The sequence below is a fragment of the Scomber scombrus genome, chromosome 10 (assembly GCF_963691925.1).
Source record: "Scomber scombrus chromosome 10, fScoSco1.1, whole genome shotgun sequence".
Lineage (NCBI taxonomy): Eukaryota > Metazoa > Chordata > Actinopteri > Scombriformes > Scombridae > Scomber > Scomber scombrus.
This window is the reverse complement of record NC_084979.1, coordinates 17,543,618-17,614,798: the sequence shown is the minus strand read 5'-3', so window position 1 is coordinate 17,614,798 and position 71,181 is coordinate 17,543,618. Positions and strand designations below refer to the sequence as shown.

Below are 71,181 nucleotides of genomic sequence, written 5' to 3'. Positions count from 1 at the left end.
TGCAGACTGCTGACGTGCTGGCAATGGTAGGATGAAGTGGCAGGAGCGTAGACCTCACTGGCGTTGAATGTAGCCTCCTGGGTCCAGTTGTAGTGAATGTGAACGCTGTCTAGTGTAAACCAGTTTTGACCAGCTGCCTCGTAAAAAGTATTTGACATTTGAAGCCTGGTGGAAGAGACAATGCAGTTAGTTATACACACAGCTCACATGTGTACTTACAAGTTTAATGAATTAAAACTTTTAGATTCATATGCATTTTGAAGAAATTTGAAATGCATTTTTGTGCATTTTACCTGATTACTAGACCTCTCAAGTCCTCCACATCACCAAACTTTAATGAAAGCCTGTGGAGGAACAAATCCACATAGATTTAAACATCTTATATAGCACAGTAGCTCAATGTAATTCTCAAATGACCACGTTAAATATTAAATTACTGCCCTTTTCTAGATATGTAAAATGTAATTTTGAAATCCTTGTCTTTATCAAACCTATGCTGACCCCTTGGCTGTATATGTAGATATGTGAGTTTTCATTATATTTGTCTAACACACTGTATGTGATCTGTATTCCCTAAAATCCAAAACAAATTCCTTTAGTACAAGTTGTCCTGTGTGAAAAACAGTGACCCTGATTACCACAGTTTGGTTTGACTTACGTTGCTTTCTCCTTGGTGCAGATGGAGCCCTTAGTGTCCACGGGTGAGTTGGGGTTGAAGACTCTCTCAGTCAGATCAATAAAGGTGTGGTTCCTGTAGCGGATTGCCAGGCGCTTTGCCTTGAACAGAATGCAGGTCTTCCCATTGTAAGACACACTCAGAGGGCCATAAGGCCCCATCAGAGACTGGAGCAGCTTCCTCTTACTGTGAGACATCCCTGGCTGATGCCAGTTAAAAGGCTGAAAACATAAAAACATATGAAGAATGGAGTTAAGCAAAAGGAGAAATAAAGAAACTGCAGTAAACTATTGGCAGCAGCAGTGTTGCATTCTTTGACTGTCCTCTAGAGGGTGATCAGATTGTTTTTCAGAGCTGTGCCTCATTTCAGGGGCAGCACACTCAAAAGGATGTGGCCCCACAAAATGTGTGTAGCCTGAAGGCTTTACTGACCCTGCACATCCTCTGCAAATGGCCAAAATTAGTAAATACCAGACATAAACTGATACTTTGTGGGACAGTGGTAAACTACTGCATATTTTGTGTAGAAAGGTCCAGCCCCTGAACTAAAACACAGCAATACATTTAGGCTATGTTCTTTCTCATTATATGCCACCATTTCAGCCAGATGCTCTTCCATAGCATGTGACGCTGTGATTTGCTTATGCTACCACTTAACAGCCCTTCATTTCTTCTACACAGTTGATCCAAAGCAGGTTTGCTGTGCTTCCCTCTTGTGTATGCTGTGATATTCAATTAAAATGTACCTTTCTTTTAAGCCTGTCATTCTGACCTCAAAGTGTCACTAATGTGTACAGTTCAATGTCCCACCCACTGCTGAATTTCAACAGAGAAGCAGTGGAACAATGTTCTTCTCTGGGTAGAAAATATTTCTGAATTTGCATAATGGTGTGGTAGCTGTTAGACCACATTGGTTGCACTGTGCAGATAGAAACTGCCTCCTCAAGCTTTTTAATCTCTTCGCTCAGAGGCTACATCTCATTGGAGGGCATTTGGACTAATCCAGCACTATTCTACAAGACATGTAAAGTGACATTCACTGTGACTGTGAAGTCACTATTTTTCATTGTTTAGTAAGTGATTAATTATTATTAATTATAGACTCAGATAGGGTAACTGATACTGATACTGATATATAAAAAAAAAAAACAGTACCAAATGCAAAATATTAAGAGAGGTTACTGCAAGGAATCCTTTAATCTTTATGAAACAGATGTAACTGTCCCTAGATGCGTCAGCTGACACAACATATGGTTTCACAGAATTTTAATCTCCATTTAAACTATTACTCATTTAAAGTGATCCTATGTGTGTGGGTGGCAGGGATGCTTTACCTCTGGTGAATGTACAGACCAACAATATTCCCACATCCCTGGTCAAGCAGTGTGGCTGAGTGAGCATACTATGTTTTGTTTGCGTGCATGCTGGTACATGTGTATATGTGTTAGGATGTACTGCAAGATAGAGGCCTGATGGTGGAGATACAGTAGTAAGGGGGAAATAGAGTGTGTACCTGCAGTATTCTCCTGAGTGGGTTTTCTTCTTCAGGCGTCAAAATAACCGCTTCACCTTCTAAGCCATAACCACCTGAAAATACATACATACATTAATGCACCATCAAAGATTATATCAGTATACATATTAAGATGATTGCAATGCTGCAATGCAGATTGCAACATAATCATAAAAATTCAGCTGATATCACACACACAACACAGACATACACTACAAACACAAGCACAAAGAGATCCTGCGTACACCTCGGTGCTCAGGCTCCTCTCTATTTCTAGTTGTTTTGCGTCATCACAGTGACTCATCAGCAGTTTATTTCAGTTACGGTAGTATTGTTCACTGTTTACAAATGCTGTTCATCTTATTGCAGCAACATATAATTTACCATCATATAATTTAAAGAGATGTCTTTTTTCTGCCTTTTTGTCAAAGGGGCTAAATAAAAGCCACACATCTGAATTCCACTGAAATGTATGGATCATGCACACGCCACACTTCAAATTCTGTTTATTATGATGAAGTAAAGACGTCTCCAGCATTACGGATGAAATGCATTTGTCAGGACTATCTATCCAACACATCAGCATCAAAATTAGCAGGGCAGGTTTGATTGAATCAGGGCTACTGTCACAGCAGATATGTTACTTACTTGATCTGACTCTTGTTGCTTGTTTAGGGTCCTCTTTGCTGTGGAAATGAGAGAGGACACAATAAGATCTTGTGATCACAAGATGCAAAGAAATGTTGATGGTCTTTTTTTTATATAAATAATACTCCATAATATGTACAATGCTTATTTAGCATTTTCTCTTGAAGCTGAAAGACCAAACAGCTCTGCAGCCTACTCCATATAAAAAACGCTCTTATAATATTATATTGTATGTTATTATATCAAGTTAATATATATAATATTATATTATTATATATTGTAAAATGAATAAACTGATAAAATGAGTGTTTGTGTAGTCAGTGTCAAGCACAAATGATTATGCACACTTTCATACACCTTTTCCTCAATATTTTGCTGCACTTATGTGCTACTAAACTAGTGTGCACCAAATGTTTTCATAAAAACAAGTACAAATCTTTGTGCTTTTGACTCCTTCAGTACCACATACCTAAATGATATGTTTTAAGCTACCATATACACATGGTATAGCTATATTGTTGTATCAGTGAAAGTCATAAAAATAAATACACAAACATTTTCATTTGATATGTTGACTTCTTGAATTGCACATTTTACAACATATATGACCCATAAAGACTTATCTTCACTGCACATTGCACAACATGCAATATAAACTCAGAATACTTAGCCCACAGACTTTATAAGTAGTTGACAAAGTCAAGAAGGTTTGTGTGCTGTAGAATTTTTACTTAATGAACGATGTTTGATGTGGGACTGACCTACATTGTAGAGAAAGGACAGAGAGGACAAACCATTTTCTATTCTTTCATGTGTTTGCCCTAGCAGCTGCCCTGCTCTCCATCTAACTAAACCCTGCACATCGTTGGACCTCTTGACTTCTTGAAACTAATGCTGATCCATTTAACTATCTAATCAAAGACGTAATACATCAGCAATGGGCTTACTGAGCGGCGCTGACATGGCCAGCTCTGCCTGCAGTGATGGTCCACCCATTGGCTGTGTGGTCTGTCCTAGCCTGTCCTTATGGCTCATCTGGGTTGGCATGCTAATCTCTACACAGAAGCCACTTATAATAGGTTTAAAAAAGGTAAACCTAAGACCTGTGGGAGTGGGAATGACAACGAGCGTCTGACTTTTGTGTCACATCACCTTAGTATTACTGCAGTCTGTTTACTTTCCAGCTTTGGTCACAAGTTTTCCAAAAACTTGTGAATTACCAGACACCAATAGCAGTGTCTGTCAAGAAATTATTTATTTTAGCCTTGTAATCTTCCATTGAGCAGTAATGCTGTGATCTCAAAAAGGCCTCTCTAAAAGGAAATTGATACAAGATATTAATACCAAGTTAAATACGCAAAAGCCAGTCAATAGTGGTGACTGCTGTTGTGAAGAAGTGTTCACAGTTCACACACTTTTTTTCTTTTCAGCTGGTGACACAGACGATGGTGGAGCTATTCCATATACTTATTTACTCTTTCTCCTTTCTATTTTTCTTTAGTTTGTTTTATTTTTGTAATAATTGGGATCTTTTTTAATTGTATGTTTTAGTGTTTTCAATTTTGCTGATATTTTGTTTTTATGTAAAGCACATTGAGTTGCCCCTGTTTATGAAATGTGCTATATAAATTAAGCTGCCTTGCTTTAAGTCATCTGTGAAGAACAAACCCAACCTACATTTTATAATAACGAGTGGGAAATGGCTACTGAACTGTTAAAATTTTTTATTTGAGCTACACTATTTTCTACTTTCATAAACCATCGAGCACATCACTGTGATATTTTCATCGATTGGCCCATGTGCCATGCATAACATCTCAGACACAGCTGACTACTTTTTTCAGATTAAATAAATGATAGTCCATTCTGACATTTTTAAAATGTTACTATTGCTCCATGGTTGGTGGAATTTGATTGTGGGTCAAAACAACGTGAGCAGACAGGGGCAGCAGTTAACAAATGACAAGGAATTAGGTTGTGTGTCTGATAGCACTGTAAGTTACAGTTTCAGGATAGGTTGCCAGATGTAGCACTGCCAGCAGTCTGGAGCAGTTATCTGCCCGTCTGGTGCAGTTTCCACCTGGGCAATATTGTTTAGTTTAGTGGCAGATGGATAAGAATTAGTGGTAAGCGCAGGTCAGGTCCACTGGAGCCCAAACATGGAGAGACGTAGGCCGTGAACAAGATGAAGAGATTAAGGCATGATGTCAGTGCCTGCAGTATTCTGGACAGTTCAAGTGCTAATCAATAGAAGTGAGCTGACTTCTACAACCATGACATTGAACTTATGGTAGTTCAGAGTTATTTCATTAAATTTAAAAACTGTTATCTCCCTTTGAAATATAGTCAAATATAAAAGTGTATTTATTTCTCGTATTACCTAAATCTGTATTGCACTCATGATCATCCTGTTGATTACTGTTACAACTTGTATACTTGACTGACTGTGTTTTTACATAAAAGTACTAAATGTAACCAATTGAAAGAATAAAATGAAGGTTGTAGAAAAAATAGATAGCTCATGTTTTATGGTATGCCACAACAACAACAACAACAACAACATTGATTTTGACCTTGTTTAGGGTCACCTACTGTATCACGCAGCTGTAGAGTAACCAGGTGGGTCCTCTCAATAAATCAAATTAAGTTGAAATACACATCAGTCTAGATAACAGTGGCAGCATGATGGTAGCATGTGAGTGTCCAGCTGGAGGTATCCAGCCATTTTCTTTAAGCAGGCTCCCCAACCTACATTTCGGTGTATGTTAGTGTGTGTGCATGAATGTGGGTGTGCATGGACCATCTTCTACTAAAGCATCATGATTGGCTAAATTACTCCCTGGAACGTGTGTGTGTGTGTGTGTGTGTGTGTGTGTGTGTGTGTGTGTGTGTGTGTGTGTGTGTGTGTGTGTGTGTGTGTGTGTGTGTGTTAGCACGTGGGTATGTACAGTGCCAGTCAAATGTTTAGGGGACACTTTCTCATTCAAGTGAATGGTAAGGTGTGTCCAAACTGAGCTTGGTTGTACCTTATGCCTGCATGCATGTCTTCCATGAGTAACAATGTGACAGTTTATGTATATGGTAAATCCAAATAGTTTTATCTGCCCAGATGTATGCTGGGTAAGCATGCTTGTGTATGAATGGCTGCCAACTGCACTACACCTTTGGCAGCTGGCAGTTGTGATGAAACTTCAGTGGCATGGTAGATACTTAGATGATGCGCTCATCATCTGTACCTCAAACATTAACAGGTCCTATAACAACACAAAGATTTTAAAAATCTTTCTATTTGACTCACATATTTATAAGTCTATGTAAGCATCGCACATCCACGGTAGGTGATAAAAAACTGTTTGTGTCATTGTCAACAAACTGCATATGCACCCTCCTCCCCTCCCCCTCTCTTCACCCCTGCCCATCCCAAACACAAGTGAATAAGCACTCCTTCCTCTGCACCTACCCAGGCCTCAGCTGGCTGAAAAGGGCCAGAGGAGTCTGTACATGTGTGCAAGCGTGAGTGTTAACTAAAGCCCGACCGTTTGTTCCTGTGCCAGTTTCGCGAGGTCAGCAACCCAGGACTGCTGCGGCCCCGTCATTGGCTCAGCCTGTCACACGGTGCCTGGGTGCTGAACAGGCCCTTTACATAATCAAAGCCATGCCAGAGCCACTCCTTGGCTCACCTCACTGCCTCTGCATATATCCTTAAATGTTCACACATGCAAGTGTGCAAACGTGCATCCACACAACCGCAGTACAATATCAACCTGACAACATTATGTTGAATGTTAGTCTGTTTTGATTGCAGTTATTTTTAGTTAAGTACGTCTTTGGATGTTAAATATTAACAATGAAAGCCCTGGTGTCTTGATCGATACATTTTCACAGAGTATTTCCACTAGACATCCTTATTCAAGCCTGTAGCTGAATAGCTGATGATTATCCCTCATCTCTGCCTCTGTTGTGTGTTGCTGAGCAGAGAGAAGGTGTGGTGTCTGCTCCCCAAACTTGTAAACAAGTCCTCTCTGCCACCACAGAGCGCTGAGCCTCTGCACTCACACACACTGTAAACCCTGGATCAGTCCATACAAGCCTCAACATCCCACAACAGGAGTAACAGCTAATTGTTGGTTTTGTTTAGTGTTTTCTATGTGGTTCATTACTGTGAGCTACATGTTTTGAAAACATTACACAAATGGTGATATTTATCAATTATATTAGACAGTTAGCCCTTAAGGTTTAGATTCTCAGCCTAGCACCATTGTGTGTGTATATCAACAGTGATCTGACTATAGTGATGTATTCCTGCACTCATATTTCCTTGTATTATGCCTACATGAAATTTCAAACCCAGCTATGATAGTATTTCGCAATGTACTGGTTGAACTGTTTAGACAAAATAATGCTAATCTTAGTGGCAGTATTGCTTTTGGGGTATGTAAAATAGAATCTAACTTCATTCATTAAAAAGTGCTCAGTAGTTTGTAAATTATTGCATCCTTGTCACAGCAGGAAAACATGTCTTAGTCCCACACTGGGCAGGTGTTGGCCTATTAATAGATTTATTAGTGCAGATTAAGCTTTAGGAGTTTGCTAAGATGCCGCTCAGAGCTCTGCAGCCATTTCACTGTAGCTTTGATTGCAGCTTCAAATTTGACCTCAGGTCAAGCGCTGGAGTTGTCTAAATCTTCCTTTGCCTCTGAGATCAAATGTGTCAGTGCTGGTGTGCACAGAGCATGACTAACTTCCGGAACGGTGATTACATACAGGAAACTGCACATATATGTATACACTTACATTTATTTATCTGGTCTTGACTTCTATCACCCTGTTTGGTTCATGAATCTATAAATTAACTGTGTGTATTTTTATGAAGTGAAAATTAATGTGATTATTTCTAAAATTAACTTTAAGTCTTTTGACCCTTTAATCTTTCTTTGAAAAGGGATGACTGATATTCCATCCACGGTTTCACCTCTAACCTCTATCTATATGCGGGTCGTTTTGTCTTCGTTTAACAGTTTTATGATAAGTCTAAGCACATGTTGACTATACACTGTGGTAGATAAACCTTTAAAACTGTAAACATAATACTCCATAGCATGTATCTTGACCGTGTGTCACTATGTCAACAAAAACAAATATTAACTTAAAAGCAGATCTCATGCAAAAGTCTTACAATTTGAAAATCTGAGTTTTTATTCAGAATTTCAGGTGATGCATGATTCTTACTGTAAACTTATGATAATGTGCTGACCCAATTTTCTGTTTGTAAATGTGTCAGGGGGCCATTTTTTATTGGTTGTGTAAATGATATTGTGGAATTTGAGCATAGCAGAATCTAGAAATGTAATTATGTCTAACTGACCTCAGCCAAGTTAGCTAAACACTGATTTTTCAGTGGTGATTGCACAAAATTAAGTCTTTATTGTAATTCAAATGTGTGACTTGTTTACATGAAATGTCATATTTTACACCTTATTCTTTGTTTTTTTAAACAGGCAACCTCACTCATTCGTCATTGGCTAGAGATATTTTAGAAAAAAATGTAATAGATATGTGATCAGGTCACTAGCGTGTTTGAAATAACCTATCAAAAGCTTTGTGTTATTTACTCATTCTGGTCCTTGAAAATGCACAATCTAAGCTTTCTGTGTTGAAATTCATGCTAGTTGTTAAAACATTTGTGACCAGCTTTGTAAGAGATCCACCTATTTCAGTCTCTATCTTTTCAGATTCTCACAATAAGACAAAGATCACACTAGCATCAATGTGTTTTTCATTTGCAAATGGTTTTAAATTACAGCTGAAAAACCTTGCAATAGGGCTTGCAATAGTTTTGCTTTCATGCTCTATCATTGCTTAAACTGGTGATGACTCGGTCAGAACGAGGAAAGAGGTCATTGACAAAATCACAATTTGGTCTGTTGACTCCTAATCTGTACCCATATTTGGATCATATTCATTTGCAATAAAAATGTATTACACAGGGATTGTTTGAAAAATAGTACTACAGAAATTATTCCTGTTACATAAAAATGTGTAAAACTGGCAACTCCGTCAGTTTATTATGACCTTTTGACCTGTAATTATTAGTTTTAAACATGCACACATCCACTGGAAAGACATCACTTTATATTTATTTTATATTTATATTATTTTTTATTTATAAAACTATTTTTAACATATTTTCCCAGAAAGTATTTAGATCATAATAAATATGCAATTAGCTGAACGCACACATATCTTTCATGTTCAGGTGCTGAGTCCAAAAAACTGCATAATGAATAAGCTTGTTACACCAGAAAAAGATGTAAGCATACAATGAGGGCATTTCTATTTAGTTTTTTATTTATTTAAATTAGCTGACACAGAACCAGCATACTTGTCACAGTATCACACGTCACTAACTACAGAAAATTGGGCCTGCTGAACATTTTCTCTTCGTTATCTTCCTACATTCCCAAGTCTGTCAGCAGCAGAGGCTTCTAACTCACTGTACCTCTCATTCTGCATTTTCAACCAATGATATGCACTCTACAAGGCCCCTAAAATGAAAGGCATGAAAGGTATGAAAGGCGTCTCTTATGTAACAGCATCTTGGAGTGTGTCAGCGCTTTGAATGAGGACCAGAACGTTGCAGAGTTACATACAAAGTTTGATCCAGGGAATAGACTCAAAACCCCCACGAGAAATGAATGTCGCCATTCTGTGTCAGAGTGACTGCGGTGAAAAGTTAAGATAGGGATCTGACAGGGTTTCGCAAACACTAGATTGAGCTGGAATTAGAGCAATCCCGTGAGAAATTGTATATTGAATTTTAAATCCAAGTTATTTGTGCCACAGACTTGCAAGCATGTGTACAGATAAGATTGTTTGTGCAATAAATGAAAGCGTGACAGTAATAATCTTTCATTTTCCAATGACCCAAGTGTATTATTGTGCTGAAAGTGCACTTTGTATGAAAGTAACAAAGTTGTGTCAGAAATTGCAGCATATTATCGCTTTGAAGCATTTGCGCTATAGAGGATTGTGTGAACCGTCATGCGTGGCATAGTTTCAAGAACCTTACATGGCTTTGGCACAATATTATTGGTCTGTCTTTGCTTTGATAGCTGCCTGTAAGCAGGCAGGAACTGGGGGCTAGCAATGGCCCTGGCTGCCGGCTCAGTCCCATCCCTGTGACACTATTGTGAGTGCCTCTATGTTTGAATATTTTATCCAGATTTGACCTGCAGGATTGCATGGGCATTACGCAGACATGGCCGGCTAGAATTCCCTTCTCCACTCTTCCTCTCTCTCTCTCTCTCTCTCTCTCTCTTCCTCTCTCTCTCAATGACTGCATCAGTAAACAGACCCCAATAGACCATCCCTGATGCATCCTTTCCTCTCCTCTCCTCTCTTCTCCTCTCTTCTCCTCCCTGTCCCATCCTTGTTTACCTTCCCTCTGTGCAGCTCCCCTTTTCTTTCCTCTCTCTTCTCCTCTCTCTCTGTACCTTTCCTGCAGGCCCACTGCCCCAACCTTATTTAGCTCCCAACACTACTGTACAGAGACAACAGCCCCATCCGTGATCGATGAGCAGCGTCTGATGCAGTCCCCAAGACTGAGACAAACAAAGCCTCGCAGCTCAGCTCTAACTGACACACTAAATACTGCCTGCATTTATGATACACCCAAGGTGAGACGAGGAGAAGGGAAGGGAGGTGAAGGAGAGAAAGAAAGACCCTAAGAGAACACATCAGCATCCCTGCATCCCTGCATGCATCTCCCCATACCCCCCACCCCCCACCCCCCATACACCCCTCCTCTGTTCACAGCCATAGCCAGGATGGATTTACCTTCTGTCCAGGATTTCAGGCACTTCATCATAGGTGAGCCCTGGCTGCGACTCTTCGTCAGTGAAGGAGAGCCCAGGCCGGCTGAGAGCAGACAGCAAGGCGAGGGAGCAGAGGAGGAATGCGTGTGTAGCCATTGAGACAATGAGAGGAGACTGCCGCTGGTTGAGCTCCGCTTCATAATCTGCTCTCCTAGCAGTGCCTGACTCCCAGCTCCTCTGACTGGCAGCCGCTGTGGCCAATCAGCAGTGGGCAGAGTCGATCAGCGTGCGTCACAGTCCCCTCACTGCACCCTCCCCCCCTCTCTTCTCCTCCCCTCCCCTCCCCCTCCCACCCTACTCTCTTCTCTGTCATCCCCCCTCTGCCTCTTTCACTCTTCTCACCCTCCCACATCCACTCCTCTGCTCTCTATCTTCTCTTCCTCTCTTTCACATACACATATAGCTGCAGGCAAGCCCTAAGTATAGACAGCGGCTCATTCTAATAACATATCTCAGCGTACCTATGCCACCTACAAATAAAACACTCATACACATGTCGACATGCTCACACATCTATCCAAACACATGTTGGCACACGCGCGGCTGCGCACACGCAAACGCGCCCAGTCACAGGAGCAGGCTCGCAGACGCACGCACACACCTCTGTGGAAAATCACCTGGGAATGTCAAGGTCAGATTGTGAAGGAAGATACGAGGATGTTGACATGACTTTAGGTGGCCACACAGAAAAAACAGAGGCATGACTGCATGACCTAGATCTCCAGTGCGATGCCACAATAGCAGAATTAATTCACTTGATCTATGTGTTGTTGTGAGCACTGAGGGGGCCCGCGGCTGTGGAAATTGTCCACTGAGGCTGCAAATATGGATGACAGGAGCAGCTGAGCAGCCATGGGATGAGACGGGAACGTGGGTCCAACCCAGACGACCCCGACGGCTGATCCCGTTTCCTCCTCATTATTTGTCCCCCATGCGTGAGATGCCCCAGGCTCCTGATACATCCTCTCATGTCTTTTATTTCCGTATCCGATGTTGTGATGATTTTCAGAGCAGAACATTAAGAGTGGTTATATAACCAAATGTTATGACCCACTATCGGTAGATTTACACATCGATGCGTTGCAATGATTCATTGTAAAAGTCAGTGCAGAGAAAATCTGAGCCCTTCTGTTTCCCTGTCATTAATCAGTCATAAAATATTTAAAGTCTAAAATAGTCCGAGCTCCATCATTATTATATGGAGATACTATATTTTCAGATATGTTGAACATTTGTGTCTGTGTAAGACTTTTCCAACTCAACTTATATGTTATATGTCAGATATTGACACTAGATTGCATGGTTAACAGAATATGTTGAAATAAGTTATTATTTATTAGGTTTTAACTCACCTCACCTACTTTGTGTACTATGTGTACAGTATGTGCCACTGTCTAAACATACTGGATGATATGACACATACAATATAAATAGCATTTTTCCTGATTGTTATTTTAAGTAACTAATTGAAATACTAACCAATAACTAATTGTAAATATTAAAACCCAAGACACCATGTTAACAGTGTCACATGTATATTTGTTTGTCGATATGTTTCTTTTGTTTGGAAAATTATGAAGACTAGACTTTAAAATACATTGTTGTGGTGCATTTAAGTGAATAATACTTATGCAAGGATACACAAACAGCCTGAGAGGCAACTTTTGAATGTCAGTATTCACAATATTCAACAAATCCAACATGCCAGGCTGTGGAATGACAAAATGATTGCACAACAGTCTCTCACCCCTCTCACTGTCTGTGTGTTTTATATGTGTGTAGCTTATGTGGCGCAGTGGTGCATCATTGTGCAATGGTATGAAAGGCTTGGCTATTTATATCGTTCTGTGGGCACTTATTTGTGCACGAGTGACATGACTGTGCGCGTGTGCTAAGAGGGCTAAAGTATTGCTGAGGGTATGAAAGGTCAGCTGCATCTCCTAGGCCATATAGTAACAGGAGGTGACTAAAGGCTGTCTCAGCCCTCTGCGTCTGCCTGCCACAGTCACTTCAGCAGGCCAGTATGTCAGTCTACTGGAGGGAAAGTGCAAACTAATCTGTCACTGCTGACATCACAGAGTGACGGGGTCAGAGAACAACTCACAGGAAGACATCACAGGTGTGACAACTTTAGAGGAGGATACTGCACTTTGGTGTCTCACAGCATTACTGGATACACATTTGTCCATTATGGGTGTACGTATAGAGAGTTTAGGAGCTGCTTTCTTGTTGACAATCTCTTATTGACCTACTGTTACATGGGTTGACTGTTGCATGTGATCCAGCTCCACCTGATATATGTGATAGATGCAACCACTGTGCCCTGATTTAGGTAGAAAACAGCCTCAGTGTTCATTAAGTACTGATTGCTCTAAAGAAATAATATCATGCAGAGGGGTTGACCGAATAAAAGGAAAATGTGTTGGTATGAAAACAACAATAGTCCTGTAGTACCAGCAGTATATTGGTGGTATATTTTTGAGGCTGTAGTCTATTTTGCACTTGATCAGTAAGGTGCTGTTGTTGTCCACCCAGTCTCTGAGTCTGTGTTTGTCTCTCTCTTGGTGAGTCATACAGAATCTGAGATTATGAAACAGATCGAACACACAGAGCTGGGGGTTACTGTCTATTTATAGGTATGATCTCATATCCAACTTTTTAATCCTGCTCTTTATGCCCACATAACACCAAGGCTCCCAACACACAGGGTGATCTAACAGGTTAGTGCTGTTTTACATTGCGTTGCAGCTTGTGTTGATGATGATATATGACTGCTAATCTTCCATCTAGCATGAGCATCTGATCTCTGCAATGTTTAAGCTGGAGCCGCAACACTAAAGCATGTATTCATTAAGAGGCCTGAAGTGTTATGGAACAGTTACTGTAAGTATTGAAGAGTATTTATAGTATAGTGTTTATATAATTACGGCTCTACATTTAAGCCGTAACATGAATTATGTTTGGTAAGTTAATGATAAAAAATGCAGAAAGATGCACATTTTTGATTATGTGGTTTATTGGTTTACATATTTTCTTTCTGTCACAACAGTGTCCATCACAGTTAATGCTTCTGTTGCCTGTTTTGCTGATCTTGCTCTCTACACACGCACACACTCAAGCACACACAGAGAGACACACAATCTTTCATACTCAAGAGAAGGTCAGTAAATAACAATACTGATGCAAATATCATGGTCGCTCATTCTCAGTGATGTAACATTCACTACTTCACAACATCCCATCTTTTAGGTCGGGTGCTTCTTAACAATCATGTTTACATCTCTCAAAAGTGTGTTGTTGATGACAGAATGAACTCATGATTAAAGTAACTCTTTTAAATTAAATAAAAAATTCCCACGAAGACTCAATCCTGATTATTGTATTTGCATTCAACTACACAGCATATATTTCCAACACTTATGCGAAACATCCTTTATAAAAACTAGCCTATTTATTAAATATAGAACAATTTCCAGGTAAGCTCACAATTTGCTGATTAATCTGCTGAGATTACATAACGCACTTAAGAGCTCTCAGTGTGTCACTGCTTCATTTCATAGGCATTATCCCCGCCAATATGATAAATGGTTATCTATTGATATGCAACTAAATGATTATGTTGTATAAAGCTAAGACATTAGGCCTTTTTGTCTCTCTATGAACTCTACAGCACTCTTTGTTTCAAACAGGTAACATTTCTCAATAAATAAACATAGATTCCTTCTATAAAACTATCCATTCATAAAACTCACCATATATTTTTGGTACTATTAACCAGTAAAATTCAGAGAGTTGCTCTACACCTTTAAGCTGGCAAGATCAATCATGCAATACTATGCAAACAAGAAACCCTCCACACAGTGCGATTGGCTGACGTCACACTGTGATTTCAGCCATTCGCACTGATTTGATTGGCTGAAACCTGTGAATGGGCAACGTTGATGATTAACATTCATGTCACAACACTGCGGTTTCATTCAGTCCTCAGCTATTCTTGGCTGGCGCTAAGCAAAATAGAGCCACTTGAGGGCACTCACATGCAGTATATCCCAGCCTTCACTCTGTTAGTAATTAGGCTCATTTCATGAGGCACAACGTTAACATAAGAAAAGTGGATATATGGTATAATGTGATAATATTCTGCTCTACAATGAAAAAAGGGGCTTAACCATTAAAACACATCCACACTGCAAAATCACTTCAGAAGTCTGCGCATTTAGCTCTGTGAGTGACTCAATAAATAAATTAATAAATTAAATACATTCAAATTAGCATCAGTTATACATTACCTGTTAGTAGAACACAATCCCACACCATAAAATCTGTGTTACAACATGTCATTTTTCAAGCTATGTGATTATACGGTTAACCATTTCCCTAGTCAAATAGCAGCAAGAAACCCTATAGTCTACAAGTGATCAGATTCAAGTCCCCCTCCGCAAACTTAGTGCCTCACCTGATAAACTCTCCCTTCACTCACATTCATTCTAAATCGCTAATGTGGAAAATAAATTAAATGTCAAAGTAAGTGACTTTTAGATCATTTATCTATTGATCAAAATTACCTACATGCAATGATTACGTTGTCTTTCAAAATACACATTCCTTCTTCCTTGTCTCCTTTCCTTCAAGACACAAAAGCTTCGTTCTAGGGAATGAAGAAAGACAAGGAAAAGCAGACACTCATTTATACACTTAAATGCATCCAGGTCTTTCATAATACACTGAAAGACCCTCTGTGAAGATGTCAGACCCTCTAGTAAAAAGCTGACCTAAATCTATACACAGTGATTTATTGTAACTATGCCCACTTTTTGTTATTAAAACACAATCTGACCTCAAATATGTCTGCACGTTTGCCCTTTCCATACCTGACTAATCTAAAAGAAAAATAATAAAATCACAGATAATATCAGGAGCACAGGTCTGTCCATGTATCGAGAGTATAGTCAAACTCAACGGCAACTATCATGCCATTTTTAAGTGTATGGTTATCTGACAGGCGTAAAGATAGTCATGATAATATTTCCTTACTTTGTTATGTGGCTGGATACAGAGTTATCTTTCCGTATGATTTGATTGTCTAGAAACTAAAACTCAGAGAGAGAGGCACCAGACTGTAAGGAAGGACAAGTAAAACAAACCAGTAAACAAATAAAGAAGTCTCTCTATATAAATATAAACTCTAAAATTGTCTGATAACTATGGAGTTTGTCAGCGCTTGATCAATGCACACAAATATAAAACGGCAGTCCTGGAACAAATATTTGTTCTGACCTAGAATCAGCTTTAGCCTCCCTACTTTTTAAACATTTGCCACAGGGCAGGAGAGGTAAAATTAACCCCAGGTCAGTGTCTAGAAGCAGCTATACCAGTCTATAAAATGCGCATAAAAGAGAGAAGGCACAGAAACATAAACCCACCATGGAGTGGGGGTGGACTGACAGCAGCAGTTTTTTTTGGGAGCAGACCAGATGAAGTTGCAGGTCTGCTGGCAGCAGATGGGTCGCTTACAACTTGCAATGTCTGGAGAAGAGCAGAGATTTATATATTTACTGTCTCGTTTTCATTTAGTTTGTTTTGCAATTCTACGTGGATACGACTGAGGTGTTCATCCACTGTCTGCTGGTCCCAGTCTAGTCATGTGTGTGACCATAGACTCCTGTCCGTCACCACAAGAGTCACATTCAGTGGATGATAAACCAAGAAGAGGTGACTCAGTCGTTTTCCTGAATGCACCCTTGTAGACAAAGTGGCTTCTTCGTTTGCTCCAATGCTTCATTTCAACCTGCATTGACACAGAAAGCTGGTGTACTGTTCAGTTCACCAGAGGAACAGGCCACTACTTGCGTACCTGCATTTTTTCTTTCTGATCAAAGTGAAAGGAGAAGCCACTTTATGCTACATATAAGATGCAGTCCTGTTACTACACACCTCATTCTATTTCATCACACCTGTTTTCTCCTGTGTTGTTTGATTTGCTGCCTTTGACTGCGCAGGTTTTGTCTTTACACCATCCGGCTTGGCCACAGTGATATTTGCCGCCACAGCCCCTTTGCTCTCGTGCCTCTGCTCCTGGTTGGCTGTGCCTTCAGTCTTGCTGGTGCTACGTTGGTGGGCAGGGGTTGTTGTTTTGACAAGAATGGGTATTTTCCCTGGGGGTAGATGGGGATCCTCTCCAATGTTGACAGTGAGGTTGGTATAGAGGGGCTCCAGCTCTCTGGAAAGGAGCTTGTAAGTCAAAGAGTTGAGGCCGTCAGAGCGCCAGTTGAGTCTTGTCCTTTTCAGGAGGTCAAATCTAAAATGACAAACATCATTTCAGGGTCAAGCTTTAAAGCTATAATATGTAACTATTCCACATCAGAATGTCTAAAAACAACCAGATCTAGGTTATACATTTTGTTGAGTTGTGTAATTACGTTATCCCAAATGTTTTCAACAATTTTCAAAATCAGAAAAATCCATAACTTTAATCATGTTACAGTCATTTAATTTAGTCACCTGTCAATGATATCATACCTCCTCTACCAAGAGCATACACATACAAGATGATAATCATCATGCGTCTGCATTGTAGTTGTCCACTACAATTGTGTCCACTAAAAAGTACACGTGTACAAGATATTAAGTCACCAAAAAACTTACTTTTATTTAATTTTAAGCATTTTTACAATACATGTTTTAGATCTTGGTTGTTGTTAAGTATATCTTTTAAATGAAATGAAGGATTTTAGTCATTGGACGCCTGGATTTATAAGAAGAACACAGCCCCTCTGGATATCCTGTGTGCACCAAACAGCAGAAACACTGATTTTTGCATTAAACTGAAACATGAAACTTTATTCATTGTTTTTACCAGTCTTAATCACCAGGACTGTTTGTTCTGGAGAGGAGGAGACCTCTGCAAATAATTATGTTCCTGATAAAAAGAACTCCTCAACAATAAATACTGAAGCTGGTTGTTTAACAATAAAGGCAACAACTCCCATGATCCCACACTACTTCAGGACGTCATCACAGTCCGTCTTTCGTTATTGCTTTGATTGAGAGACCCATAACACCCAAAATGACATATTGTGCACTTATCAGTGCCATATGAAAAAAAAACTCTCCATAAAAGTTTATTAAGTGTGCCTGACATTGAAAACAGTGGTGGTTAATTATAGTTGACATATATTTCCATGTGAATGCAACTTGTGGTGGCACTACAGCTGGTTTTCAGGATCTTGTTTTCATAATCAGGAAAATCTTTCCAAAGCATTGTTCGCCAGAAAAAAAATATATTAAGAAAATTAATTGTTGGAGCCAGCAAAGGAAAAATGCCAACCCCACACAAAACAGTCTGTCAACAAAACATTTAAGCAATCATTATTGTAACAGCTGAATATTATGGGGTTCGTTGGAGATGGGAAAGATTGAGCCAAGGAGGGGAAGACAACACAATTCTGATGCCTGTCTCTAGCAACGGTAATGAAGCCAGGACGAATGTTAGTGTTACAATACGAGTGTTAATTTGCCGATGTCAAATACAATTTGTCGTTACAGAGTTCGAAAACATCCAACTAAAATCCCTACATCGTGTGTGTGTGTGTGTGTATGTGTGTGTGTGTGTGTGTGTGTGTGTGTTGTGTGTGTGTGTGTGTGTGTGTGTGTGTGTGTGTGTGTGTGTGTGTGTGTGTGTGTGTGTGTGTGTGTGTGTCTCCATCTGTACCTGCGTGGGTTTTGCTCATTGCCTCGGTCTCCTCTATGCTTGATCATTTTGTAATGACCAATGGCCACTGGAGGGCGCACGATCTTCATGCCAGAGAGACGCACTCTAGATGGGGAGCACACAACACAATTCAGCAGAAACAGCAGATTCTCATTCAAAAGCATAAAACTGGGAAACAATATTAGATCAACAAAGTTTTGTGATTTACTATTCATGCAACTTTCTATTATTCAAAGCAATAGCACTACTCCATCTAAGTATCTGGAGAATTGTGGGTGACATGAGAATGACATACTAACTGTGACCTATAGGCGGTGGAAAACTTTGTGGTTCCCTTTTTCCATCTCTGGTCCTTGTGTACCACTCCAGTCATCTAAGTCAATCAAAACATGTAACTAATTTTGTGATTTTCCAGTGAATTATACATTTTTTCAAGTTGCAATCATCATGCACAAAGGCCACAATCTTACAAAGAGTAGGGGAGACATATTAATGTTGTTTTGCTTTGTGTCAAAATGTGTGCAAGCTTTTGGATTTTGATTTATCTGATGCATTGAGTGCAGTAACAGATTGGCAAATGTTACAGGAGCCAGAGAGTGGAGAGAGGTGACCACAGCATAGAAATGAGAGGAGCCAAAAAACTGCCTGAAAACTCTGAAGCACGCAGCCCAACCCAACTCTGTTAGTTGATCCATGCAAGCATACTCACTGAGCCCACTCCAAGAGACACACAGCAAAGCCACAGCAGTTGGAGGGGACGTGAAGATGAAAGATGATGTTAACACACATAAAAGAAAAAGTAAAAGAAAAAGAAAAACATGTGGTACTGGTCTGTGAACATGAGAAAAGAATGAATAAGTGCAAAAGACAGGAAAATAAGTACAAGTAGAGAGGTTGAAATATGAAATGAGTGTGTAGATCTGATGCCGAACGCCCATGCAGATGTCACATGCACAAGATTACAGTTCACTCTGTCATCATGCAGGGTGTGCCCCATTCATCTTCTTTACCTGGCAGCGATGTCATCATCCTCCCCGCCCCAGCCCCAGTACTGGTTAGGGAAGCCATTCATCTTCATGTACTGGTCTGGGGTCAGTGCAGACACCCCACCAAAATACTGTGGGTACGGCAGCCTGGGAGGGTCACATCACCGATGTACAATCTTGAAAATAATGTCTCAGGCTAATGCATTGTATATAGAGGTCACATCCTCACACACATTCATCCTGCTCATCTACCTGTATCTGAACTTGTCCATGGCCACAGACAGGTGTGTGGGAAACTGTTTGTGGCAGGTGTAGGTGTTGTGGTCGTTCTCAGGCAGCAGGTCAACATCGTGCAGGAAGATGCAGCTCCAGTCTTCATCTCTGAGGGCCTCCCGCACACCAACGTTCAGCAGCTTGGCACGGTTGAAAGTACCATTCCCCCACTGCAGTCAGAAACAAAGGCAGAGTAAAATACCCATTACCGTCAAAACAACAACCCCTGCCCAGACACATATACAAATACAGGACTATATTCATCTTAAAACAACATACAGTACATTCTCAACTCATTCACTCATCCTACTCTATGTTGACTGTGATTTTTTTTGCTGTTGACAAGAGAGACAGCAATCATATGTTATTATGGTTACAGTTTGTCTACGTGGTAGCCCAGGGATGCCAGATACACACATTATGGCATATTTACTGTAGTGAAGGCGGTGTGTGCGGAAGAATAGTTTCTGTTTTAATGAAGTTCAAGGGAATCCTAATAAAAATATTAAATGAGTATTAAATGAGAAATTAGATTATTATATATTAAATTATAGAATTTGGCTGGTGATATGTCTTATTGTCAACAAAGCTCATGTGCAGAGTCCAAACAATGAACTGATCCTACTTACAAGGACTGTACATGTATTCAAAGCCTGATATATTGTCACCTCCGATGTCCAAAAACTATTAAAAACACATCAGTGAGCCACACCACTGCACTGGGTGAAATGTTCCCTCCCCACAAAGATTATGGTCAAGATAGTTTATTATCAATTATTGGTTGTGCTTCATATCACAACCTCTTGACTGTGTATTGAAGTTCTTTGAGAAAGTGACAATGTAACACAGAGTCAAGACAATAGTAGTAAGTTCCTGATATAGTTGTATTAATATTTTGCCAAAAAAATACATGTGTTACACCTGTGACACACCAGTATACACCAGTGTTACATAGTATGAAATGTTAATGCGTCAGCTATATGCCAGTATTAAACCAATACTACACCAGTTTATTAATGAGTAATAGTAACACAATAATATGCTTTTGCTCTTGTAGAGACAAACACTGAAAAACATACTGCCAGGGATTCATTTTCACAAATAAAATGACCTGCTGTACTATGTAGATGCTGTAGTGAATCTGCTGCCTCTGCAGGAAGGGGTGGAGGTGATAGAGGAGGGCACGGAGGTGGGTCTGCCGGTTCCGATACGGTACTACTATCGCAGTGTGGTGGCGGGGTTCACAGTCTGGAGGCCGATAGCGTCCACCTGGCATCACTAATGGGTTCCTCTGTCTGATATCCTCCATTGACTTAGGAGGAGAAAGATGGACAGACACAGGTCCAACTGGAAAGGAAAAACATTGAAGTGATATTGACCAATAGTTTAGCAAAATACCACACAACCCTTTACTGCGCCTGTACAGTATACACATATCTTACATCATACAGCATACATTTGGCCCCTCTCTCTCACTCACCCAGCAGCGGCGAGGGGATCTGACAGTCTCTCAGTGGTGGTCCAGTGACAGGGGGTCCAGTGCCAGAGTTGCGAGGTGGGGGAGGCGGCACTCCCAGATGGCTGAGGTTGGTGTAGACATCGTGGGGCCGAGAGTAATCAAATTCCGGCTCTGTGGTGTGCACTAGTACAGACACCAGGCCTTTGAAGCCTCCGAGGGAGAAATAGAGCACAAAGGCAAACTGGAAGCCCACCAGCAAGGCTAGTGTGCATGGGGAGTCCAGAGAACGCCCACAACACGCCATAGTAAAGTAAGATGGTAGAGAAACAATGAAATTACACGTGGGGGAATTGGATTGAATTAGAGACGGGAGGAGAGATGCAGGGAGGTGGCAGCTGGGTGAGGAGAGTGGAGGATGAGGTGGGGAATGAGCAAGGAGAGGCAGAAGGACAGGAGGGGAAGGAGGTAGCCCTGTGTGCAGGCTCAGGCGTGCAGGAGGAGGCTGTCCATCGTTAGGAATGGGTAGTAGTGGTGGTGAAGCTCAGTCAGCACTGCCATCACCTCCTGACCACAGAAGTCACTGAGAAGGAAGAAGGAAATTATTGTTGAAATTATGGCTCATCATTATTATTGTATTACACAAGTCAGGATGTGGTACCTTATTCTGCAAGCGTCTAATTAAATCCTGTCTTGGGCCAGGAAGGGCTCACTCCACTTCTCTGCTCCTCTTCCTCCTTTCATCATAATCATGCTTTCCATAAAAAAAGACCTGAAGGAGTAAAAATGCACCAGCAGATTTGTCTCAGCACCACCATGTAGTCTACTATAAACTAAAATAAGCTGGGGTATGACAAGCAGCTGCAAACAAATGTCATGTTTGTTTCTTTATATAGAATGGCTTATTTCCGGTAGTGACATTTCCATGGGGCATACACTATGAGGAAGAGAGGCTGATGCCTGCGGATCAAATTAATCCAACATCACAGTCCCCCCGTTTGTCCAAATAATATCATGCTGTAGCAAACCCTCCTTCCCCACTGTATGCTGCTGATGATTTTCAGGAGACAAAAATGATAGATCACAGCAGAGCAGCGCCACTCTTATCAATACAGACAGCCCTCCATCCACTTGATTAGCCTATCATATCTATCGTTAGGCCTGTGTAGACAATCGTGTATTTTAAAGCAAAGATTTAACGATAACATTTAATCGAGAGGATCGCTGACTACAATAATTCACCTGTCGGCCTCAGAAGCTGTTTCTTAATTCTCTGATTTTGATTCCAGGCTGTTTACGAGCTCTGTTGCAGCTGACGACTCATTAGCACATCCCTGCGACATTTCAAATTCATCCCCCGGCTTCCACCGAGAATCGACGGGCCGCGGCCACAAAGTAGATGCGATGAAGCGAAAGATAGGCCTACCGTGTTTGCCTGATGATGGTCACTCCTCCTCCTCCTCCTCCTTCTCCTCCTCCTTCTCCTAATCTCTCATCAGAAGTGAAATCTCTCCGTGTCTGTTTAGAAACGGCTGCAAACGCTTTCACACGCAAGGGCATCGCCGCATATCCGCCCAGTGTCAACACAGACAAGTGCGCTCTGCTTCACCGAAACATCAGCGAGCCAAATGGGTAGGGGCGCACCGTGGTGACGCACGGGGCGGCAATTTTGAAAATGAAAACGATGTTTGATATCAATCATAATGATAAATATGCATAGATATGCAACTATATAAATAAACTTTGAAAAGTATTCATCTAGATGCATCATGCTTACATACAGTAGGTTTACAGTTATATCCTGACATGGTAACATTTACGTTTTTAACTACTAGTATGAAGTTCAAAGTATCACTTGAAACGTCGCCTAATATTCATCTGACTCATAATAAATATGAAGTCAGACTCTGACTCTGAAAGTTATATAAAATTATTTACCCCATTAGTTTTCTTCATGTTGTAATGTTGTTAGTGTTACATGAGTAAAATGTATGCACAGTTTACTTTTTTTCTGTACAGATTCACTCTCTTTAAGTCTGCTCATCTTTTTGTGTGTGTGCGTGTGTTCATCAGTTCTGAAGAAGCATCCCAACAAAGACAACACATTGAACTCACATTATGCACCACATTTGCAAAATACAGTATTTGACACAAAAGTGTAGTACAACTGTTCAAGACATATGTCATAACTAAAAACATTCATTAAAACTTGCGCAAGGAGCTCAGTTTTTTCTGTCTACAAACATTATTTATGTTTTTATTTTGTTCAGCAAAGAAGAAAAAAAGACTAGATCTCTTTTGCTGACATACTGCCTATATTTTTGCAAAAATGCTATGTTGATACTAATTGACAAAATGGCTATTTTGACTTTATTTTCCCCTTAAACACACCAGATGAAGTGCTCATATTGAAATTAAGATTTTGGACTCAAGTTGAACACAAATTCATAACTTAAGGCCAGTTTTTTACAGGCAGTTTAAGGCTTTATAAGGACCTGATGACAACCCATGCACAGTATAAAAATAACATTTAGATAATTCTGTCTGATCCAGCCTCCTAAAAAACACCATACAGTTTGTCATACAGTACATTGTATTTAACATAAGCGTATTGCATGTATTTGTGTTCAAGCATGGTCTCATAATAAAGTTATAAAGCTATTTTATCTTTACGAAGTGTTGTATTCATTCATCAAAATGTTTTCCATTTTTGATATTATTTCTTTATTTCTCACACAGCATCCACCCAGGGGTATCAGTTGTTCTCTGGCTTAATGCAGCAGGCTAGAAATGTCTTTATTCACATGCAGCAGTAGCTTGTCAGATTACAGAACAGAGACAGGACAGAATACTTACAGCTAAAGTATTTCAACATAAGTAAACAGACTAACCCCCCCCCCCCCCCCCCAATAACCCCCAAGCAGATAAAGTATAACAGATAAAAAACTGTGCAAAACAATGCTTCAACACTACTATTGTTTGTAGCACTATGTGAACACACTGCCTTCATTGTTTCGAAGCAAAGCGGATGTGTGTTTTCTCTAACTGGGGCAGACTCCCGCTAACTTTACTTTCCCCCAAGGAATATTGTACTAAATAGTCTCTTTAAACAGGCAGGGTGGTGTTTCTGTCAGATCAATAGGAAAATATGTTTGGCACTGATGAGGGGAATTTTAAATGTGCATATTCTCCTATTGATCAATCAACTCCCATGATATATACAAAAGTTTTGTTGAACTGGTTATAAATTTTAATTACTGTTTAATTTTTGTGCAGTTGTTTTTGTGGAAAATAGCCCCAATTCTGTGGCTAAAAGTTTGTTAAGACAGGCCAAATGACTTAAAACCAGTAAAACAGGCACAATGATGTGATGTATCTCCCATATCAGCACACACAGAAAGTCAAACAGAGCTTTTATATATATATATATATATATATATATATATATATATATATATATATAAATCTATAATGCATTGCTCCTCTATTTATTTGTTTTTACTCATATTCTTAACCAAAATGTTAATAAAACAAAAATGACTTCTATCACAATAAGCGCTATTGTGTACATAAAAAAAATGGAATGAAATGCTTCACAAGTTTTCAGTACCCATTATTCATCGATTTCAGGTGGTGAAAAACATTCTTCTCAGACAGTCTCCTCTATTTCATCCACTCCAAATGGCAAAACATTCAACTTTAAGCCCTTAAATTCAAAAATGCAAAACTCAGACGAAGTACTGCAAGCACTTTGTTTTCCACTCCCTTCAGGTTCTGTGAATGTATTTATAGTTTTAACTTATCTTTCTGTTTCTTCTCCATCAATCATCCTCTTTCTAAAAAAAAAAAACCCAATAATAATAATAATAATAATAATAACAATAGAAAATAATTCTCAAATATTATCTCTGTTCTCTCCGTCTCTCAAGTTTTGTCATTATTTAAATTATCTGCTTTCCTCCATCACCTTCCCCCCCACTCTCTCCATCTCAGAATCCCCCTTTTCTCTCCCCATCTCTACTTTTTGTAGTTGCCAAACTGAATGGCCAGCCGGTCACTGACACAGCGGAACGTTGCGGGCTGCACCTCCCAGTAGTTGACAGGGTTCGCAAACAGGCTGATGCCGTGATAGAACGTTCTCTTCATCCCAAATCCTCGAGGGCAGAAGTCATTCACACCCACTTGGTTGACGTTGTTGTTATGGAGATACACCACCTAGAGAGCAGGAGTGGCACCACAGACAGTGAGCAGGGCATTGTGTAAAACATTTCAGAGACACTGTTTACAAGCTTTTGATCCTTATGCAGAGTTTGATAGACTCACCTGTAGGTATTTCATATCTGGAAGGCCTCTGGGAACACGAGTGAGACGATTGTTATCCAGATGCAGTTCTCTCAGCCTGGGGAGGTAGGACAAACTGCCATTCTCTATGTTGCGGATGTGGTTAAAGCCAAGGCCTAACCTGGAAAATGGGAGACGGAGGGAAAATGTGAAATAGTCAAAAAACAGGCACTGCATGGTACATTTAGCTTAACTGTTTAACAAGTGTGAGCTGGAGTGGCTGAAAATTCCCTGATTATTATCATTGCAAGAAAAAGGTTTTAGGCCGGGTGAGAATTAGACACAGCAGCCTGGCAGTACTGTGGCCGTAAATGATCCAAGTTAGATGCTGATAAAGCAGGTGGAAAAAAACTAGAGTGTAGTTGAGGAGAAACTTTTTCATTAGATGATGGGGGAGACTGATAGTTTTACTGAAGTAGGAAAGCACACAAAGGCATAGAGTGGCATTGTTATCCTGCTACTTTTTAGTTGCACGTCAATGTAGTTCATTTTATTACCCCTAAGGGGCACTGCTGACTGGGAATGTGTATTAAAAAACACACAGGAATGCAAGAGGAGCCCTCAAGGTGGAAAAGAAAAAAAAAATTAGGATGCTATTGAGGGAAGGTACCTGTACAGGTTTTTGTAGCGGCTCAGATCCTCCAGTTCCACAGCCTGAATCTCGTTGTGGTCCAGATGAAGCTCATGGAGACTGTCGGGGAGATCTGAAACACAGACCCCATACCTGTAAGGCTCAAATTTGATTTTGTCCCATAGCTGTCTTTTTGTCTCCTATCTACTGCTAACGCCTTACTTGCAAGTGTTAAAATTTTCTTTCTGGTTAAAAGTGATTAAATAGAAGATAGATACCACACTCACGCCTGTCCAAAAGTTTCTAAAACTCACTAATTTAGAGATTATTTTTCATTTGTTAAATCTGTACAAAAATAAAATTGTAAAAACAGCAATTTGTGGTTTTATGGGGGGTTTGTGTGCTGAACTTGTCTCCGCTGGTTGCCAGGGTAGTCCATAATCTTCTGTAAAACGGCAAATTATCAGGGTTTTCTTTTACCTTTTCGGCAGAGCCAGGCTAATTGTTTCCCCCTGTTTTCAGTCTTTATGCTAAGCTAAGATAATTGGCTGCTGGCTAAGACTTCATATTTACCAAGCAGACACAGACCTCTAAGTGTGGGTGAATGTATTTCAAAATGCTGGACCATTCCTTTAAAGACTGCTATATGTTTGCATTTTAGCCACAAGAAATTCGTTTTTACCTTTGGGTACCCCAGTCAGTTTGGCCTCAGATATACGCAAATAATTCAGTTTCAGTCCCCTGAAGGCTCCAGGTTCAAAACCGCTGTTTGTGATGGGGTTTGCTCCCATCTCTGCAAGATAAAGAGAATATTTGTGGCAAGTCAAAATACAGTCCCTATTAATCTTCAAAATCCAGTGCCAATGGTCTACAGTGGCAAAGACAGTGGTGAGCACTACCGATTATAGCCTAGGTTTGTTGAAGTCATCAGTATTTCTAACCTATGCAGTTCATGCTGCCCAATCCTGAGAAGGCACCATCTTCCACCTTCTGGATGCGGTTCTCATGGATCCTCAACTCAACCAGAGAGGCAGGCAAATTCTTGGGGATAGTGGTCAGCTGATTCTTGGAGAAGTAGAGCTTCTGCATGTTCTTCAGAGGGCTGAATGCTCTGGGGTGGACTTTGGAAATGCGGTTATTCCTCAGAGACAGACCCTGTGAAAACACCAGTAGTGCCCAGACAATCAAAAGAGCCAAGATAGGACCATACATGGAAAGCACAAGAGCTTGTGTTTGCATTTCCTGTCTTAAATGAATGTGTTTGACTAAATTTAACCATTCACAGTAGCCCCATCACCCAGCAGACTGTCTCTCCACCTGCGCTGGCTGAAGATGGAGACAGATGTAGCCTGAGGTAAACAGACCTTAATAGAGATGTTATTGTATAATGTCATGTAGGGAGTTTCCTACGCTGCCAGCCTCAATATTGCTCTTGGTCAGTGCTCTTGACTGCAGGTCAAGAGTGAGTAAAGCCTTCCTGCTAAAAGAGGATGCTTGACTACTCCCATTTGGCTTCAGGCTCAAAATGTAATACAATTAAAGCTCTCAGAGCAGAGTGCAGTGGAGAGGGGAAAAAGAAAGGAGATGAACTCTAAATCTGGAGGTTCATAATGATATTTCACACAACTGCAGCCAATACAAGCTGAGCTAAGTCGGTTAAGGTGCTGAGCAGCTGAGACGGATGTTGACTAGACTGTGTGTGTCTCTTACATATAAGTTAGTAAGGCCTTTGAAGTCATTCTCTTTAAGCTCAGTGATTCGGTTGTTCTGCAGGTCCAGGAACTTGGTGTCCGTAGGAATATTCTTTGGCACCTCAGTCAGACCTGAAGACAAGACCAATAAAAACACAGAAGGGAATCATACTCCATTAAATGCTTCCATGGATGACTGTGAACCAACACCCTAAAAACCAGTTTGTTTTCAATGGGCACACTCTTAGGATATCTTAGTCAGACATAATGTAGACCTCGGAAAATAAATAGTCACTGTGTGTTTTAAAACCTCCATCAGGTCTGAAAATTAAACCAATCACAGTCCCACACAATGTCAAATGAGCACTTTGGGGTTCCTCAGCTATTATTTTAATGAGAGGTGGACATAGACACAGTCATGGAGGTCACACACAGACGTCAAAGCAGCACATTACCAACATTACTGGTTTGTCACTGACACACACACACACACCCACACATGTACAGAAATGCAAATTCCCCTCACACCAGATGGGGACAACAGATGTTTTCCATCTGGTTTCCATTTGACAGAAGTCACAAAGGACGTGATTTAAATACCATCAGCAGAATCACACATCAAATAAAAGGGAGATGGGCACAACCCTGACACATACAGACAGAGAAATATACAAGTTGTGTGTGTTAATATATGAGCAGTGAAGCTGCCACTCAATTTGAGAGTGTAAGTGTTTAAATTTTAGCATTTTTGTGACGGAAACACCTGCTGAGAGCTATGAGCATAACACACCAAAGACTGTTATGGTTGGGATCCCTTATGAATATTGTTTACAAACAGGCAATAAAGCTAAGAGTGGGTTACAACAAGTGGACAGCGTTAATAAATACACCTGCGTTATTACACTTAGTGATCTCTTTGAAAAAATGACTCAGCACACGCGCAAACAGAGCAACCAGTAATCATTAACAAGACCACATCACAGAGACACGTGGATAAGTGTATTAGATGTGGTCAGTGGCTCAGACAGGCCACAGTAAGTGAATCCCGACCAGGGCAAACCTCATCTGGACCACGACCATGATGCAACCAGGCCGGCTGGGAAGAAAGCGCCAGCTGTCCCACTGGGATCCAGTCTGCCACCAACCACATCTGACCCAGAGGGCTCTACCCTGAGCTGTCCATCTAAAGTTAAGTTTAGATATATGGCTTTGGCTGTACTGTGCCACACCCTCCGTTTCACCACACAGGACCAAACTCTCAGCAACACTCAATTCAGCTGAGAGATCTTGGAACGTCAAGATTGTAGACTTATTAAATTAAAAGTTTGTGCCTTCAGAGAACACATTCATTAAAGTTGTGGGTTAAAGATCAACTCCTGAGCATTATGTTTTAATTATAAACAAGACTCTCTATGAATTACTTCCCCAAAATTAAATAAGTTATTACAGCTGCTGGGAGAGAAATATGATTTTACATGTGTTGAATGCCACCAGGCAGATTCATGTGGTAAAATATATTTACCTTCCAGTCAACACCTGCAACTTTCAACATGCATCCTGCCAGATGGAAACCGTCAAATTTTTACGCCTGCATCAACCCCAACAGACATAATAAACAGACCTGAAAAGACTTTCATCCACACCCAGATTTGCTGAATCCCTTAACCCCCTAAACCCCAAACCACAGCACTTCACCCATATCTGCCACAAATCTCAAAGCCTTCACCGCAAACTGACAAAACTAGCACCCTCTTAAACCCAAGCGCCCCTCGACACAAATGCTTGACATCATGCTGGGATGCACACTGAGAGAAGACAGACGCCACCGCCAAAATACATCTGTTCTAAATAAGCACTTGACATCTCAGAAATTATACGCTTCCACATTTACCCTCTGCAGAAAGACCATGGGACAGTAAATATATAGAGCTTGCAAAATGATGATTCGACAAAACCATTATGTGTAAACACAGACAGCTTATTGGAGTTATAGCCTGTATAATGTGAGGAATCTCTATATCCATAAATATGACTTGAGCACAGTTTCTCTGCTCTTATAAGAATAGACAGGGAGGACAGCATGCACTTATATCTACAGCCAGGAAATTGTAGCGTATGGAAACATGACTAAAATGGGCAGACTGTATAAGTATCATGAAATCATATTTTCAAATAGTGTTTTTTTTTTGTTTTGTTTGTTTTTTAATCATCAAGAAAGTTATTTTTGTATTAACCATTATGTGTAGTTAATTTTCATTTCCTGGCTTTTTTTTTTGTTTCTCTAGTAGAAATTATAAAAAATAATATTCATAATCCTCACATCCTTATCTTAATACAGTTGTACAAAAAGCACACAACTTTCCTCCGCTTTTAAATCCTGCTAAACTCATTCTTCCCTCCCCTCCTGTCTTGGGTTTTCCATTAAACATCCTGTCTCAAAAACAACACGAAACAGCTCTTTAAAAGACAGTGAGGGAAATATAAACTTTTCATCTCCTTTCATCAAAGTGTCCCTTTTTTGTCTTATATTAGTTTGGCTCTTTCTCTCTTTTTCCCTGCCTTCCGCCTTCACGCTCTTGATCCCATTCCATCTCTTTCATTTTCTCTTCCTCCTTTCCTTCTGTCGACTCAGTCTCTTCCCCTGTTTTTCTGGTCAGACCCTTTCTTTTCTTCTCTCACCCTGTATCTACACACAAAGTCTGGAACACAAAATCCCTCAAAGAGATGCCTTCCCTTGTCATAATATACTAGCATTATCCCGGGGGAGAAATTCCTCTCTTAGATAATACACCAAAGGGGGGCTTTATTCTCCTGAGCAATGAAAGTCGTACAAGGCTCTGCTTATTCTCCTTCACTCCATCATTCAGTCATATTACACTCAGCTTTCCTTTCTGAACCGCTTGACACACTCACACACTCGCTGACATGCATTTGTCTTCACACACACTTTCACTGACCGAGGTCAGAACACTGAACAACTTTGAGGTGACACTGGCAACCGAAGGGGCACATGGGTATGTGAGTGGGAAGCTCTTCTATGGCTGAGCCTTCTTCTTCATCCTTCATCATTATCCCGCCACTGTCCGTACTGTCCATGGCAAAGTCCCAGAAGCCTTTCTGCTCGAATGGTAGGGCTGAGGAGGGTGAGAGCAGCTGGACCACACAGAGCAACAGCAGGACAGAGCTATGTTGCAACATCTTTACCTTTTAAGAGAAAAAAAACAGCAGAAAGACAGAGAGCAATGTCAGTTTTATTGCAAACAATAAACACACAGTTCCCAGTTCATGAGGTCGTTAAAACTAATACAGTTTATAATACAGCCTGCCATAAATTCTACATTAATAAAGGTTATGATGGTCAGGTTTTGTTGAGACTTGTCAGTTGTGGTGAATGCTGTAAAATGCGGTGCTGTTAATTGGTTATTATTGTATTAAACTGAGGTAGTTCTAATATTTTGTGCATTCCATCAATAAGCTTAGACGGGAATATCGCACCTAAATGTTGCTGGGGTTGCTGTAACAACAAAACAAAAAAAAGGAGAAAGGAAAATTGCATTGGCTGGCTGTTATGTGCTCTATACTTCCCTGGGTCATCCTAACAGGTTAATGCAGCCATGTCCATGAGGGCTATACATTTATTGCAATGTAAACTAAGCATAGTTGTAATTGATAAATGGACAATAGAATATTATATATTCTGCTTATCCCTAATTATAACGCCTTACTGTTAATGCCACACCTAACAGGCACACCAGGAGCTGGAGGCTGGTGAGGAGAAATGAACTCATTCCCCTGGTAGACTTGCCAGGAATCAACTCTGGGAACGAAAGTCACTTAAACTACTGTGACAAAATGTCACTGTCTGCTTCCTGCACACTGAATTAATTCCCAGGAGAGCAAGTCTATTCTCACTGGCCAATCACATATAGTGTAGAGGGCCTCACCTCAGTGGTGGAAAACCTTATTCCTGCAACTCAGCAGTCAAACAAAGCCACCATTCATTTAGAAGGGAAACTGGGAATGCGAGTGCAAAGTGTATGTGTGCATGTTCATGTGGTTGAGTGTGTATGCATGTCATGAAACATTGACTCCATGATGTCATGGCTGTGCACACTTCTAATTGAGGTTACCAGACATGTGAGCATGTGTGTGTGTATGTGTGTTTGCTTACTTTATTCTGTCTGCACTGACCTAACCAACACTTAAGCACAGCCACCCCTCCCTCTCAACCCAAAATCTAATTCCTACAATAACAAATTATGACCGGGCCAATTGATCCCCGCAGCAGGAAATTGTCACTCTTAACCAGAGGCTAATCCTACACAAAAAAAGTCCTACACTGGACTCTGGGGTGACCTAAAACCCTATCATCTCTAACCTTGCTGTGTTAATTCCTTATCTGATCCCCAGCTCTATAATCCTACAGAGGGCTGAAAAGTCTTGGCATCAATAGTTATCATGTAAATTGACTTTCCAGAGAAATTCAAGGATCCTGTCATAACATGATCATGAGCAAATTCTGTCTATCAGCATTAACAAGACCAAGAGATTGATGAAAAGAAGGAGTGGAGCTAGAGGAAAGCGCGATTACACAACAGAAAAAGAGCCAAAGGTTCAGAGAGAGACTGACACCAAAACAAATCACTCCTATAACATGAAACTCCATATATTTTTTATCACATATGCGTAATTCTTCTTCTAAATATGACAAGCACTATTCAAGCACTATTTTCTTAAGCTGTTTCACCTAATGTCCCAGGATTTCTGGTGGCACTGGTTGTTCAAGTCTTTGAATGACCTAAATGGGACTGTTTAAAAAAGCTTGGGAGGGAGTTTCCAGAGCTATTTAATGTTGCGGAAATGCTTCTCATTCCGCACAAATCTCTAAATTTATACTCCTGATCCTTTAAATTACAAAAGTGGTGACTTAACAAAAACAGTGTCTGAAGAAAGAAACACAAACATGTGATCGTAATACAATGTGTGGGCGATGAATGAGCTCTCTAGAACTGCACATGTTAAAACACTTTTTGCCCCATTCAAAATATAAATTAAAGTATTATTTCGGCACATTAAAATCAGTTTTTAAAAAAGCCCTGTGCATGATGTGGACTGGGCCTAGAGGCATGAATAACTGGCCTCTGCAGTATGTTCCCTGCAATAAAAATAGCTGCCAAATTATACCATTTTGCAGAAAAGAAAAAACACCACTGGCCTTTGGTTGGCCAGAAGAATACAGCCAAGGGGACAAAGCAAGGGCACACAAAGTCAGCATCACACAATGACACTTAACACACAAAAGACCCGGAATACACACACAAGACACCACCAAACTTATTTATACACCTACAATTTCTGCAATTTCTGCTGTGCAGCATCATGGGAGGTACAGCCAGCATAGACTGTAAATCTAAAACTATGACACCAATGCTCTAATCATAGAGCCATTTTTCATTGGTCAAACCAATGATTTGTCTACCATTTTTTGAGATGTGGTAGTGGCTGGAGCTTTGCCGACAGAGGTGTTAGGGATTATGGATGAGAGAAAAAAGGGAGGCAGGAACAAGAACAGTCTATCCTCATCCAGTGATGACATGTAAGGCTACTAAAAACACAACATGATGTTAAGACTAAACTACATCCCACAATCAACCAGTACTTTGGCTCTAATAACCACTTTTATCATGTCCCAGTGTGTGCATGTATGAATTCCTGTCCTCTCCCTGCAGTTAAACTGTGAGACGTTAAACATCCGGTCTGAGATGAAAAAAAACCCAAAGGCTTCAATCTTAATTGTTACTGCCTCAGCTCTCCTTCCATCCAAAGACCAAGAGCGGTTTAATGGATGGATGGATGGATGGATGGACGGCTATTCCTGTCCGTGTGTGTGTGTGTGTGTGTGTGTGTGTGTGTGTGTGTGTGTGTGTGTGTGTGTGTGTGTGTGTGTGTGTGTGTGTGTGTGTGTGTGTGTGTGTGTGTGTGTGTGTGTGTGTGTGTGTGTGTGGTGAAGTGAAGAGAGAATTATAAAGAAAAAAGAGGAGTAGAATGACAATTATGAGGCAGACACAGAAAGACAGAATGAGTGGGAGGTGTGTGTTGACAGTGGAGAGGAAAAGATGTGAGAGATGAAGCCACTAAAGATATACAAAGCAGTACCATCTTTTCAGTAATGTACTTTTCCATTTGGGTCAGATTTTCTGGATTTGAGCGAAGCCCTTTAGTTCCAATAACTAGAGATCCTAATCCTAAAGCATACAATCTCCATCAAACACATTTTGGGATAAACTGTAATGTTGAATGGTAGCCAGGCCTTATCGCCCAAACTCAGTGTTTAAACCTCACTAATTCCCTTGTCGGTGAATGGGACCAAATCCCCACAGCCAGGTTCCAAACTGTTTTGGGAAGCCTGTTTTTACAAAATGTATTAGATGCATTTGATTAAATGAACGATCACATATGTGTGTCCACATACTTTTGGTCAAACAGTGTAGCTAATTCTATCTCAGAATCATCTGAAAATTTAATGACATGGAGGCTTTTCTCTCAACAATGATTATTTTCCTTCAATAAAACAAACATTAGATCAAACAGGTGGAAAATCCCCGTCGGTATCCAGGGTGTGTCAGTTCATGCCCAGTATGCGAATCACACACAAACACATGCACATACACACACACACATAGTATAACTGTCTGAACTTCTAAACGTGGTTGCAGCTGTCTTGACAGGTAAAAAAAGACAGACACTTTTATGAAAATATAAATTCCAGTGGTTTGCTAATGGATGAGAAAGGTACGGTAAGTACAATAACAGAGGACGATGTGAGAGAGGATTCAGGGATGGATGGATGGATGGATTCATGTCAACTGACAATCTTAAAAAGACAGCAATGTCGGTGAAAGCACCATCTGGTGAACAATCCACTCTACAAGGGTATCAGTTGTTTGAGTTTCCCACACCCTGCCTGTGAGATTAGCTTTACACTTCCTATATGCACTATCCATCAAGCGGTGGGTACTTGTCAGACCTCCCATCCACCACAATTACTTTGATGTGACTGGAGTTTCCGCAAGGAAGTCTTTGCCCTTGTCAAGCTAAACAAACATATATTTAAGTCATATGCTTTCTGTGTTGCCGAGAATAATCATCTCTTTTGCGATACCATACACAATGTTTGGTCTCCCATGACTGCAGTCAAGAGAAAGGCAATCACTACTACCTCCCACCCAGTCACACACACACACACACACACATTTTCTTTAGACTGTTATGAACTGCTGCCTCTTTTTTCTTATACCACTCAAAGAATCCTTTAATTGCTATAACTGAGAAAATCATCAAGTTTTATATGCTCACAAGCCCTTTTATTACTGCACGTTTTATTGACAGCCGCTGTTCTACATGAACCCTTTGTCACTGCCATGAGCCCTCAAAGCTGGAGGTGTCAAACTCTATTAAGCCTTACAATATTGATCAATACATAAAATGCTGGGTCATTTTATCTGTGTGTGTTCATACTCAGTGTCACATCAGCCCAGCTCCTTCCATTGCATTGGCAGCTGTGTGAGCAAAGTTAAGGTGGGGCAGAGAGTTTACAAAAAGTGCCAGCTGGCACCGGAATGCTGCTGTATTGGCAGCCGCCACGTCAACACTCAGTGCCGATTATCATCACATGGAGGCTCAAAGTGATCAGAGTGCTGACTGAGCAAAAAATATTTGAAATGGCTTTGTATTGTGTTTCAGAGAATAAATCAAATTTTGATTGGAGTTGCCCCAATGGGATATTCTTTTGTTTTTTTTCCCAAGCCTATGTTATTCTGGAGAGGGTTCAAGTTCAAAATTGCTCCAATAAACTGTGACAAGTAAAACAACATAGATGTAAAACTCACACAAATGTTTGCTTGTGGGAATGACATGTTGGCCCAGACACTTGTGTAAACCATCTATGTGTTTTGGTCTCTAAGTCTAAAGTCTACCTCAAAAATTATTTGGTCATTTGGCTCACCACCCTTATTTCCCCATTACATGTCTCCTTCCCTCTACACACGTGAACACAGACGGTCAGACAGGCTAACACACACACGTACACTTTCTCTCACACACACATACACACACAGACACACACACAACCCAAATTCATATACTTCCTTATAGAGACTGTTAGTGCTAGGCGGGTCCGGTAGAGGCATTTGGGTGGAGTTAACTGCCCCAGCGGCTATAATTTGGTGACTGCTATCCCTAAAAAAAGGAACTATTTGGCAGCTTCTCTGTTGCCGCCAAGCTTGGATGTGGTGGCAAGTTGCTCAACACTGCAGAGATGAGGCCTAACCAGGGCAGAACAGAGAGCAGAGCAGTACAGAACAAAAAATAGCCAAATCATTTGAGAGCAGGAGGATAACTGACCTGTGGATCCATTCCTGTGGGCAGATGTGCCTCATTCAAAGTATGTGGAGTATTCCAAAGTTTGGGCCAGTTATAAGTGGGCTATGAATAGAGACTGTAAACAATGGCTGCTTTCTGAAGAACCAAAATGGAACAATCAGCATGTTTTATTGTCAAAACATGGCAAAGACAAAGTTTCCAGGGCACAGATTTAACTCTGGCTTTAACTTGAAATTGTAACAGTAAGGGAAAAATACGTAGTTGACAAACAACAATATCAAATAAAACCTTTAGATGGATGTTGAGACAGACAACTGGATGGACAGACAGGCAGTGAGTTTCACAGAAAAGGTAGACCTGCAGGTGCAGAAAGCTGGCTAATAGGTGGGCTGACTAAAAGGAAAGGAAATAGACAGATTTAGCCCATCATTTCCACTGTCTGACCATTATACACAGTAGACAAACACTGTCATTGCTGTCTTTGTACAGCAAAGAAAGCAAGGTGACTCAATTAAATATGCTGGTATAAATGGCTCATACTTGGTAGTTACCATTGGTGGACATGAGGTCATCAGCACCAAACTGAATGAGGCCACAGAGGGGGAAAAGTCCTGCCTTCCTTAGAAGTTCAAGGAGTGTATATGTGTTTGCATTATATTATATGACAATATAAAACACAGATCAGTGAGAGAAACAGGCACTCATAATCCAGCAATAATAATCTCCCTGCCAAATAGCGTTCCTCCGGCCACATTTCTCTCAACACATGTCAATCTGAACAGTGTGTGTGTGTACAGAGGCGGAATTGGAGGGTAATGCAGGCCTGCGTACCAAACTGGGTTGGCTTGATTGGCACGTTTCACTATAATTATTCTTCCTAAATGATGATGCAGGGATGGACGTAAAAGACCTGCTATAAATGCCATGCTTTAGATTTAGAGTCTGATGAGAGAATAAGGGTGAGTTGATTTCAGGATAAAGTGAGCATGAAAAGTTTTGCTTAGTTGTTATTTCATCCTCAAGTGATTGCTTTGTCCTTTCGAGACTCATTGCGCCATCTAGTGCAAATTAGAACATCACATGTGCCATCAGGTTGCATTAAACAGGCCTAAGATGCACATCATATCTAACATATAATAATATTGAGGAAAAAACAAATAAATAAACACATATTAAATACAAATTTTATATATGCTACAAACTCTTTGATAACTTTAACTAAAAATATAAAAGTTGTCAACATAAATATGCACAAAGAAAAAAAACATGAACATAGAGCAATTTGTAGCACATCTGCAGTAGCAGTAGAGTTTATAGATAACTTTAGAGTGTGTTAGAATACAAACTTTATTGAAATCACTATTATATAGTAAATAGCTTAAAAGTATATACATATCACATTAAACATTCTAATTTCTCCCATTATCCTGGTTTAATATATAATTACTCTTTTAGTAAGTCTAGAAAATGAGAAAGTAGCCCCCGTCTAATTAAAGACCCAATATAATAATAATAAATAAAATAACCCATCACCCCTACCTTTTGGATAGAGATAAGATATTTATTCCAAATTCCGAAAATGGATTGAAGGGTGTTTTCTCCCTCTGTAGGTCAGATTATCCTGGAGAGTAAAAAAAAATTACCCTATATTTTCATCACATTAAGGATTATTGCAGTATTTCCCTGTGGTCCTCTGACATCCAGCCACAGCTCCTCCACCACTGTGCACCACTGCAAACCGTGTCAGGGCACTGTGTGTGCTCGTCTCAGTTGAAACCAAGGAAATGACTGAGAGCTGGGGGGGTCGAGCCCATAAAGTTAACAAGCCAGCCTCCTTTCTCCCCTTTTTGGATGGGGGGAGGAGGAGGAAGAGGAGGAGGAGGGAGACAGGCTAGAGTAGCCTATAGTACTTATGTGCTGTTGTAGTTGCTGGTACAGCAGTAATGGTTGTATTATAGTTCTAATATTAGAAATCCAAAGATAATTTACATGCAAATATCATAGAAAACCTAATAGAAAACTGTCATAGAACACACACAAAAATCAATCATTACCATTCTGGCTGTGTCAAAAAACTAAATATTATGATGTACAAGCATATTATTAATGGCCAGGCTGTTGTACAGGACTTATATGTATTATTGGGTATTGAACATTGTGGTGATGTTTCCTGAAGAAAAGGAGAAGAAGCAGGCAGTGTTCTCAATTTGAACTTTGAGTCTGAGGTCTGTAATTGACAAGTTTAACAACTCTTGAAGACAATTTAGATGAAAGACGTTTTAATTTTGGCACTGCCAAATAAAACACAAGCTAAAACACAGCATTGTCTGAAACCTCTCAGACAGACTTCATTGCAGTGCAATTTCAATATGCAGTAGCACCAAGGGGAGCCAAAGAAGGTCTTTATTGTGGCTCATGTAATAAAATCATAAAGTAAAGAGAAATGAAATGGTGTCTTCAGGTGAAAATATGTTCACTTTTTCAGTATCACCTTGCCATGGATGTTTTGGAGGATACACTCACAAGACATTTTATTTAACTTATATTTTGATTATTTTGATGTGTTGTCTTTGTGCAGTGTTTTAGAATAATAAAACACTTTTTTTAAAGCATAAAATAGGCACACCTCTCTGAAAGTGTTAACTGCTTTTTTTTCTGAGTCTATGCTGAGTCATTGTGACCTTTTTTTAACGAACCACTGTATAATTGTGTAACATCCAGCTACACATTTCCCTCACTGATTAGTACTGGGAGAGAACTTGGTGATACCACCAAACTAAGCCAAGATCATGGAGAAAATGTATTTCTAGGACTGTGATTATAAAACGTATGATTTTGTGTCTTCTCACGGTTTTCTATTAAATTTTGTTTTGGCAGCATGAAGTGTTCTTATTCACTGACTCTCTGATTTTCTCTCCATGTATTGCCAGCACCCAGAGTGAGGCAGTGAGTTTGGCAAGCCGCACCATCTGGGAGCTTTTCCGACCTTGTATCAAGTCGGCCCCAAAGACATTTGCAGTTATTTGCACATTATCTGATCATTGTGCTGCTCTAGCCCTTTGAGTGTCAGTCAAAATCATTTTCCTGATTATACATATCAACACAAGAAGTGACTGACACTCCTGTCTGTGATTTTGCTCAGTAATATGACTTTCTTTTCCCTCCATAAGTGCAGTATCCACAGTGGCGGAAACAGCATGCAGACCAGATCAATGCCCTGCAGGAGTGTTGGCAGGGGACAGAGTTTTGATAGAGGCCTTAGCAGATAACATTCCTCCTTTCTCTGCTTCCTCTCTCTCTCACGTTTTGTAGATTCAGTCTTTCTCTCCGTATCTCGTTCTCTATTTCTCTGTCTGCCTGTCTCTCTCTCTCTCGCCTCTGCGCTCGCTGTGGTTCAGTTGATTATGGTGTTGGTCTGTAGCTAGAGGGCTTGGCATCTAAATTAAACTCTTTTTGTCCTACGAGTGTTCAACTAACGTGTCTCCAGAGATTAGCACACCCACTTGTTAGCTCTTACGTGGGTTGCTGCTGTACAGTGAGTGTGCCTTTCTGTGCAGGAGGGAGAAGAGTACTGTATAACATTGACCAAAGTTTTTGCATTTATTAAGTTGGAATTCAGCCCAATAATAGTTTACTTTACATTAATTAATGTGATGGCTGTAAAGGCGTCAAGGCTTGCCAAGTGGTTTGCTTATTCTGTCTGCAAGCACATTCTTATTTACCCTAAATAGTTGACCCTTAACACTGGAACCCAATCTTCTGGCAAAGTGACTGTCCTCAGTCCTCTACCCTCCAGCCATCCTTTTCCTCCTTTATTCACTTTATCTGTTTATGTCTGATGCCCATCTGAGTCAGGAAAAGGAATTCTTTGGCTGCTTTTTTCTGTGTGTGTACTGGTGCCTTTTATTTTATCAGCAAGCACTCCCCCCTGCTCCTCCAATAACAAACACAGGAAGCTGAGGGAGACAGAGCATGATGAAGGAAAAGCTGTACACCGCTCTCTGGTCAACCTCTTACAAACTGACTGTGGCCTCAGCTCGATTGGATGCGAAACATCTGTTGGGTGTGATGCTATGTCGGCTTAACAGTTTAGTTATGTCAGACACAATATGATGGATAGCTACAAAGTGGCAAGCCTGTCAAATTTGAAAATACCCCATGTGACAGGAGGTGGAGGGGAGGTTTAAAGATCAAAACTGAAGTATCAATCTGTGCAAAAGCAAAAAGATAGGAAAACAGCAAAAAGAGACACAATGCAGTTTGGTCATTTCTGTGAGAAGCTTTAGCTCTCTCTGTATGCGCAGGAACTGCAGTATAAATGCGAATGCGTAGTTTCTTAGACAGTAATGTGCTGTTTTGCAAAATGACTGTACAATTATGGAGAATGGAGACTGCACCACATGCACAAGACTGAAAGCACAAACTAACATGTGATTACACGCCCAAGGAGAGAGAGTGAAAAGTATAAGTATGTGTGTTTGTAACATATTCAGAGCATGCATGTACTGAACACTCATAACCTGGTAAATGTTGCGTTCCTTTCAATAACCCAGCTTCATTCTCTCCTTCTCATTAAAACTGTCTCCCCACCTCAGTCCTCCTCCCTCCCTCTTTTCCTCGCTCTCTGAGTGGGTTTGTAACTCTAGCATCTGCAGGGGACCTTCTGTTCTTCATTTAGAGCTATAGAAATACTCCACTCTTTTGAAACCTTATACCTGGAACCAGTCAAGACAGCAAGTGCAACTGCATGTAAATTACGACTTCATACGCTTAGTATGACTCGACGTTTTATCATTTTAATTATATTCATTACTCCAAGTGATAGGCCTATATTGTGAAATATGTTGTGTCTTTGCATGGGTGGATTAACAAATTAAAGAGACTACTGCAGCACTGAATTGTAGAATTGCTGGCACTTGCATCAGCTCTCATAAAATATTTAGTTTATTCTTTTTGTGAGTGAGACTGCAAATACAGATATCACTTTTATTGCAGCAGGGTAGTCAAAGCTACTGTCTGTCATGTTCACTTCATGTTCCTGAGTAATTAGTAATAATATAAATCAAAAGAAATAAAACGATAAATTCTAAATGAGTTGTTGTTCAAGAGTGTTTGTGCTGTTTCCTGTGGCCCTGTTTTCACTAAGGCTGCTAACATACATGCTCTCCCTCACATCACACTCTCATCACACAGCTCAAAATATCTCTGAAGAGGCCACGACTGTAGATGTTTTGTGACAGGATGACAAGAATGGTCCATTGTTGGGTTTTTTGTGCTTAACTGTGCAGGAGGCAAGAGAGAAAAAAGACACCAGGAGAGGGACAGACAGCAGGAGAGATGGACAGTGAGATACAGCAGTGAGGAAAACCAGATGTACCAGTATCAAAAAGACTGATTGACATGCGACATGGTCCCAAGTTGTATGTCAAAATCTTCCTCAGCACAGACTAATTCTTTGAGCTGATTGACCTACATGCATTCAAAAGGAGGTGTTTCCAGATTGGCCTGAATTGTCACTGAAGTCTCTGTACTTTTTTCACTCAGTACTTTGTGTTCATGTATTTGTAAAAAAAATTGTAAATAAGGAAAAGTGAATGCTTGGACTTTGGCACTGTTTACACTTTATGACTTGATATTTTTATTTTTTTATTTTTTTAATAAAGACCTATGACTTAAAAAACAAAAAAGAGAGTGATACACCACGCAACAAAGACACAGAGAGAACATTGAGATCTGGGAAGTCATTTTGTCAATAAGATTGGCCGGTCACCAGAGCTCCAGTGGCTTTAGTTCCAAAACAGGAAAAAAAAAAAAAGCTCTGAATGTGGTCCAGCTCTCTGCCTTCCTCCCTTCATCTTCTCCCTCTGTTTCAAATCCTTTTCCTCTCCGTCTTCAAGCCACGTGTCATTGGACTTAACTAGACATGAACTGCTACTCGTCTCAACTTTCACTAATCGGCTTAGAGACTTTCTAAGAACAATTGCTGTATTGTGTCTCCCAAATCAGCTTCTTGTTTGTTCCTTAGCTCCAATTTTTTCTCTGTCTCTCTTTCACGCATACATACTTGTACGCCAATTACTATACACAGTCATACAGTAACTGACGTCACCTCTACATATTTGGAAGCCCTGATTGAGGCCCACCTCAGAGTCAGTGACCCTATGTATTTTAGCTGATGTTTATGTTGGAACTCATCTGGTGATAGAGAACGTGCGTGATGTTTATATTTTCTCTCCTAATGTGCCCCTTAGGCTCACACTGTGTCCCCAGGCATTTTTACTTCCTCTCAGAGACCCCCAAGACCCCATCTGACTGCTTCATGACCCCAGCGGTATCCCTGTCACATCCAAACAGCCCTATTTTTACTCACCTTGACTAAAGGCTCCTCCTGCAAGCCCTGCAAGTAACGCGGCTTAGACTAGAGACATTTCCATTTCCATTTCAGTTTAAATATTCTCAGAAGTATCACTTTAATACTTTAATGAAAAGGCAGTATAAAACCAGTGTTTTGAACAGATCCGGATTGCACTGCAAAACACTTCCAAGAACATTTTATACAATGATCAGGTCTATTACTGTGCAAATTACACATTGGAAGAGTTCATTTACGTCATCCTTTAAAAACATGAAATGGCTGTTGTGAGTTATTCTTAGCACATAGCACATCCTAAACCCTAAATACGTTTTGTCACAAAAAACGTTATTGTCCATTGTCAGTGTTTGCAAGTTCAATTTTTACAGCAGAGCACCAGTGCTGGTCTTGATCTGAACTGGATTAATCCACTCAGCGAATCAGTGTGTAGTATTCAGGTCAGGTGACACAATATGGCTGCAACTCTATTCAGCTGGAGATGTGGTGTCTGAAAGAGAAGGGTCTAATTGCATTATTGGCCCCCACCCCCTTAACCCTAATCATCTCACTCCTCATGCCTAAACCTAACTAAGTGGGTGTGTCATGTAATAAAATGAGCATGTCGTGTAGAGTGCTGTGAGTTCGCAGATAGACCTACTTGGTCTGAAAGAAAATGTTGGTTCATCTTTAAAGATGAAACTGTAATGTTCAGGGCATAAAAAAAGAAGAAAGCAGAATACTGAGTTACACTTAATGAACAACTGTCAAACATTGAGTAACAATAAATAACCTGGAATATGGAGTAACACTATGCAATACTGTGAAGTAGTTCATGTTTTTCCAACTTAGTACAGTTCAAAAATAATTTATTGTTAAAAAAAAAAATCAAACTTTAGTGTTTGAGTCAGTTCTGCAATTAGCTTCTCTGGTCACCACTGTAGTAGCTCTTTTAATAGACAGCTGTGGTCTTTATTAGCACTCTGCAGATTAAAACATTGGAAAGGTCATGGTCAGGGATTTTGTAGTCTGGCTGGTATAATCTTGTAAAAGTGTAATATTGCCTAATAATGGGCTGATATTGTTGAAGTTTTAGAACGTTACCTACTTGTTTTATTGTAAAGAATATTAAATATTGCACTTAAAAGAAACGTATTTCCATTTTATGACTCTGAAACATGAAATGTGGAGTTATTTGCTTTTGCAGGACAAAAGAGACTGTTGCCAGAAAACAAACTTTATATTTTCAATCAAGTTTAATTTTCCAACTGTGAGTTATTTTTACTTAATCAAAATAACACAGCTGCGGTTTGATTACCTGGAAAGCACAATAAAAAAAAGATGCATAATGAAAATTAATAAAATAGAGATATCTGTTTTGGAAGTGAACTCATTTGCTTTAATACCCATATAAAAACATTACATGTCATTTTTCAAATCAAAGATAATATCTGAGAGGATCAGGTGGATCTGGGGAAGTTCAAATTAAAGCTCATTTTAGTGGCTGAGCAAACTACATGATAAAGATTTTTTTTTTTTAATATTGGAAACCCTGAAAAAAAGAATAGTGTAGCTGTATGATGATACACATGCATATATTGTGTGTGTTTGTGTGTGTGTGTGTGTGTGTGTGTGTGTGTGTGTGTGTGTGTGTGTGTGTGTGTGTGTGTGTGTGTGTGTGTGTGTGTGTGTGTGTGTGTGTGTGTGTCAGTGACAAACCAGTAATGTTAGTAATGTGTGTTCAGTGTGTCTCTGTCCCACTGTGCGGCCTATTTGTAATGTCCCTGCTGTGGATAGAGGACCAGCCCCCCGGCATCAGCGAGACAAGAAAAGGCTTTTGGGGGGATCCTCTCCACTTCCAGCAGATTATTTTCCAAGTGGACTGAAGTCAAGGTGGAGCCTGGATTACGAGGGTGGCACACTCCCCACTTCATCACCAGCCTGAAACCACAAAATACAAAAACTAAAACTCAGACACCTAAATTCTTCACCTTCCTATCACAAGTGCTGATTTGTTAGTTGTCTCAAATGCACACAGAAGTTCATTGAGATGTGCAAGTGCAACAGCATGTTTCTTTGAAATGCTCTTTTCTGTTCATTTTTCAATGCCACCTTCAGCAGCTGACTTTAAAGACTTTAGGATTTGGTGAGATTACACTTTTCAAGATCTAATTTGATTTTTGACAGGGTTGTTGCACAAAAAATCAGATAGCAGAGCACAAATCTGACAGCAGACATTTCACAAGTGCACAGAAGCAGCCTGAGTAAGAGCAGAAGAGCTGAAGCTGGAAAAAGAAATCTGTGTAAGCAACAATATATCTGAGTGCAAGCATACAGTTCCAGCGGAATCAGAGCAAATCTAACCACAGGCAGAGGCTACTTGAGTGCAAGAGCAGGGTTTGAGGGAAAACATTACAAAATCTGAAAATGAAATCAATAAATCATGTTGTCAAATTGAAAACCACATTCTTGAATAAAGATAAGAAGAAAAAAAACAATTGTTTGGCTGCTGACCATGATTACAAACAAAAGGTCAAGTAAATGTCATAATCTTTGCTTTGTTGTAGGGTTCACATACAACAATAAAAACTGTGACAACAATAGTGTTTGTCTTCATCTTTCTGCTGATGAGGATTTTTGTTGAAATATTGGCTTGGATAAATACATTTGCATAACATATTCAAACAGCCATGATTTCCTTCTTTGCTTCTTTGCCAAGCTCCTTAGTGTCATTTCCAAGTGGAGCTGCACCAGCAGAGCTAATGTTATTAGGCCAGGATTGGGTAACAAGTGGGCACTGGGCTTATCCCTGTGTTGTTTGAATCTCATTTGACAATTAAAAATTGACTTTTTGGAAAGTGCAATCCTACCTGATGTGGTTGTTGTCCAGTCTCAGCACCTGCAGCTTCTTATACTGTCGAACAGAGAGTGGGATCTCCCCCAGGTGGTTGTTGTCCAGTAGGAGCTCAACAAGTGAGCGGTACGTTCCAACAAAAGAAACTCTCTCAGCGCCCTCGTTGCTCAAGGAATTGTGGGAAAGACGGAGGGACTTCAGGCCGGGCTGCAGGTGGCGGAACGCGAAGGCTGGGATTTGACTGATGTCGTTGTGCTGAAGTGTCAGATTACTGAGACGGCGGGGCAGATACATGGGGACTGAGGTGAATCGGTTGTAAGACAGGTCCAAGATTTCCAGGGCTCTGAGGTAGCAGAAACACATTGAAGAAGTTTCAGTGGGATATCAACAAGACCTTTAAAAGGAAACATTTTCTTTTTTTAAATATTTTTATAAAGGTATGCCAGTTTCAAACACCAAATTTGCAGTAATGTTTTGTAATTATGCTTGTTTCTACTCTTATTGCAAGGCCTTTCACTGTGGACCATATGTTTTACAGTAACTGGACCCCTGCGTGGTGCTGTTGGGGAGGCTGAAAGTCAGGAGGGCAAAGTGGGAGGTTGGGCTGCAGGGAGTTAAGGGGAACAGCAAGGAGAAAATTACAGGGCCTGGGGAGGCACAATGTCAGTTTGACATGGAATTTGTGGCTGAAAAGGGGGAAGAAAATGTTTGATTTGGGAAAAGAGAATGAACAACCATAGATTGTGTTTGATTTGGAGGAAATAGAGAACAAACAACGATATGTGGGAGGACCAGGTTTTAGGGCTCTGAGGCAAAGGTGCAGTATAGGGATTCAGTTTTTTTGTTAGAAAATCCTGCACAGCTGTTGTGAGTTTACAGCACAAGCTCTCAGCAGGAGAGAAAGCTCATTTCCTGTTCTTCTACCATTCATAGAACACACAGAACAGCCAATGGACTCAGAACACTTTAATGTGGCCATCCAATGATCACACAATGAAGTCATGTACCTCTGAATGCTTGTAACTAGGCGATCACTGCAAACGGACATGTCGAGGTATCAGCGCATTTCCTCGTCAATAGCGTGCATTAGCCTCATAATAAGGCTATATTCCCCATCGCCTTTGTAGTTTTAATAGACATAAACAGAAAATTCTTCCTTGGCATGCCATGTTAGATAATGACGTTCCTCCACTAACACTTGTTGAATTCTTGTTTATTCACAGAATATTTTGTTTGTATGCATCCTACCCCCCCTCAACAATGCATTGAGCATAAATGCCTCCATGCATGCACATTGTTCCTGTGCCATCTGTGGAGGCCTGCACCATGGTGTCTTGTCTGAGTATATACAAAGCTTAAGACCTCTGCATTAACTCCCCTCCCTTGAGCTTTACAAATCCAGGTTACATCAATCATTTTTGTAGGGTTTGTATAACGATGACTGATGAGAGAGATGACGTGTGACAATAAAAAGGGGTTAACATAGTTTAATAAATCAAACTGCTGGTACACTAAGCAATTCATGTGTCAATATCGCAGTACAGGTCAGGGTTAGCATTACTCCTTCATTCCTCAGTTTGGTCAAACAAGATTTCCTGTAGACTGTAGTTAGATGAGGTTTAATAAAGCATCACATTAATATCATTTTAAATGGTTTACTAAAAACAAAGTTAAGACACAAGGGAGTGAGGACAATGGCAGATTTAATTCAAGACACACAATGTGTTTTTTCCCCTATTTTTCTTAAAAGAGCGTGGTTTTTCAATTTGACAGCATGATTTATTGATTTCACGTTGTAATTTTGGAATGCTTTTCCCTCAAAGCCTGCCCTCAAACTTTACTTGTGCTTGGATGTGCTTCAGCTCAAACTGTGTGCTTGCACACATATATATTCTTACATGCACAGATTTTCCTGCACTCCAGCTTCAACCATTCTCCTCGCTCTTTGGCTGCTTTTGTGCACCCGTGAAACATCTTCTCTAAGATTTCTACCCTGTTCTTGGATTTTTTGGGTAAGAACCCAGTCAAAATTCCCCAACCAATAGAATCAATTAAATGATCCCTGCCTCCTTGTGGGAACATCCCATAGCAGTTACTCTTAAACTGGGTTCATCCACTCCTGCCCTCCAGGGGTTTATTAAATGTACTTCCCTTTATTCTTGTATGACTTTTGGAATAAAAGGACAGTTAATATGTATACCAGTGCCCATATTTTTTTTACTATAATAGCTACATATAATATTAGCCATACATTGCCCCCCTACTAGTGTCTGTCCTGTATGGGATGCTCTAAGAAGTAAAGGGAACTACCTCTACCTGTTACACAACTACACCTGGCCTTCTATTGGTTGGGGAATTTTGACAGGGTTGCACAAAAATCCGAAAGGAGAGCAGAAATCTGAGAGCAGATGTTTACAGAGATACAGCCTGAGAGCAATGAGTGCGCTCCAGCTTCAGGACAGCTGAAGTTGGAGTGCAGAAAATCTATGGAAGCAACAATATATCTGAGTGCAAGCATACAATCTGAGCAGAAGCAGAGCAAATCTAAGTGCAAGGGCAGAGCTTGAGGGAAAGCATTACAAAATCTGAACGTGAAATCAATAAATTATGGTCTCAAATTGAGAGACCACACTCTTGTATAAAGATAAGAAAAAAGGCCCATACACACAAACACACCAGCCAACACACACTGTAGGCTTTTTGTTTAACCTACACGTATAATGGCAGTTATGGATTGCTGTGAAAATGTGGTTTCTGCTTGAATTTCTAAACGCTCAAAATATATTGCTCTGTCCATTTCTCAGTACCAGTTCAGACCAGTTGTGTGCTGCTGATTTATATTCTAAATCTTTGCCAGGAAGCTCAGCAGCAGGCCGCTGCTGCTTAGAGCTCCACATGGTATTAATGAGTGGAGGGACACACAGTCCTCTCTTCTCACAGTCCTCCTCCCTCTACACTCCCAGCCACTGGCACCTACACACATACACATGCACACACACACACACCACCACGCACGCGGGTACTTGCAACATGATGCCAAGAAAACAACACTAATGCGTTCACACAAAAAAATCATGCTAATACAAAGACATAGAGATGTGCTGATAGACAAACACAATAGTATGAATTTGAAAATGCAAATACACAAATAGATACCAATATATTCAAACAAATAAGCATATACATACACATCGCAACATTAATTTATTAATTTCTAAAACATTTGTAGAGGCACACAGCAATTACACAAACCAAAAGTTTCTGTGTGCATAAATGTGAAAAGTTAGTCTTGCACATACTAACATACATATAAAAGCACAAGTACAATACTCACATATGCACACTGTTCCATCTGTGCTGAGTCCATCGTGCCAGCACTACACAAGCTGGCTCACGCACTTTGGCAACCTAACCGGGATAGGTAACGTAGCCAGGCAGAGTGGCTGTGCCAAGCAGGCTAGACAGACAAAGACTGGACTAAAGAAATGGAATGATGGATGGATGATGGTACAGCCTTGATGATGGCAGATGGCTTCAGATATATCATGTTGTTATGCTTAAGGCCTCCACGTGCACTGAGTTTATGAATACAAGCTGATATCTGGAAATATTTTGATCCATTTCTAACATCTGTTGAATACAGACTGAAGAGCATTTGAATTAATTTCAACCCAGAATATGACTTTAATAATTTACTGCAGCAGCACTACAGTCTACATTGTACATCCACTGTGGATATTTGTATGCACAGTGTAGTGTATAGATTAAACATAGATTAAATTAAATTCAGTAGTGTTCATTTGACATCACTGTGGTGCCTCAGCATTGTTGGCACAGAGTATTTTGCGTGGTGCTGTGTGCTCATTTCGCCATTTATGTAAGCTCATTATGAAACCAATTTGTGCTGGTCCTTTCAGGCTCAGACACGTCATAACATAACAAAACACACAAATCTTTGGTGTAAAGATCACTGAACCTGTGCCTCCATGCAGTCAGTATGAGCCCAAAGCTATGATAAATCTACACAGAGATCCTCTCCAGACAGCCTCTCTGTCAATATGACACAACTAATAAAAACCACATGGACAAAAAAAAACAAAAATTCTAATCAGCAAAAATTGCTTTCTATTTAAAAATAAAATAAAATAAGACACCAATCTGTGTCACTTATCAATTATTATTGTGCGTGTAGTTTTACTGGATATATTTCCAGGTGGTGACATATTTACGAGCATGTTATATTAAGCTGCAGAACACCACATAGCATTAAGTAAGAAAAAGTCAAGAATACGATCATTCTCCCGTTAAAAATGTTTGACAGCATAAATTAAAAGCTGCAATTGAAAACATGTTACTCATAAGATGTTATTGCCTTGGATTTTTGGAAGGGGTAATGTTTATGAAATGATATAAAACGTGGTGTGGCTCTGTCAGCAAACATGTGGTGTTTGGAGTCAGGTCTGTTGGCTGGCAGCAGTGATGTGATCAGTTTTATGTTTTGATCGACTAGGGGAGGAACAGATGAGACTGTTATTTGAGCTGACATATTCAAGAAGAGCCGGGAGTAGATGGCAAACAGGCGCGCGTGTGACTTCTTTTTTTTTCTTTCTTTTTTTTCATGTGCATCTGTGTCTTTAAAGACCAAAGCTGCTAGTTGTGCCCCTGAGGAGAGACAACTAATTTCATGGCTCTTAGTACAACACTATTAATTGTATGCTTCTGCAGATTCTGGTCACGTAATACACATGTACCTTGAGAGACACAACCACACAAAGGGATGCACAGTTGTTATGTATATGTGGACGCTTTGTATGCTGCACACATTGGCAGCGATCGTAAACACACCCAGAGGAACACAAACTAATGACAGGTCTGGGATAAGTTTACTGCATGCAAAAAATGTGGATCTGAAAACAGAAACTCTATACTTATATATACTGTATAATACAAGCATCTACACAAACACACAAAGACCCAGTACAGACAAGAGATTATATTAACAAGGTATTGAAGGGAGATGCTGACAGTCAGATGGACAAATCCCAGCTCCAATCCCCAGCTCCAATCCCTGGCTCCATATAACATACAGTATTCTCCACTCTTACCTCCAATTCTAAGCAGGGGGCAACAATAACACTGGTTCTCTGACATGTAACAGAGGCAGTCCACTAACCAGAACCAGCACACTGCGGTTCATTTAATCCTTAAGCAATTTACTTTTCAATCTGTTCCTCTTTTTCTCTTTCTGCACATACCTCTGCAAAGCTACATCATTTTCTCCTTTAAGTGGTTCAGCATCACACACATTTTATTCAGTCCTGTGAAAAGAATGCCAGGTCTCGTTAGTGACTTTTGCCCTTTAGGTTATCGTCTCCTGCTGTGTTTGTAGAGTTCAGGTCAAGTTGAATTTGTTCGCACTCTGTTGTCTATGCAGTGCTGTAGGAAGGTTTTAAGATAGAGGAGCTGCTAATAAGCCTGCAGGGCCAATGGGAAGGCTGCTGCTCTTGCCACTAATGAGGTCAAGGATCAGGTTTAATTGTGTCTTCCTGCCCTCACATAATGTTTGTCCATCTCTGGAAAAGGTTTTGTGTTTTCCAGTTTTCCATCTGTGCATACATATTCTCGTCATTTCTTCTGTCCAACTTCCCTATTTTCTCAGTTTTATATTTTTATTTCCACTTCAGTGCAGTCATTCTAAAGTACAATCCATATTCTCTCCAGTTTTACCCAATTCTTTTCTGTCTTGCTCTCCTTTGCATTTTCTTTTCCTCAGTTTTCCCTGAAGCTCCCACTGTGGTTCACAAGGATCCCAGGGAGCAAAGAAAAACCCACTGGAATTCACTATATTTAAACTCACAGACACATTCAGGCATACAGTTGCCCTCAAGCTCTCACTCACATGTCTGCTCATCTAAGTACACAAGGTCAGCTGTCAAAACTTTGGTGATATGTGTGCATCATGCATAAGTGTGCGTGTGTGTGTGTGTCTGAATGTGAAAGGGAGAGAGAGAGAGAGAGAGAGAGAGAGAGAGAGAGAGAGAGAGAGAGAGAGAGAGAGAGAGAGAGAGAGAGAGAGAGAGAGAGAGAGAGAGAGAGAGAGACATACGGAGACAGAGACAGAGACAGAGAGGAAGAAGAAGAGAGACAAAGCATGTATCTGTCAGGACGGCAGCCATAGATATTGATACTGAAGGACATGCTGAAGGAGCTACTGTGAGGACTGATCTGAATTTTGTGTACACGTGTTTTTTATGTGCATTTTTATGTGCAAATTATGACCAGAGATATTGATATTGATGATAGGAATAGTGGAGGATCACTAATCGGGTCAGAAAAGTGTTTATCTGTAGATGGCAATGTGTTTTCAAATCTTTTAAGTGCCACAAGCATGAACTGATAATCATTTTTTAAAAAGATAACAAAATCCAAAAAATTCCAAATAACAGCAGTCTACCCTCTTGTGGCTAATGAAGGAACTACAGAACATTATTTTGAGAAATGGTTAGCTCTCACTGGATGCGTAGATAGATAGATAGATAGATAGATAGATAGATAGATAGATAGATAGATAGATAGATAGATAGATAGATAGATAGATAGATAGATAGATAGATAGATAGATAGATAGATAGATAGATAGATAGATAGATAGATAGATAGATAGATAGATAGATAGATAGATAGATAGATAGATAGATAAATAGACAGACATACTTGAGATGGGTCCAGGCATGGTGAGCAACGGCTTGCTCATGCAGCAGGTTGTGACTCAGGTTCAGCACTCTTAAATGGACGCAGTCCCTCACTACCTCCTCTGTCACCTCATCAATCAGATTATCATTCATCTCCAGCCTCTACAAGTAATAAACAAAAAGACAAGGATGAAATGGATGTTTGTTCACTCAGGACCTTTGCATTATTTGGGGAATCAAGGTAGTATAGTCATCATGTCAGTGTCTGGCTTTCTAAAGTCGGCCTGAGTAAAAACCTGAGTCCCAGCTGGTTCCTGTAGCTGAACATTTTAAGGAGTAGGGTCAAGTAAAGTGATATCAGCACACCTTCAGAGATGAGGAAAGACCCTGGGGCAGTGAACGGAAGCGGTTATTGCCCAACTGGAGGTACAGAAGCTTCTTTATTGGTCTGAAGGTTAGAGGTGACACGCTGCCATCGTGTAGACTATTCCCTTGCAGCTCCAGATTCCACAGGTTCATCAAACCTCAAGAGGGAACAATTAATATCAGTATCATCATTTGCATACAGACTTTGTGTCTCTTCCTTGTACACTGACACAATTCCTACCTTCAAAACAATGAGGGGTGAGGGAATTAAGCTTGTTGTTGTTAATCTTGAGCTCTTCCAGAGATGGTGGCAGTGACGGGATCCTGGTAAGCTGGTTGCCATCTAAGTTCAACCTCTTCAGAAGGGTCAAGTTCTAAATAACACACAGAAAAAAGAGGGGTGACCAGGCCAGAAAGATAAAACAGACAAAATGGATACTTCTCGAAATCCATAATTTTCCATCCCGACTCGCCAAGCAGGATGCAATCACAGAGTTCTCAGAAATACACCAAATGAGGGAATGACAAATGTGTACGTCTCTTCTATGTGATCTATCATGTTGTATTTTTAGTAAAGCCACTCTGTGTGGCTCCTCATTGAAAGCTTCTGTGGTTGATGTGTGTCAAGTAAAAGCAGTGGACTGGATCCTTTGCAGTATCCCTCTAGCCAGTCCATCAGTCCTCTGTCATTACTGGGATGTGAGCAGAAAATAAAAAATAAAAAAATCTTCTAAAATTCATTTCTTTTTATTCTCCACATCATTGGCTGCAGCTGTTTTCCAACAGGTCTATCCAGCCAATACTGTGAGAGTACGCTGAAAGTGGTGTATAATGATTGGTCAGAGTGTGGTAGGCTGCTTCAGTGTGGTCAGGATCTGTGTTTGGCCTGTGGACATTTTGAGGTTAGACCAAAGGTTATTCTTAGAGAGGATTAGTTAATGTAATTTTCAGTGCTCTTATATTACTGTAATGATACAGGATGCATCCTGCGTTTTATTTTAATTAGATGCAAGTTACTTATAAAACTGGCTTATAAAACTCATTGACATTTAGCAGGCTGATGATTCTCCACCAGAGGGAGCTGTTTGGGTCGACATGAGACCCGTTTTAAACCAGTTTAACCAACTATAGAAAAAGGTGACTGTGTAACACTTAACACCTGATAGCTAAATAATTGAAGTCAATGTGGCACTCTAACATCTAGTGGATATTTAACTCTCAATAAAACACTAAAAATAGAAATACAATTCAGCATAATTTGAGTCTAAAGCATTTGAAATTGAGTTATTTTATTCCTTTTTCCCTGTGTAACATAAAGCTTTTTCATATACTTCACCATCAGACAAGTCAGCCTAAAATATATTGAACAGTAGAAACTGTGACTTTAACTATAGAAAGGTTTCATTTCAATAACACTTTAGTTCTTAGTTTAAATACATAGCACAAGTTCTTAGTTTAAATACACAGCACAAAAAAACGTGGTTTACCTAATCTCCTAATGCTTTACATAACTCTACTCTCTCTCTCTCTCTCTCTCTCTCTCTCTCTCTCTCTCTCTCTCTCTCTCTCTCTCTCTCTCTCTCTCTCTCTCTCTCTCTCTCTCTCAAGGCAAATAAAGTCTGGTAGGACAGTCCCAGAGGAGAAAACACACATGATGACAGGTTATCAGAAAGATATGCTTACCATAACAGAACATTTTACAAGTTTAAAACCTCAAATGCACAAAAACAGCAGCAGTAACAAACAAAAAAAGGTGCAGTTGTGTCACAATTATTGCCTGCAAGTGGAGCAGGCACTAAATGAACTGCAAGTGTGGGACTGCTAACAGCAGCCCTGCCAATCGAGTGAGGGGGGCTAGGTCGGGGGCTTCACATCACTATTTGGATCACATGCCTCATACACAAAGCAATCCTTCAAACATGTTTAAACATACAGGACATTATGGCTGTGATTAATGCAGATGAGTATTGCACTAAATATAATAACACAAAAATTGTGACAGTGAAGGAGTATACAGTAGTGTTGGACAGTGGCAGGTCAAAGCTGTCATATGCAAACATTGTTACTCACAGAGAGGGGGTTTTGGCTGAATGACTCATCATAGAGGTTGTTTTTGCTTAGGTCCAGTGTGTCCAGGTTCGGCAAGCCGGAGAAAACGTCTGGAGTGATGCTTTGGATGTTGTTCTCTTTAAATCAGATGATGTGATATGTGATGCACTAGATATATGTTTTTTATGAATGTATCATCAGAACTTCACTTGACTCACATATCAGGTGACATATCTGTTCTTCCTTGGCATTAAGGTAAATAATATAAGCAGTCTAATCAGGAAAATTTGCTGGAAGTAAAGTAATCATTTTGCATTTCACAATCGTGATTTGTAGTATTTCCTGCTGTTAAGACATCAAAGTAATTTAAGACAGAAAATCATTAATAAACTTAAAGGTATAAATGGTTTTTAAAAATCAATAAAATCCATGGCTAGTGGAACCAAAGTTCAGTTTTACTTGCAATCTAAAAAAACAACATACACAAAATAAGCCAAATTAATAATAAACCAGTTCACATGTAACAATTTTGTGGAGTACACTTCTAATTTGTGTACCACCCCACTAAGCACAAACATGCTCATTTGATTTGATGAAGCTACTAACGCAACAAAGACACACACACCTGCCGCATCCAGCTTTGTGGCCTCCAAGTTGTGGATGATTGGCAGCTGAGTCATGCCGATGCCCCTGCAGCTGATTTCTGTGTCAGTGGTCTGACACTCACTGAGAGGAGATTCTGTAAAGCTGGTGTATGCTTCTGTATGATTGCTGGGAGACTCAGTTGTCTCTTCTTCTTCCTCTTCTCCTTCTCCCTCTGCCTCTCCCTCTTCTTCTTCTTCTTCTCCCTCTCCCTGTCCCTCTTCTTCCTCCTCCTCTTCTTCCTCTTCCTGACATAAAAAATGGCAGAAAATTGCTTCATTAACTCAACTGGCTGATTCAATGAACTAAAGCGAGGCACTGCTTTTATACAAAAAACTGAGACCTCTTCTTCTTCCTCGTCGTCATCATCATCATCATCATCGTCATCATCATCATCCTCATCATCATCCTCTTCTTCCTCCTCCTCCTGTGCTTTTCCTGGATCCATCAGCCGCCTCTTCTCAGTATGAAGTTCTTTAAGTACAGCCATGAGAAAGCTGGTTTCCATCTCTCCTTTGCTTCTTCTTCTCCAGCCGATTAGGGGTCGCCCCAAGCCTGCCTGCAAAGTGAGTAATGTGAGTAAATCTACACACATCAATGCAATACTAGACCAGAATATGACCATAATTAAATGGCACTTATAGAAGATCACATGTACAATCAGTGTTTATCTATAAATATGCATTTCTGTGTACACATGGCAAAATCAAGTGTGGGGTCATACTATTCTGTATGCTTTGGCCTCCACTGTAGGTACATGTTTCCTCTTCCCCCAGGCACCTCTCTTTTGTCTCCCAGCCACCAGCTTTGTAAAGTCAATTCTTTGCTGCTCCCTCTCCTCCTCTACCTCCATGTGGAAACGCTCATCCTCATTCTCTTCTTCACAAAAACATAAATAAACAATTACAGATGTTAAGTTAGGTTTTCACTCTGAAGTATATGCTTAATGCCACAATTTCAAAAAAGGTATTAAACATGTATTAGTCAAGAGCATGCAGAGAGAAGAAGACAGCGGCTTACCTGTAGGGAAGGTTGAATCTGAAGCATGTGTATCTAACAATGTTACTCCTGTGTCAATTCCTGGTGGATGAATGACTGCTGTTTCTAACTCTGGTCTCTTAGAAAAACTTTCCAAGTTTGAATCTATGTCATGCGCAGATTTTTGGCTGTGTCCCGATAGAATTGCGCCACTCAAACATAGGAGAATTATCCATGTCCTTAGCATTGTTGGATGTTTTTTCAGTTTGACTTATTTCAGTTGGAAAGTGAGGTCCAAGACTTGCAGATGTTCAAGGTTGAAACAAGGATGAGGAAAGTCCAAAGAGAGAGCAGACGAAAGGGAAAAACTCCAGCAAGCCAAGTGTGAGGAGCAGTCAAAGTGCAGGTTTACAAAAGAAGAAACATTTCCGGAAAACCCTAGAACATGATATTTTAAACCCTGGGAGTAAAAACTGTGATTAAGTTTCTCTGTTCTGAGTCAGTCTATAGCAGTACTTGAACATATTGCTCATGCTCTCAACTTGGAGATCTCTGAAATGAAGAGAGAGCAAGAGGATGGGAAGGAATATCTAGGAGGCGGAGAGGTCAAAAAAATAAACTCTCACATTGTTAATAAAGGCCCTCGATCATTGTAGCATAAAATACACAGACACGCCCTGCTCCTCCTTGTCTCCTCTCCTTTTCATAACTGTGTGTTAACACTGGGTAGAAAGTTAGAGGTTCGAGGAGAAGATGAGAGACAGAAACTTGGCAGAAAATAGAAACTGGAGCACAATATTAACACTTAAGATAGAGTCTATATGGATATCATATGGTTCTGTATTTTTCTCCAGAAAAGATTAGGTAGTGATCTGTGTAATGTACGCTGATCTTGCACTTTTTCCAACAAGAGATGGGGTTGGTAGACAGTTCAGGTCAGAGTCAACCATGTTTGGCCAAGCTCCGCTAGCGGCTACATATGAAAACACACACAACCTCTGAAAAATGAATAATAAGCCCATCTTTACATTCTGTACACACAGTATATAATGTCTGTACAAACAATACACATGTACTCTGGTGTGTGTGCATCCTCACACTCAACACCAAGCCAAGCAGGTGCCACTGGCTGAGTGTTGAGTCTAGCTGGGATTTTCACTGTGGGGTGAAACCTGCTGACAGCCCCTCTTTATTTGCTCAGTAACCACACTCTCTCTCTCTCTCTCTCTCTCTCTCTCTCTCTCTCTCTCTCTCTCTCTCTCTCTCACACACACACACACACACACACACACACACACACACACACACACACATACACACACACACACAAAACCTGTCAAATTTTGCATGCAGCTGGTCATGTCTCAGACAACAGCTCCTGTGATTGACGTTCATTTCAACATTAGATTAAATTTATGTATTCACTACTGGCCAGATGAAGGATTTTGTTTTTCCCGCTCGACAGGAGATGATCTAATGAGACGGAGACGACAGCAGAATCCAGACACCAAATGGCACATTCAACAACATAACACTAAATACAGAACACTCAGGCCCTGATGTGCTCCTCCAAAGTAAATAGTGACGTGTCCTAAGACTATTCATTTGACTCTTGACAGGAAAAAGCAGTAATCCATTGGCCACATTCAACCCTATCCTTAACCTCAGTTTGACAACACCCTGGAATTTTTTGCTGCAGAGAATGGTGCTAAGGTCTGGCATGTTAGACACAAATATTTAGGATACAGAACTCCTTCTTGTCCAGTTACTGCTTTCGGACACAGTGCACCTTTTACCATCCCTGCTGTGACCTAATGTCCTTTCTCTGCAATTTTAGTGCAACTTATTTTCTCAGAATAAATATGGCCTACACAGTCTGACCACTGCCATCTTTACAACATAATGTTAGCTAACTTATTTGTTAAAATGTTGAAAATAAAATTAAAACAAAACCAGATCAGTTCAGGTTGCTTGGGGTCCTAGATATGTTCTGTAAAGTAATGATGACACACCTCCTTGTGGTCTTCAAAGAAACAATAAAAGATAGTTACATCATAATAACTAATGCTCTGTTTGGTGCCAGACAGCACATGACTACCCAACATATCTACGTCATATGACCTTTGGTGAAGAAATGTCTCTACTTAAAGAAAGAACACGCATCAGAGAATAGTGACTGGTTTTTCCAAATGTGTGCAGTCGTTTATTTGCTGTTGGTCTTCAAATAGTATCCAAAGATGATTATAGGCATACTGTACAGGGCTTGTGGGGATTTAAAAAGGTTGCAAGTGACGTATCCCTTGAAAATGTTGAATTTCGGATACATTTCTTATTTTTATTTCTATCTGGAAACTGTTTTATGATGATTGACAGGGCTAATAATAGCTAATGTTATGGAAATATCACATACTTTGTGAAATATCACAAAATTTACAAATTGTGCATTGGTAGGCTATAAACTCACCCTTAGGTATAAAACAACAAAGCCATAGGCCTACATTTTATGGCTATCAGAAACTTTTAACAGCAAACTTGATCATGACAAAATAATGCATTGAAATTATGAATGAAGAATTATTATTATGTTGGGCTGAAGTATGTGTGACCCCCATATGAGGTGGTACAGGCATAGGTTTTGGTTGAAGGGAAAAAGTGACAATGTGATATTTACAACAATCTGCATTTTATGTTACAGAGTCAATTAACTCTGTTATTGTTTTTGAAATTGTGAACCAGATCAAAAACTGTAGAATACATTACATAATTTTAACAGGCTCAGCGTTTTAGTTATATAACATAATTTTTACTGTAGCAAATTAATTATTGAATTTACATACAAGTCAAATGAAATGTACATTGAAAACACATGAAACATTAGCTACATCACACCAATGTTGCAGTGCCTCCATCACCCAGATTAATAACCTGTGAAACTGAGAGGGAAGAAATAAAGGAGTGTCTGCTCATTCACCACCATGCTAACTGCATCCGAGCTTTCTAATGTTGCAATGACAGCTCTTTTATTGTTTCCTTGGTGGTCTTCATTTGTTCACTAACATTAGCTAACGTTAACCAGCAAACTAATATTAATTTAAAAGAAACTTGTTCTTTATAAATCAATTGCGTATTTAATAATAATAATTTCAAATTGTGCTTAAAATATATAAACTTTGTGCCATATGTGTTATGTTTGTTTGGAGTTTAGTACGTGTCTTTCTTTCGGCTTGGCTAGCAAAACCAAACTTGCATCGTGTTGGAGAGCCAAAAATGTATGTTATGGAAAGCTTCTTTGGGCTGATAGCTTAGCTGATACTGTTAGTCAGTTTAGTTGACTCACTCATGAGAGTCAACTCATGAGACAGTATATTGTGTAATCATATATTGTGGTTCATATCAAGAAGGTCCATCACCAATGAAGGCATAGGGAAAAGTATCAGGTGCACATTATGGCAAGGATCAAAAGACACTCACAGATCTATAGATCTATATGGACAAGAACAAACATGTTTCAGCTGGTTTGAGACATTTGTGGAATATTCATGTACAGATTTTATGGTAAATCAAATTCAAACCAGTCCTTCGTTATCCAGTTTTCACATTTTTTAAGCAATTGGTTGCCTTTATGTGCAGGGTTAAAAAATATGGAACCAGTCTATTTAGAGGTTGTTTTTTTAAAAGTTTTTTGATGGAAAAGAATCTGGGCTCAGCCCCTGATGTTTAACTGTCCAGCCAATGCCCCTAGAAATTACTGTTCCGAGCCACGAGTAAAACAAAACAAAAATAAACTGTATTTTATGGCATTAAATTATCCACATGGATACATTATAACAAAAATAATCATGAAACAGTCAACAGTCCTTTTGATAGTCTTGTATCCTGGAATATGGGCAATTGCAGGCAATGCCTGTCCAGTGGACATAAAAATCGTCACAGCCCAGACTCAGTGAGCTAAACAGGTAGAGAGATCATGCAAGATTTAGAGTATTTTTAAATAACATTTTATCCAGAACTCAGGCAAACATAACAAATGTAGTCTGTAAGTCAGTGGCATGTATAATGTTGACTGGAGGTGTGGTGTTGGGCAGGAAAAACAAACAATGCTAACCAAAAGCGTATATGAAGATGATGATGAGAGAGACGCAGCATGGAGGAGCCTTGATCACTTAGGCCCAGTACTGTCTTTTGGAGCCTACACTTTCCCTACCCGAACTTTCAGACAGATTAACCCCCTTTATCAGGTCCAATTTGTGCTAATCCTTTTCGAATTTTCAGGGAACAAAGGCCAATGGCAGTATTGTAATGTGGTCATGAAAATCACGTGACTTTCAGGGACACAGGCCTGTTGGTCCACTGATATTGTTGGGACCAAGGTTTTTTCGTTTATCTTTAGAGAGAGGAAGGACTTTTCAACTTCTCTCTTCTCCAGGATAAAGTGTTGATTTTTTTGAGTTTAAATCTAAGTTCCTCAACTTCATCTCTTAAGTCAAACTAATCAAATCTCAGGTAGTTTATTAAGTGCATATTTACAATCTGACCTGAAGCCATAGAAACATTGGTTCTTGCTATACTGTATGCCTGCAATAGTTTAGATGCTAGACCAAGCTGAAGCAAGGTTTCTCTCAGCCAGTTTCCTCACTACTTTAGTTTTACACATTTGTTCGCCCTTAGAGAGATCCACTTTCACCTCCCTTTTGGCTGCATCTATTTCAGAGGCCCCCACTTGACAGAAGGACAGCTTCCTCTTTTTCTGTAGACTAGATCTACACTAGCTGCATAAGACACCAGAAGACAAGACTTTGAAACTTTTCTATTTTTGTTTAAACTTTATATAGTTTAGATTACAGAATAGTATTAGTTTACAGAAGGTTTTCTGCATCCATGATCATGTAAAATTATCATTACCTTTTTTCCAACTGTAAATGAAGACAATTCACAGCAGAAAACTCATGATGACAAATACAAAGAGGAGTTTCTGAAATAATTTAGTCAGACCTTCTCTAATCTAATGTGATCTAATCTCACTGTATTTATCAATTCCCTGGTTTTAATTATCATGAGATTAAGCAGCCACCAGGAGGCGCTGCAGGAGAAAGAGGATGAGGAGGAGCAGTATGAGGCTGGTACCTTGTCCAGAAGGAGTGATGGTGATGGTTGGAGGGGTGAACTCCTCCTCTCCTCCTCTAGTGTCCTCTCTGATGAAACATCAGGCTTGAAAGACGGAGTCATCCGAAACAAGAGGGCGGGGCTGTTCAAACAGAAGAAGGTGTTGCTATAAAACATCCAGACTTATACTGTAATATTATAATACTGTATATATTATAACATCATATAGTGTAACCAGAAATAATTCATTAAATTGTGGTCTTAACTTAAAATTTTAACAGACAAAACACATTTAGACCTTAGGTATGTCTACTTTTACTTTTCAGATCCTACTAAATTTTACTGACAGATGTTTACTGAAGCAAGATGCAGGAAAGCAGGACCACACTTTGAATGAGTGCATCATGATGTTGATACTTTTACTGAAGTGAAGGATTTGAGGACTGAGAATGAAGCTCAAATCTGGACAAAAAATGATATAGCTCATAACAAAGCAGGTTTATTAGTAAGCCTAGTTTTTCTACAAAGTTAACTGTTTCAAAACTTAACACCAAGTTTATTTCATGCACAAAATGCATAAAAACAATACATTTTGTGCATGGAAACAATGAAGACTGGACAGCAGAGCCAGTCGTCTCTTCAGGTTTCACAGCCTTATGTAAAACTGTCATTTTATTAAAACTCAGACATCAGCCTGTGACTTTTAACATCTTGTCTCCTGTGATCTGAGTGTTAGCAGCTGTCAGAGATGGAGATGCCTCTCTGACTCACAAAAACCTCAGAGAACCGTGCACTTCATGGGGCATTAAAATGGCCAACGTTAAATACTGTAAATCAACACGTCATTAACACAGGACTGGGACCAGGCTGTTCTGCTATAATGTGTGAGTTTGATTGATGGTAGAAGTTTTTCACAAGCCCCACAGAAAGGCTGGTGTCTACACTTTATTAAATTGTATGCTTATACTGATTATTTCTTCATTACTGTAATTTATGTGTATATACAATCACAATGTGGAGCCATTAAGAAGATTTGGGTTTCAGTGTGAGGAGGTTGTGTTATTAATAATGATGTATTTACATATTGAGGAGTTTCTATCAGTTTGAATCCATAAACAATGACTGTGTGAGCGTGAAGGTGGAGCTCACCTCTCCTTGAGCAAGGAGCTTGACTAATGTTGTCTACTGCAGGCAGCAGATGATGAAGGTTGAAGGCTCCATCTTCTACACCTGACACTCTGAGAAGAGGACAGAGAACAGATCTGTTCTGTGGTTCTGTCAGGGTTCCTCACAACATTAAGCCATTAAGCTGCTGAATGCAGAATAGATTTCTTTTTTCTTTTCCTTGGTGCCTGGCACAGTCCTTTGCACTAACCCTTAGGGCTTTTATGTGTGTTATTTACGTATATTTCATGTGCAAAAAACCCTGGCACTTCACTTTGCACTTTACTCTATTCAGAGCAACACTCTTGTGCAATATTCTCAAGCACTTTATTCAGCTGTTCTTTATTCAGCTGTATTAGTATAGTATTGGTGTAGTATTGTATTTTATTTCCCCACTGGTCATTTATCGCCTCCTTTGATATTCTTGTGTAGGAATGAATGTTGTTGATTACTGTTTGTTTATGTGAGGTTGGGCTTGTAGAAACTGAATTGCCCCTCGGGGATAAATAAAGCTGTATCTGAATCTGAATCTGAACATTATACAGGTTCGGAAGAACAAACTGGTTTCCCCTCATGACAATCCAGAGTGATAACTGACTCTTAGCCTGGGGGGCAGAAACAGGTGCAACATCCAACATTCTTCAGCATTTAGCTGCTGTGTAGCAACTGAAACAAAATGTCCAAAACATCTTGACAGAATAACAGTAAGAAAAATGGCAATCGCAATTTCTAAGCCCGAGGTAATGTCCTCAGAATGCTTGTTTGTCAGAAAAAAAACATAATATAGTCAGCCCTCACAGAAAAATGTATATCATTTCTTTAATGATGAAGAGCAGCAAAAAAAATTGATGTGATTCAGCCCTAGGCTTACCTCAGGGTGTTCAGCATTCTGTTTGTTTGTCAGACCAACAGTTAAAACCTCAAGTATTTACTCTGCTATAGCAAAAGACAAATATTAGCAGTAAACCTCACAATTGAGAAACTGTAACCAGAAAATGTTTCAATTATCAAAATAGAGCTGAAATGAGTTGATTGTAGGAAAATGAATCAGTTACTATGTAAAATGTGCCTTTCCTGTTTTCAGCCTGATGGAAATGAGTAAAATAGTTGGCTGCTCCTGAGGAAAAATGTTTCAATTTCTGATAATAATGCTTATTAACACCTTTGAAAATGCGAGAACAGGGTTTGAAGGAAGAGAGAATCTGTGAGTTTAAGAAACAGGAGGGACTACCTCCAGTTTGTATTGCAGTCAATGACAGTAAGACAACACTCACTATCAATTAAGGTTTAGAGCTAAAAAATAACTCCTACAGGAAATACATTTACAAAAAGGTTTCCTGTATGCCTGTATTTTATGCTATTTCTGTGTTCGTTTATTTGTGTTTGAGGTAACTCAGTTATCAGAATCAGAATACTTTGTCATTGAACTTTACTCTTCCAACGAAATTCTCGTGCAACCCCTCAGTGGTGCAACATAAACAACAGTGGCGTGCACAGATAGACACCAGGTGGTGCTATAGCACCTGCCCTTTGCCCTCTGGACCAAGCAAGTGCCCTTTTGAAAGTAACAGTGTACTGTAAGTGGCCCATGTTGACATGATCATCTATAAATACTCGACGATTAAAAGCGTGTGATAAATAATAATGCCCCAATATACGCCCTCCCTCCTCCTTCTCCTTCCTCCTCCGCACACACCTCTCTTCCTTTGTCAACGTGAACGCGCAGAGCGGACACAAACGGAGGTGCGTCGAAGCAGCAGTGCACAGCTGCAGCCCCCACACACACCTCCCCTGCCCCACCAGCCAGGTAACACATAAATGAATCGAGTCGAGTGTATTGTTTGCCCCCTAAGCCTCAGTTACCAAGCTATTGCGACGCTATCCCAAATTCATAATAGATATGACGTGATGACCACCACACAACTGATGTCGGTAGAGTTTGCCGTTGGTACAGCAAGTGAATCTATCAGTATACTTAAGCTGAATATTTAGTCTTGTGTAGGTTTACATTAGGCTAGATCATTAACACTTGCAGTAGCCTAATTTATTTGCTAATTTACAAACAGGCAATTCCCAATTTCCTGCAGAAAAAGTAGCCTTCTGCCTTGTTGTAATGTCACCAAGCAGTCTTATTCATACTTTTGGTCTCTTTTTATTTACTAATTGCAGCATAATGCCTAGAAAGGAGAGGGTAAGAAAGGAAAAAGAAAGGGAGCTACAGCAGGCTGCCCAGGGAAGCAGCTCTCTGCTCTCCTGGATAAAAGCATCCACCAGCAGCAAGGAGGAAGAGGAAGATGAAGATGAAAGGTCAGAGTCATGTTAACTGTTTAGGGCCTTTTAAAGCTCAGATTTTAAAGTTGAACAGTTCCTCTAATTCTATTGAAATATCTTAAAAGCTGTCCACATTTTATTTTAACTACACAAAGTGGTGTGGCGGTACTAAATCAGGCATGAAGCTATATTAGCTAATTATATTATTAAGTTATTTCTATGTTACAAGACTTGCAATAATCTTGTATTTACCTTAATAGGCTATTATTAAAACTATTATTCTATTCTAGGCAGCTACAACAGGGAAGCAGCTCTACTAGCATGGAAGATGAGGTAGATAAATCTCACACTGCTATAATAAGGCAGCCGGCAGTTCCACATGCCGCACAAAGTGCCCTTATTTTTCACTGAGCACCTGCCCCCCAAATTGTCTGTGTACGGCACTGATAAACAACATAACAGACAGTTAAAAAATATAAAATATATATAAAAACAATCATATACAGTCATCATATAAACAAGTCAGTGTAGATGCCGCAGTCTGTATTGCACATTGTATTGCACTTATTTAAAGTTAATAATTTAAGAGTCTATTTCTGGAGATTGCTGTTCAGCTCCTTGATGGCACAAGGATAGAAGCTGTTCAGAGAAGTTACAGAGGGAAGGGATCTTAACAGTGTGATGTTCAATTAGCCTCAACCAGGATAATAAAACATTTTAAACAAGAGCAGAGTCATGAGGAGCACTGCGCTTGGTGAATATCAAACCCAGAATCTGGCAATAAGGGAAACCTGAAACCTTAACAGTGTTAAGCCAGAGCCAGCAGGGGATTCCTGAACCAAGACCCAAATTAACTTTTGTTGAAAAATCGATTTGCCAAAAACGAAGCTTCTACCTCAGAACTTTGTAGATTAGTGGCAGCAAGACTTGCTGAGCATTAGGACGTACAATATGTGCACAGAGTGTTTGAAGGAAGAGAGAATCTAAGTTGAAGTAATGGGAGAAACAAGATAGTATTGGAGTCAATGTAAGTGTGACAGCCCTGTCCCTACCAATTTAGGTTTCAATCACAAAAAAAAGATACATCCTGTGGGAAATATATTTTGAGAAAGGCAGCTTGTGGCAAAGTTGTAAAAAGGTATATGTGCCTTTTTTTCCTGGTCTAAAGAGTCATTTTTCCTAGCAATGTGAAGTGATAAGTAGTAGTAATGAAGTGTTAGAAGAACAGTGTGATTCAAATCACATTAAGAGAGAAAGTTGCAGGTCTGGTTATAAACAAAGCTGTACAAGAACTTTTGATAAGCAACATCTGTATGCAATTTCATTACACCCCCCCCCCCCCCAAGTGGTGGATAAATATTGTCATCTACTGAGCCACACTGCAAGCATGGCAAAAAAAAACAAAAAAACAATTTGCACAAAATGGCATTGGGTTAATTATTTTTAATTCAACACAGCAATAACAGGATGACACGGGTGACCTGGTACACCAGTAACACTGTGATATAAGCGGTTGGGAGTCATTAGAAGAATGTTCAAATACATAACTGGTTAAACTTTTCAAGCTAGGTGTTTGAAGAAATGGCTCTCTATCACTATGCTTAGGCGTTCAAGGCTGTGGTTGAACACAACTACAAAAAGAGATGTAGTATATTAGATTTATAAGAAACAGTAACAGTTCATAGAAAAAGAGAGCCAGCCAAGTGAGAAGACATGAGAAATGGTTTTAAGGAATGTGGTAAAACGCAGGGTGGAATGCAACAAAGTCATGGCCTGACAGTTCAATGGATCAGAACCTGGATGGGCTGCTGGTTCAATGACTGTCAACATGCCAATTTTACAGTATTCAGTGATCTGAGCCACTTATAAGACAGCACACTGTACTCCCATCTCTATCAATCTGTGACAGAACAATACAGAGCACACTGCACTCAGGTCAAAGACATAAGATGGCACTAGAGCACAGTCAAGTTAACAGGTTTTTATGTGACTGTGCTAGGTAGCTGCAAGTTGGGCAGAAAGGTGGTAGAAAGGGAACAGCAGTGAGTGGGAGATCAGGTGCAGTCCTTAGTTAGCAAAGGTCTGACGCACTGCCTGGGCAATACACTTGGCACTGATGCCGAAGATGTCCAAAAGCTCTTGGGGCTTTCCGCTACGAGGAACACCGCTCACTGCCAGCCGAGTCACGACAATGCCGGGCTCCGAGCCCACTGCTGACAGCACTGCTTCACCAAGACCACCTGGACACAGGAGAGAAATCATCAAAATCTGCATACTCGACCCTCCGAATTCTGCACTGGCATGTTGAAGCACAAAATCAGAAAGGCAACTCGCCCTCCTTGTAGTGGTCTTCCACGGTGATGATATGTCCTCCTGTGGCTTTGGCATTGGACAAAATGGTAGTGGCATCCAGGGGCTTGATGGTGAAGGGGTCAATCACACGAATATTTTTCCCTATAGGAAGTTATCAGGAAATTATTACTTCAGAACATTCAAGCTAAATGAGCAACTGATAAACCCATCCTCTGATTAACCAAACAGAGGATGGCAGTTATGAAATGTGGACAGTCTAATTTCTTTATACAGCATATCCACTAGAGGTCAGTGTAGGTTTACCTTCCTTGGCCAGCATATCAGCAGCAGCAAGGGCCTCATGCAGAGTGACACCCGCTCCAATCACAGTCATCACATCACTGTCAGACTGGCGCACCACCTGTGACATATACATTACATACGATTTTCTGGTGACCATTCTCATATCATTGTTTATATTCACATTTTGCATAAAGATTAATGCGTAAAATGATGGTATTGATCATAACCTTGGCTATTCCCACTTCCAACTTCTCATCTGGAGAGTAGATGACTGCAGTGTCTGGTCTGCTGGTACGGATGAAACAGATACCCTGAGAATAAAGAGCCGTGTTATAACATAAGACTGTTACTCCCACACCATTATGGAGGACAGAACACTGGACAAGCACTACAGAGAGATGGCCTACTAACCTTTGTGTTGGCTGCTAGCTCGACAGCTCTCTCTGTGGACACTGCATCACTGGGGTAGAACACTGTACATGTTGGGATGGCACGGAACATGGCCAGGTCCTCCAGGGCCATCTGGGAAGGACCGTCCTCACCTGCAGGCAGAGTTAGATTGTTTAGGACAGATCACACTCATTCTGTCCCTATAGAAAACCAGAAGCACTTAATCTTAAATCTTACCAATAGAGACTCCGCAGTGGGACCCTACGAGGTTGACATTTGACTGAGAGATGGCTCCCATACGAATCTGGTCATAGGCTCTAGAGAAGAAGGCAGCAAATGTGCTGGCAAACGCAACTGTGCGGTCACGGGTGGCACAGCCTATGGCCACTCCAACCTGCAGCGAGGAGCACAGACATCATTGATCTGGGTTAGTCTTATTGACAGTGGATGTGATTAAGCAAATGTCTAAGTGTGGAGGCTCACAAGTGACAAGCAGCAGTGAGGGGCTGGGATTATCAGACTAGAGAATGAATAGTAACAGATTAGACCAATTTAGAGCAGGATATGGGTCGTTACGAGTGTAGAGTAACTATTTTTATCCGTCTTTCATAACTTTTAAGACTTGACAAGCCAGTGTTATCTGATTTCTGTAGGAACTAATTCAAATCTCTTTGAAAATTATACAAGTTTAATAGAATTGAATTGATCAGTTTTTAAAAAGATGTAGCTAGACTAAAACCAAGTATTCAAATCAACACTGAAATATTGTGTACCATGTTCTGTTCTGCAATGAAGCATTCAATGTAACGTTCAGGGAACGCCTTCTTGAAGGTCTCTGAAAATGTAGAGTTTTTGGTGTCTCCATCCAGGGCAACCACTCTCTGGCTTGTCTGGCCAAGCCTGGCCAGAGCAACACCGTATGCACGCCTTGTTGACATCTGACAGGGCAAAAAGGAAATTTATGTAAGCAAAGACATATTGACATTGTAATAAATACAACATTCTATGTGTATACTTTAAAAACATTTTTTTTAAAAGAAGGTAATTTCAGGTGGGAATATCAGTATTAGGTAAGTATGAATTACTACAAATGCATCAAGAAAAACTGTTCTGCTCACGTTATCTTGCATTTAAAGTACATACACTCAAGTGACATTTAAAAAGAGGTACCTTCTCTCCCTTTTTGTATGCTGGGGCTGAAGGCAAGGAAATACGGCTTAGGTCTGCAGGTGCTGTGTCATCACTGGGCAGTTCAGGGGACAGGGTCTTGTTGGGCACCTGGATCTGTGACTGCAGCTCATTCAGGAGCTCATCCACCCTGTCCTTAGGGATGGGCTTTCCATGCCAGTTTTCAAGATCCTCGATATCTACAGCGAAGGAATGAACACATCTCAATCAAATTCAGGGACTAGAATAAAACAGGTGAATATTTTATTGACCAAAATAAAACTTACTTTTGAGTCCTTTGCCCTTGAAGGTCTTGGCAACAATACAGGTGGGTTTGTCCTTGACCTGCTGAGCCTGCCAGAAAGCTTTGCACAGCTCCTCCACATCATGACCGTCCACAACATACGTGTTCCACCTACACAAATATGGCTCATGTTTAAACAGCAGCCCAATCGTCATAACAAATATTAACCCAAAAAACACAGGGATTTATTAACTTCAGTCCAAACAAGCCTTGAACTTATTAACTGAGGGAAGGAAAGCACAGACACAAGCGGTGAAGAAGCCAAAACGGGGATCATAGGACAACAGCAATGTGCATGAAAAGCTATTTCAACCCAAGAAATGAGAACATGAACCCTCCAGCAGTCTTTTGAAACTGACGAATAGTAAGGTGCTGACTGTATGGATAAATGAATATGACAAGGATTGTTTGATTTTGAAAGGTCTCAAAATGCACTATAAAAAGGTGAAAGTGGACCATCACATCAAATGTTTTTCAAGGAAATTAGATAAAAAGTAAAGAGTAATGTAAAGCTGTAGGTTGGTACTGACCCAAAGCCTTCACAGCGCTTGCGATAGGTTTCCATGTCGTGCTTCAGGGGTGCGGCCTCACTCTGACCGAGCCGATTGACGTCCATGATAGCCACCAGGTTGTCCAGCTTGTAGTAGGAGGCAAAGGCCATGGCCTCCCACACTGAGCCCTCTGAACACTCGCCATCACCCATCATGCAGTACACACGGTAACTACAAAACATAATGTAGGAAGAGGGTGAATATTAGCATACATGACACTTTGAATGGACTACTCAGGAGAAAGTAAACATTAGACCTCAGGACTACAGGGGTCTTGCCCTGGGTGCAGTTCAGTATAAACCCCTGAATGAAATGCTGTGGCATCTTAAACTGATTCATTATACCTTCTACTTTCATATTTTATTACATGCTTGAAGATTCTAGACAGATCTGAATTGTTTATAAAGAAAGTAAAGTGACTGAAATAAGATCAGGGAACAACAAAACTGTCAGACCTGTGATGCCAAGAATCACTTTAATAGTGGATAGTAATATATTTCAATTAGCAACAAATTGGTAGAAGCATCTGTGTGATATAGTTTCCATTACTCTCAAGGGGAAATCTAAATCTTTCAGTCATTTATTTCTTGTTCTTTTTGTTACCCAAAACATTATGCTGTGGCAACACTGCATTAGCCTTTTGGCCTTGCTGCAGGTTCCAGCAGGAGCAATTTAACGCAATTACAACTGCACTACTAATGATGCATCCGATAAACAGATTACAATGCATCAGGCACCACAGGAAAGTAAACCAATTCCATGCCTACTAGTCTGGAGAGTAAAGACATTACACTCCTGTTAAAACAATATTAGGTCAACAAGACAATATGTATGAAGTTATAAGTCTAGAGAGACATCAGCCTACTGTACTTTATTAATGCAATACAGAAGCATTATCTTTGAACTAATAGATAAAGATAGATCAGATCAAAATAAAAATGGTAAAAACAAGGATGAACAAGTCTTTGACTCAGATTTGTCATATACACACACTCACTTGGATTTATCAAAGTGTTTGCCAGTGTAGGCCATCCCACAGGCAGCCCCGAGACCCTGTCCCAGAGATCCTGTAGCCACATCAACAAAAGCCAGTTTCTGGTGAAGAGAGAAGAGGAAGAAAAAAAAAAGATTAGATATGATGTAGAAAATGACACACACACATTCTGTTTTCTAAGGAAATATGAACAAAGAACTCAGAATTCCTGACTTACTGGTGTGGGATGCCCCTCCAGTTCACAGTCAATCTTTCGCAGGTTGAGAAGGTCAGACTCCTTCACATAACCCGCCTCTGCCCAGGCGGCATACAGGACAGGAGCAGCATGGCCCTAGAGACATAGGGGGGAAAAAGTATTTTTTTAAAAGGACACTAAGGTGTGTTGGCCAACTACAGAATAAAATTCTGTAACCAAAAAAAAAAAAAAAAGTACCAACCTTTGAGAGCACAAAGCGGTCGTTACACTGGTTGCGAGGGTCATCCGCTTTATAGCGCATGGTGTTGAAGAAGAGCACAGACATGAGCTCTGCTGCACTGCAGCATGATGTAGGATGGCTAAGAGATGGAAAAAAAGAAACCCATTAGTGAGT

General features: G+C 40.2%; 5 protein-coding genes across 7 annotated transcripts in view; all 5 read right to left on the bottom strand.

The window, feature by feature from the left end:
* The window catches only part of LOC133987661 (uncharacterized), a 12,344-nt gene extending 671 nt beyond the window's left edge, over positions 1-11,673 (bottom strand). The window contains exons 1-9 of the mRNA XM_062427106.1: positions 11,467-11,673; positions 11,329-11,380; positions 11,173-11,181; positions 10,674-10,902; positions 3,785-3,906; positions 2,838-2,875; positions 659-897; positions 294-344; positions 1-165 (exon numbers count right to left, since the gene is read on the bottom strand). The exon at positions 1-165 is cut by the window's left edge and continues 79 nt beyond it. Of these exons, the coding sequence (XP_062283090.1) occupies positions 1-165; positions 294-344; positions 659-897; positions 2,838-2,875; positions 3,785-3,906; positions 10,674-10,902; positions 11,173-11,181; positions 11,329-11,380; positions 11,467-11,673 (1,112 nt within the window). The remainder of the gene's footprint in view (positions 166-293; positions 345-658; positions 898-2,837; positions 2,876-3,784; positions 3,907-10,673; positions 10,903-11,172; positions 11,182-11,328; positions 11,381-11,466) is intronic.
* Positions 11,674-13,705: 2,032 nt separating this feature from the next.
* b4galt3 (UDP-Gal:betaGlcNAc beta 1,4- galactosyltransferase, polypeptide 3) lies at positions 13,706-22,706 on the bottom strand. 3 transcript variants are annotated; one of them, XM_062426459.1, is made up of 8 exons: positions 22,564-22,706; positions 21,799-21,909; positions 21,162-21,720; positions 20,793-21,028; positions 19,661-19,851; positions 19,433-19,555; positions 18,423-18,527; positions 13,706-17,009 (listed from the first exon to the last, which is right to left on the bottom strand). In XM_062426459.1, exons 3-8 carry the CDS (start codon positions 21,442-21,444, stop codon positions 16,652-16,654), a joined length of 1,296 nt encoding a protein of 431 aa, XP_062282443.1. In that variant the 5' UTR covers positions 21,445-21,720; positions 21,799-21,909; positions 22,564-22,706; the 3' UTR covers positions 13,706-16,651. The 3 variants fall into 3 exon arrangements, with proteins under 3 accessions (XP_062282443.1, XP_062282444.1, XP_062282445.1); XM_062426460.1 differs by lacking the exon at positions 22,564-22,706 and adding an exon at positions 22,380-22,542; XM_062426461.1 differs by lacking the exon at positions 21,799-21,909.
* A 1,928-nt stretch (positions 22,707-24,634) lies between these two features.
* bgnb (biglycan b) lies at positions 24,635-37,837 on the bottom strand. Its single transcript, XM_062426462.1, has 8 exons — positions 37,662-37,837; positions 30,698-30,944; positions 27,760-27,872; positions 26,991-27,204; positions 26,732-26,842; positions 26,089-26,182; positions 25,461-25,599; positions 24,635-25,352 (listed from the first exon to the last, which is right to left on the bottom strand). Exons 2-8 carry the CDS (start codon positions 30,936-30,938, stop codon positions 25,155-25,157), a joined length of 1,110 nt encoding a protein of 369 aa, XP_062282446.1. The 5' UTR covers positions 30,939-30,944; positions 37,662-37,837; the 3' UTR covers positions 24,635-25,154.
* A 6,403-nt stretch (positions 37,838-44,240) lies between these two features.
* Positions 44,241-63,207, bottom strand: si:dkey-32e6.6 (extracellular matrix protein 2). The gene is made up of 11 exons (XM_062427105.1): positions 63,191-63,207; positions 62,305-62,393; positions 55,799-55,953; positions 55,418-55,633; positions 55,058-55,322; positions 54,454-54,569; positions 52,625-52,757; positions 52,382-52,541; positions 52,040-52,177; positions 45,342-45,668; positions 44,241-44,412 (listed from the first exon to the last, which is right to left on the bottom strand). Exons 1-11 carry the CDS (start codon positions 63,205-63,207, stop codon positions 44,241-44,243), a joined length of 1,788 nt encoding a protein of 595 aa, XP_062283089.1.
* Positions 63,208-66,018: 2,811 nt separating this feature from the next.
* Positions 66,019-71,181, bottom strand: part of tktb (transketolase b) — a 7,591-nt gene continuing 2,428 nt past the window's right edge. Inside the window, exons 2-14 of the mRNA XM_062426796.1 lie at positions 71,029-71,146; positions 70,809-70,922; positions 70,595-70,692; positions 69,577-69,768; positions 69,030-69,157; positions 68,746-68,942; positions 68,349-68,513; positions 67,813-67,969; positions 67,597-67,727; positions 67,413-67,496; positions 67,207-67,303; positions 66,925-67,044; positions 66,019-66,830 (exon numbers count right to left, since the gene is read on the bottom strand). Coding sequence (XP_062282780.1) covers positions 66,658-66,830; positions 66,925-67,044; positions 67,207-67,303; positions 67,413-67,496; positions 67,597-67,727; positions 67,813-67,969; positions 68,349-68,513; positions 68,746-68,942; positions 69,030-69,157; positions 69,577-69,768; positions 70,595-70,692; positions 70,809-70,922; positions 71,029-71,146 — 1,774 coding nt within the window. The 3' untranslated portion in view covers positions 66,019-66,657. The remainder of the gene's footprint in view (positions 66,831-66,924; positions 67,045-67,206; positions 67,304-67,412; positions 67,497-67,596; positions 67,728-67,812; positions 67,970-68,348; positions 68,514-68,745; positions 68,943-69,029; positions 69,158-69,576; positions 69,769-70,594; positions 70,693-70,808; positions 70,923-71,028; positions 71,147-71,181) is intronic.

What these genes read in the sequence shown, in the direction of transcription:
- b4galt3 (XM_062426459.1), bottom strand. Translation starts at nt 21,444, where the DNA reads ATGGCGTGTTGTGGGCGTTCTCTGGACTCCCCATGCACACTAGCCTTG. An exon ending in GCATCTACATAGTACAGCAG is followed by an intron (nt 19,852 to 20,792) that starts GTCATTTTATTT and finishes TTCTGACTGCAG; the next exon opens with TGGGGGAATGGTACTTTCAA. An exon ending in ATGGACAAGTTCAGATACAG is followed by an intron (nt 19,556 to 19,660) that starts GTAGATGAGCAG and finishes TGACCCTCCCAG; the next exon opens with GCTGCCGTACCCACAGTATT.
- bgnb (XM_062426462.1), bottom strand. Translation starts at nt 30,938, where the DNA reads ATGTTGCAACATAGCTCTGTCCTGCTGTTGCTCTGTGTGGTCCAGCTG. An exon ending in AAGGCCTTACTAACTTATAT is followed by an intron (nt 27,205 to 27,759) that starts GTAAGAGACACA and finishes GTGTTTTCACAG; the next exon opens with GGTCTGTCTCTGAGGAATAA. An exon ending in CGCTACAAAAACCTGTACAG is followed by an intron (nt 25,600 to 26,088) that starts GTACCTTCCCTC and finishes CCCATTTTCCAG; the next exon opens with GTTAGGCCTTGGCTTTAACC.
- si:dkey-32e6.6 (XM_062427105.1), bottom strand. An exon ending in TCAGCCAAAACCCCCTCTCT is followed by an intron (nt 52,758 to 54,453) that starts GTGAGTAACAAT and finishes TGTGTTATTTAG; the next exon opens with AACTTGACCCTTCTGAAGAG. An exon ending in CTGGACAACAACCACATCAG is followed by an intron (nt 44,413 to 45,341) that starts GTAGGATTGCAC and finishes TTGTGGTTTCAG; the next exon opens with GCTGGTGATGAAGTGGGGAG.